This window comes from Caloenas nicobarica, chromosome 12 (genome assembly GCF_036013445.1).
Source record: "Caloenas nicobarica isolate bCalNic1 chromosome 12, bCalNic1.hap1, whole genome shotgun sequence".
NCBI lineage: Eukaryota > Metazoa > Chordata > Aves > Columbiformes > Columbidae > Caloenas > Caloenas nicobarica.
The window spans coordinates 14451564-14521955 of NC_088256.1; the positions used below are offsets into that span (position 1 = coordinate 14451564).

Sequence of the window (70392 nt, forward strand, 5' to 3'; positions counted from 1 at the left end):
TTTCTGGTTAGTGAAGTTGGCAGGAGCTCTCAGTCAGAAAAGAGATTTACCACTGAGAAAACAAGCATTATTTATCCTTATAGTGCCTCCCCAACTTTATTTCATCTGAGCATTGCCTCAGTAAAACACTCTCACAGGTAAGTGACCATAATTATATGCTAAAACCACATGTTATTCAATAACCCAGCCAAAAGTAAAGATTTATACAATAGAAAAGCAGTACAGGAGATGTATCGCTAAGCTACCAGACAAGAAACATTTTAACAGACATAATTAAAATTCATTTTACTTCTGTAGGCGCAGAGTCACATTAACATTAATTTGGCAGTGGCAAAGTCTGTTAAGGGTGGGTCCAGCTTCCACTGGAGTCAGTGACAAAGTCATACTGGAGGCAGGGTCAGCCCTCCAGCTGTCTGGTGAGGATTATTACAATAAACCGCATGTATGGAACTTCATTGTCTTACAGTTAAAAATGTTTAACTCAAAAATCCAGCATGCAGTCCTTCCATTGTGGCTCTATAGCCAGGGCATTTTCTGATACCTGTTCAATTCACCATAGTCTGCTGAAGAAAAGAACTAATGAAGCCCTCTTTAAACTTCAAAAAATACAGCCTATTTTCTTACTCCTAAGTTTCTATATGCTAGTAGTTCGTGAAGTCGGCATCTTATAAGTGCATATTTTCTACAAAAAAATATTTCACTACAACTTTATTTAAAAGTCATATTAAATAAAACTACCCACAGTGTAAATCAGTATGGAAATACCTGTTGCCTGTCTGCCCTAACCTCTCTGTTCATGCATGCCATTATGTGGAAAGTCCCTCTGTGTAAACAGTGCTCTTTGTCATTTTCTTCATAGCAATATTTTTGAAAGGGCTTTAAAAATGTCTCAGACATAATTTCAAACACTGCCTAACACTGTTTTTCCAAATCCACCCTGTGCTTCTGTCTCTGTTTAAAATCTCCATGGGACTTTTTATAAGGAAACAGATTTTTCCCCTGTGACCTTAGCCAAGATTTCACCTTTCCTTCCCCAGCTACATCACCTGTGGATGGAGTGAAATAAGAATTACACTGCATGCAGTCAGGTGCTCTTGAAAAAGTTTATTCACTGTTTCACAAAACAGTCGTTGCTGAGCCTTTTTTTTTACTTTTTGTGAGAAAAGGCAAGATAGTGTCTGTGTTAATGAGTGTTTTTAACCATAAATAATCACCTAAGAACATGCAGTTGTGTGTTTTTGCAAAGAAGGCATTTGCTAATTGTGTGTAAAATGAATCTCCATATTTTGACTTCTCACTCAGAATACAGTAATTACAGTGAGTATGCAATAAAAATCTTAAACAGAGCTTGATGACTATATCAGGATGCTAAGCAGTGGTTGTAGCTGAATTAATGGATTTGTCTACTACAGCTTAACTTTTTTTGTGTGTATGAAGACATGGGGAAATCCTAGTGAAGAGACAACTGGTAAATGTTCAATATGTTTAATACTTTGCTCCCTCATTTAGAGAACAAAGACTTGCCTGTTTCATACTACTGGTTTGGACAAAAGCAGGGCACGGAAACGTGTAATCTGCATTTTCTGAATAGGCAAGATCTACAAAGATGATTTCATGTCTGTAGCTCTTTTATGTCGGCGTGTTAGCAAAATCTGACAAAAAAAAAATCTAAAGTGTTTGGGGGTTTTTTGCTAAAATTTGCAACCAGAATCAGAAATATTCACAGTTCTGTTGTGTTTGTAAAGCAATGTGAAACATTGACATAATCTGAACACAGGACTGCCACCACAGAGCGTCGAATTGACCTAAGCTTTTAAATCATTATAAAATTATTACTCCTATCTCCTGAGAGTCAGTCTAATAAACTGATGAATATGTAAGAGTCTCTGACATCCAGTGAGAAATCTGACTGTATAAAAAGAATAAAGGATGAACAGAAGAGAGTCTAATTCTTCTCAGGAAGCTGCTCCTGCTAATGTGATGAGGAAACTCCCACTGTGAACTGTGTCACTTCCATCATGTGAGACCACTCTGAGACCTTGTCATTTTGTAGCTTTGGAAAATTAACTGCAAAATTATTTTTCCTGACGGTTTTGACAATGAAATGCGTTTTGTTTTATTCTGTAATGATCGGACTGACAGTCTTTCTGTAACTAATTCATACAAAGATTTGCTATGTGTGACTATGCAATTCAGATCCAGAAATGTGCACCTGTAACATTGGCAACATAGAGAAATAAATACTCATTACAATGAATTTTACTGGGCAGTTCTAGTCAAATGTGCCCTACATTTATTTAATTTTTAAAGAGAAGAGAGAGAATGATCTAATGTTGGTGTGCACCTCATCTATTAATAGTTTGTTAGGTAACTGTCACATTTCTACAATTTTAATTTTTCTGGCAGTGGTGGAAAATAGTTAAACACAAAAAAAGGGACATGTACTATCACTTTACACAAGAGCTAGCGCCTTGCATTAATGTTCCTATTTTACGCCTGAATTGATTACTTTGCACTGTTCACACCTCCAGGCACAGGAATGGCTCATCTTTCTGACCCAAAAAGGGTCTTCTGTGCCTGAACACATATTTGCTTTTCTCCTGAAACCAGAAGAAGGTATTAATACCTGAACCCGTGTTTTCTCCTGGTCCTGGTGGAGGTGGCAGAGTCGGGTTGCTGGGGTGTGTGAGGTCCTTCACTGGGGGAAATGGTTTCCCCCTTTTCTGGCCCAGCTCTGCAGTGCAGCTCTGACCCGCAGCTCCTTCTCTCCATTCACCTCCTTCTTCCCAGAGCAGGTTTTTGCTTTTTCTTTCTCGGTTCAAGGCCTCTCTTGAATTAATTTCTGTTCTTCACCACTTCTATGCAAAAGCATCCCTAAGGCCTTCGGTTTCCTGAGCCCTTCTAGCAATTTTTGGTGTGAATGTCTGTGTGGCAAATGCAGAAATTAGGACAGTTATGAGGTCACCTATCCCAAATCAGACAACCGGAGGCTGGATGGGGAAAAGCTGTGGCAACGCTCTCTGCCCAGGAGCACAGAGAACAGGGTGCAAGGGCCCAGGCACTCATACCCCACATGCTCCTCGTGGGAGCCAGTCTCTGGGCCAGCCCCTGGCCCCTCTGTGTGGGGAGCCCCTTGCCCAGTGTGCCTACCAGCACCAGCTTCCCCTGGGCATCCTCAGCACCACCCAGCAGGATTGCTCCTCAGGAGAAAAGGGGAGACTGCAAGGGGAGCCCAGAGCTCCTCTGTTTGTGCGGCAGGGCTGAGGGAGCCAGAGCTGCCCACGTATGGGAGAAAGGTTGAAGTCTTGCATGGAAGAAGGAGTGGGAGCCCAGGAGAAGGCAGGGTTACTTGTAGGGAAGAAGGCATGCCTGCTTGGAAGAGAGTTGCGTACAGAGGAAGAATGAGGGATGCTTGCAGGACGGGAGGAACGCATGCACGGGAGGTGGGATACATGCAGGACACAAGGGATGCGGGCAGGGCAAGGCATGGCAGAGCAGCCCGGTGGGGACGGGAGCGCGCCCTGGCTGGGGCCGCAGCTCCTCCCCGCCCTGAGTGACTCCTCGACCGCCTAATCGCCGCGCCGGGACGCCGTGATGTGCAGGCGCACGGCCCAATCCGGCCAGGGCGGCGGGGCTGGGGCGCGCCGAGCGCGGGCAGCGGGGCTGGGGCACGGATCGGCAGGACGGATCGGCTCGGTTCTGCGCGGCGCACGGGAGGTGAGCGCTACCGGGAGCTCTTCCAGCGCGGCTCCGACTTGGGAAAAGTTGCCGGCGCTCGCCCCGCCGCCCGGAGACGCGCCGGCCCGGGTGGAGCATCCCGGCAGTAGCGGCGGGGAGGGAGACGCCGACCGGCCCCAGCGGCTCCGCGGGGCCCAGCCCAGCCCGCGTTGCCGCCCGGCTCCGCTCCCGGCCGGGCGTGTCCCCGCGCTGCCGCCCCGGGGGAGTCCTGGGACAATGGGGTGGCGGGACGGGCACGGAGCGGGGAGAGGGCGCGGAGTCCTGCGCGGAGCCGGGGTTGGGGGGCGCGGAGCCCAGCGCGCATCGGTGCGCGCCGGGACGCGGAGTGCGTGTCTGCTGGGCGCGCTCCTGCCGCCCCTTCCAGCCTCCCCGCGGCGATAAAAAGGCACTTGGCTGATTCATTCCTCTGGAAAACTTCACCCCCGGGCTGAGCCGGGGCGGGCCCGGCGCGGGAGATGCGCTGCCCCGTGGCCGCTGTTAGTGGGTTTTGTGCGGCCGGGCCGGGCCGTGAGCTCCGCCGCTGGGATAGAGAGGGGCGCGCAGCGAAAGCCCCAATTTCTGCAAAACTTCAGGCTTTGTGCGAGTTGATAGAAGCAGAGCCCGGCTGCAAGGGAGGGGAGATGCTGCTTCCCGCTGCGGGTTCCCGCAGAGCAGTACTGAAAAGGGGCTTCAGTTTGCATTTAACTTTTATCTTTTATGCAGGATAGTATTCCCAAAAGCAGAAATAGTGAGGAAATTGGACCCAACTTCTCATCTAATTGAAGTGGGGTGAAGTAAAGTGAAGCAGTGGGACAGCTGTGTGGGTTTATTTTTATACATCTCTAATTTGGACTGGGAGAGGAAGTGTCACCCTGCTCCCCCGAACAATGGCTTCTTGTCGGGAGCCTGCGAAGGGAAGGGGAAGAGCAAGGAATTTTTCAGGAGGAGAAGCTTTAGACTTTCCTTTGCATAGGAAATTCTGGGGCACCCTGGCACTGGCTGTAAGCATTCTAATGGATGGCATCAAGTCTCAATGCTCACAGAGGTAACAAACTCTGCAGCGTGACTGTACTTCAGTTGTAAGTTATTGTATAAGTGGAAATAGTGGTGAGATGTGTGGATGGGAGTCTAAACTCTGGCTAATGCTTTCTTGGGACAGGCTGCCTGTGTCTGCTCTGTAATAGCATCCCTACAGCAGAGCATCACTTGAACTCATTTCTTTTCAGGAGAGCTCTTGGTATAGCTCTGAGCAAACGCTGTTGAATCAGCCTCTGATGTTGTTATTGCTGTTACACAATCCCAGTGGAATGCATGTGCACATGAGAGCTTGGCTTCCTGTTTTTGGTCAGTCCGTAGAAGAGACTATAAAAGATAATAGATATCTCAGATAAATTGCTTTTGCATGAGAACTTGGAGCTATTGTTCAACCAGTAACACTTGTGACTTCTCCAATGAGCCTGGTAACCTGAGAAGAAAAACTCCTTAATGCTGGGAGACTTGGTCAGAGTAACTTTAAAGACAACAGCTGGAACCTGGATATAAAGAGGGAATAGTTATAGAGATCAACATATGTTAGTGCGGTGCATAACGATGTATAGAAATTCAATCTGTTTTGAAAAGAAATCTTGTGCAAAGAGGTGCTCCTGGTAGTTTGTCAGTGGAGGGCAGGGTTTCAAGGAGATTAGTGGACACAAGGCGAGTCCTCTGGGTGCAATATTCTGCAGCTGACTTCTGCTGCAGGGTTATTTGATGGCCTTCTGTGGGGTGTGTGCATGCAGAGAACTTAAATTCCAGATCTGCTGGTTTGCATCTGAATAACTCTTAAAAAAAAAAAAAAGTTATAAAATAATTTGTTAAGAGAAATATTTTTGAAACACTGCTGTTATCACAGCCTGTTAATCTTGCCAAAAGTTTAACAATTTGAGGATGTTGCTTGGTTGTAACCAAGCTCCTTTGAAAGAATTCTTTGCTTGTGAAAGATGAATTACTCATTCTTTGTCTGGATTAAGAGATCATAATGTGATTATTTAGTGTTAGATGTAAAGAACTATGCTTAACCAGGGTCTTTGTTCTATTATCAGAGCTAATCTGACCAAGTTTCCCCTTCTATAAAGTAGGCAAACGTGTCCCCAGATTAAAGAATGCCCAAACCTTCAGAAACCTATTTACCAGTTTTGGCTAGATTATCTTCACAGTGGGGAGGGCTCTGGGGACTGACGACTTCATTAGGTATTCAGCTGATGGATGCTTGGATTTGGGATAAATGCAGAGGAACTCCTTCCCCTGGGGCTCTCCTACTGACTTCTCTACCCCGGGTTTCAATTGTTGGGAGATTAAGATGGTGAGTGAAGGAATTGCAGCCATGTTAAATGGGTTTGCCGGTGAATTCACTCATGTGGGATCTTCTAGTAACTCTTTCCTGTGTTTACTTGGCTCTCTAGTGCAGTGACTTAACTGGCTTTGGAGAAGTGGAAATAATAAAGTTCTGATAAAGGAAGTAAATGAGAATGCTTCTCAATGATTGATTGAGAAGGACGTTAGGGACAGTAATTAAGTAATTTTGCTTGAGCAGCTGCCAGTGATCTAAGTGATCCAAGGGCCTTGTGAATAGCTTTATAGGTAAATTTCATGTTGGAAGTACTGTCTCTGTCTTTTCTGTAGTAAAACTACAAGTGCTTCATTCATTGGAGCATCAGTGCAGGAGTTGCGTTTTTGCTAATGTGCATAGTGTAATGCATTGGGAGAAGATGTCTTGCCTCAGTCTTCATTGACAAGTGCTCTACTCTCACCGCCCAAGTTGCAGAAGGCAAAGGCAGGGACTGGGAGAATGAAGAACCTCCCACTCTAGGAGAAGATCGGGTTTGAGACCATCTAAGGAACCTGAAGGTGCACAAGTCCATGGGACCTGATGAGATGCATCCGCAGGTCCTGAGGGAACTGACAGATATTCCCACTGACTGGAAAAGGGGAAACATGACCCCCATTTTTAAAAAGGGAAAAAAGGAAGACCTGGAGAGCTACAGTCTCATCTCTGTGCTTGGCAAGATCACGGAGCAAATCCTCCTGTAAGCAATGCTAAGGCACATGGAAAAGAAGGAGGTGGCTGGTGACAGCTGTCATGGCTTCTCTAAAGACAAATTGTGCCTGATGTTTGGTGGCCTCCTACGATGGGGTTACAGTGTGGATGGATAAGAGAAGGTAGATATCATCTACCTGGACATGGACAAAACGTTTGACACTGCCCTTGTCTCTAAATTGGAGAGACATGAATTTGACAGATGGAACCACTCAGTGGATAAGGAATTGGCTGGATGGTCCCACTCAGAGTTGCTTGATGTCCAAGTGAAGACCAGTGACAAGCAATTTTCCTCAGGGATCAGTATTTGGACCACTGCTGTTTAACATCTTTGTCAGTGACGTGGACAGTGGGACTGAGTGCACTGTCAGCAAGTTTGCTGGTGACACCAAAATGTGTGGTGCTGTCGACACTGTACAGACGGGATACCATCCAGAGGGACCTTGACAAGTTTGAGAGGTGGGCCCAAGTGAAACTCATAAAGTTCACCAAAGCCAAGTGATCAGTAGTAAGTACACTTGATCACTTATGACAGCTACATTTACTACTTAAGGTTGTCTTGGTGGTCATATTTCAGGTGGTAGTAGCTTACTTGGTGACGTTGCCCAAGTACACCTTATCTGTGTTCTTGGTAACCTGTTCTACATAGCACTAAATGATAGGTGGTGGGAAAAAAAAAAGAGCCTGCGTTTCAGCAAAACCAAAGACCGAGTGAGTTCTGCTTGATACCCATTTTTTCAGGTTGGTTTTTGTTTGTTTTGATGATGGTGTTGTGGTTGATTCTTGTTTGTTTTGGTGGCGGTGTTGTGGTTGGTTTTTTGTTTGTTTCGGGGTTTTGTTTGTTTGTTTGAAGTTACAATGTTTTATATCTCTTTCCTTCTTAAAATGCTTAGTGCTGTGGACCAGAATCCTCTGGGGACATTTGTCCCTCTTTAGATACTGGTCTGTTAGCTTGATTTTCTTGCATGTGCACTGCCTATGGCAGAGGAAGTGATGGTAAAGCAGCATCTGGCCCATTTGCATTATTCCAGCACAGATTTTGTACAGATCCAGCCGAGCCCTGCAAGGAAAGCGAAGTCCCAGCTCACTAATGGCGTTTGACAATGGTGTTCAAGGTGATTCGCAATCTGCTCTGCTGGGAGGCAGGTGAATCCGTGCAGGGACATGATGATGCTTCTGAGCAAGAAGAGAGTTAGAAAGCAAAGGTAGAGACAGAAGGACAGAGATGTCAACTGCTACAGGGTTGCTTTGCAGGTTGCAGAGAATAGGACAGGTGAAATTTATGTGGCTACAACTTGGTTTTTATCAGTGTGCCACACAGTAGCAACAAACAGCAAAAGAAACATAGTTCATGTTGGTGTTTTCTTCAGACTTTGACCATTAGCTTTGGTTGTGTGTATGTTAGAGCAGTAACTGAGCACAGAAAAGCAGATTCTCATGTCTTGGTGCCAGTTGTTTAAACGTGTGACTGACAAGTTATCAACCTGCATGGTGCAATAACAGATATTAATTTTTATCTTATTAGTTACTACTGAGAAGTTCCTTGTCATATTGGAAATAGCCACAATATGATGTGTTAATATTTGTTAACTAATTACCAACCTTTGCATACTCTACTTTTTGAACTAAGTACCATTGTGTACTAAGTATTCTGTGTATCTTTTTGAACATTGAGTTCATGAAGTAATTAAAGTTGGTAATTACATCAAAAATGCCAAACATGAATCCAGAAAATTCTACCACCAGATACCTTGAAAAGGTAGCATTAAATACTGAATTTAACAAATTTATCATGTAACTTTAATGCATATGCAGAGCAGAACATCCTCAATATCTTTTAATTTCAAGTAAGTTGCAAAACTGAGACCAGCTCTTGAGGGTGATGCAAGGTTGTATTAAATCAGTATTTGTTGGGTTACTCCAATGAATGCCACAATATCACCTTGCTCTTTCTTATCCCTGGTCCCCGAACCATTTGACAGGCATCTGTTGACATCTTTGCACATACATTCCTATTGGTATTTTGGGAATTGGGTTGTTGCACAAGCAGGGCTGTGTTTGTGGTGAGTAGCTCTTGGCTGCAGTGCTGCTGGTGGGGGCGTGCATGGAAGAACTGTTTCCCCTCTGACCATCCAGAGAGTAGTTGCTCAGGCTCTAAACCAAAATTGGCTTTCCCTGCTTGTCCAGCCTGGAAGTACCTGCAATTCTTGCTGCTGGTAGATGAGTAGGTGGGAATGGTGAGAGGCGTCACCTCTTGATTGAAGGCAGTTGAGTGATGGTCTGCACCTGGGCTCTGGGTGGTGTGGCTGGGAGAAATGGTGCTAACTGGCCATCCTGGAGGTCCTCTGAGCAGAGGCTGACAGTGACTGGGCAGCTATAATTGCTTTCAGCTGTGTGACTGCTGGCCGTGAATAGGCTACAGTTATATGCCCTGCTCCACATGCTTGGATTTGGGTGTTCATATGGGTGCTTGGATTGACTGGGTGGTAGGGAATTAAAAGTAGGAATCACCAGCGTGGGCTGTGTTGGGAGTGGGTGTGGGGTGGGTGGCACTTAGAGCAGCATTTAGTACAGCTTCGGTCTTAGCAGCTGCTGACTTCATGCTCTTCAGTGCTCAATTTGTAGCTAATGGGTGAGGCTTGTCCTGTCCATCCTCACTAGTGTTTCCTGTCCTGGATGTACTTCCTGCCTCTTGGTCAGGTTTTTTTTCTGAAGTGGAGACTTCAGTAATGCCTCTCCATCATGTTCTGTGCTGTGAGATTCACTTGGGGTGCTGCAGCATGGCCGTTGAGAAGTCTCCTGCTTTGTGCAGGTCCCTTCCCCAACTGAAGGGCTAGGTTGGGCGTAGATTTCCTCTGCTTTACCTGCAAGCAGCATGAACCTGTCTGGGTGGCATTGCCACACTGTGCCATCAGCTTGGGGACAGGGTACCCAGCTGCCAGAAATCCTCCTGCCCCATCTGCAGCCCCCAGCTCACACAGTCTCCCTTGGCATGTGGCTTCAGCACAGGTCCCAGGGTGCATCTGCTGTGGCATGGAGTACAAGCTCCTGTGCAGGGTGATGGATGCCCTCTTTTGTAATTGATGACCGAAGAGATTATTTGATTACAGATGAAAGATGCAGAGCCCAATTCTGTGTCTGACATTTCAGGCATTCAGTGTGACCTTGCGTGATAAGGTTTTGATGTACTCTGTGTGACCTGCCAGCAACCTTTCTTCTCATACTGGCTGAGCAAGAAAACGCGATGAATTGATGGAGCTGGAAGACGGAAGTCTCCACTTAAAAGGGCTGGAGAGGAGGGTGGGAGGAGAGGACATGCCCATCTGCCCTCTGCTAATACCACACTTTGATTCGGAAGTGGTGGCATTGGAGGTGATCAAGCTCTTCCCTGTGGTGGCCACATCTGACATCAGTGCTGCCAAGAGGCAGCTGCTCTGACAGCAGGACTGCCCGCTTGGCCCGGTCCACCCTCTCCCGACAGGTCTGTTCTCATTACAGGGGTGTGGACCTCCCTGGACAGGGTGCTGAGAGGTGGTGGCCAGTGCACTCAGTCACTGTGGCATCCGCCAGTCTCCTGGGAATCTGTCATCTGTTGGCTTTTTTGGTAATAGATTAAAAATGCCAAGAATGACAAGCAAGTCCTGTCTGGCCTGCTTGGAAGAATTATATCATGCGTGCTCTTCTGACAGCTAGTGTTTCATATCTGGGTTTTGTGGGTTAACACTTGGGCTAGTCAAAGCTAGTTCTGTCACTGGGCTTGTGAGTGGAGCGATGATGAAGAGGAGGCCTCTGTGTCCCCAGGAGAGTTGCTATCAGCAGAGATGGAGCTTTTGAGGGCCATTCTTTCCCTTTTGTTTGTTTTGCCAGTTGATTCCTGTTAGTTTATCTCCACCTTTCAGCAGCCGTGAGTCATGAGGCTGACTGCTGCTTGTGGGAATGCAGCATCCCTGTCAGATGGGCTGCTTGCCTTAGGTCCCTTTCCTTGTGTCCCCCTGTGCCAGCTGGTCCATGGTCTCCAACGCCCTGTGCCGTGTGGCAATGTGCACATTCCTGGGGGTGAACTGGCTCCACCTGCAACATCCAGACTGTCCCCAGGGGTGCGGCAGCCTGTGCACTACTGATGTTTGGGAATCAGTATGGAAGAAATAAAATAATTATTGGTTTGACATGCATCTGAGGATGTGGGGAGCAGGACAACTGTCTGAAAGAGGAAGCTCTGGTTAGGAGTGCTGCCGATTGCTCATGTCAATCCATATGGGCCATATGTTTCTAACCAGTCTCCGTGTCTCATTTCCTTCTCTCAAATGCTTACAGCTGTTTTTCCTGCCTCTTCAGTAGGTTTTTTGTTCCTGTGAAAAGAGTGACAGCTCACAGATGCTGCTAGGAGTCTCTACTGCATAGCCGGGAAGAGAGACTGTCACTGTGACCTTCAAGAGAAGATAAGGTGTAGTGTCTCTGCAGGAGGCCTAATTTCTGATGTTTTGAAGTAAGCTTTTTTTTTTCTTTTCTTTTTAAAGCTGAAAGTAGTTTGCCATCTCATTCACGGTTTCCCCGTCACATATTGCCCTTAGTGATGGAAGTGAAAGACCAGGTAGTTGGTGCTGTCACTTAGGAGTGGAACAAGGAAGGAAGGAAGAAATGATGTTGGCCATGAACATTTTATCTAATGTTAAGAGGCATTCAGCATCCAGCCTTGCTGCTATGCTTGTAAAATTTGAGTTGAATTTCTCAGCGTTGCTTAGATGTTGGCTTTTTTCCGAAGAAGTCTAAGGCTGAAATGATAGCAGTGCTTGAGGTTCATTGTTGCTGGTCCTCCACTTAGCCTGGTGCACTGTCTTTTCTATTCTGCCCTTTTTGCATTCTGCCAAGAGAAGTAATTGCAGACTTCTGCAGTGGGGTTAATAATCCAGCTCTGATCAGGTGAAGGAGCAGCTCTAGAGATGCTGATGCCTATGCGAGTGTCTCACAGTTGACGGATGGATGGATTTTAAAAGGACATTTGAAGACAGTGAGAGAAGCTATATGTGCCCTTTTTTAGACAAATGACCTGTGTACAGCAAAGAACATGGGATAATATGGCAGAGTAAGTGGCTGTGTTGAGTTGGCTTGAATGCCAGATCGAGCCTGTAACAGCTAAAACCTAGTGGTGTGTTAATGTAGGAAGTCTGTGTGATGTTGGGTTCATTAAGGTGCTGAGAGCGTACAAAACATCTCTGCTCTTGGTTGGTCGCCTGTTGGCCTTTAACCCTAAATAAGCAAAACTTCACTTATTTTCCCATTGTCAGTTTACTTTGGTGGCTTTGCTTTGCCTTTTTTGCAATGCCAATATCACAAAAGAACAAGGTGTCCCAGCAGCTGCTGTACTGGTGTCTGAGATGGGAAACCTTGTGTAGGGTCATGGTGGTGTGTCCATGACTGGTGACTCCCAAGGGTCTCACTGCCGTGCAAGGAGCCACAGATTGGCTCTTGCTCCTGTACAAAATACACTTCTCAGCCCATGTTGTAAATGATACTTTATAAACTGCTGTAGGAAATGGAAAATAATTCTGATTCGTGTTCTTTTACAGACATGTTCTTTAGACCAAAATACACAGGATAAGTCTGGCCCTTCCCTTTATTCACTTTTCATAGCCTCCTTTGTTTTTAATTTACATATCTTTTTATTCTAAATTCCTCCCAACCCCAAAATAGAACAGACATCAGCCTGCAAGCAAAAGTTGCCAGTCTTGTGGATTATAGTGGCTTTTTGGCCTGGTTGTAGACTGAGCCCCACCCTACGTAGGCTTGGATTAAAAATAGCCTTTCTTTTCAGCAGGCTGAAAACTGTAGACAACATGTTCACATCTTGGTTTCTGGGGCACTGGCAACGACGGGAAGCCTTTCAGCTGTAAAATGCTTCAGAAAATCTGGTTTTTGCTAGTTCATCCAAAAGTGCTAAGGTGACCAGTGTCAGGGAGGTATACAGCCAAGTGTTTGGCTGCCAGCCACATAGTTATCGTAGATACTGAGTAAAATTTTAGCCATGCTTCTTGCAGGACCTGAGAGAGTTGAAAACTGTAGACCACAGGTTCTGCAGTCCAGCAGCCTGGAAAGAGCCCCTGGTCCATACTTGTAGTGGAGAGAGTTGGCTGAATGGGATGAAGAGAAGAATGGATGCTGTGTCACTGAGCTTTAGGGGTAGGAAGCAGTCAAGGCCTTTTATTGATTCGTTGAATGCCTATCTGGCTTAGGCAGTTGTTAAGAATATACTGGCAGGAGCTTTTATAGTTCATTACACGTGATGGTAACATCACAGTGCGATAGCAACATGTCTCACAGGTGACAAGAGGACCCTGAGGTTCCACTCTCTGGGGCAAGTGTTTGCAAGTGGAAGAGGTTCCTGGATACAAAGGTGCTTTCATGGAGGAAGGTTCAGCAGACTTACAGGTCACTAGCTCTAGGAAGGAAGGACAGTGCTATGGCCAGCTGAAAATGAAGGCAAGTGCTTCCTACAACTGCTCTGCTACCTGGTTGTATGGGCTTGGCAGGGAGCTGGGTGAGAAGAAAGGACATATGTGCTGCTCCGATGGCTGGGGGCCATGCATTCAAGGGGAGATAGCAATCCTGGCCTAAGAAGAAGAACCATATTTTGGGGCTACACTGGGCATTAGGCTGCCAGTTTAAGTATCAAGTGGTGTGGGGAGAAGTGCAAGGGCCAGGAGAATGCTTCTGCCCCACAGCCTCCAGCTCAGTCCTGTCTGTCCAGACCTGAGCTGCACACTCCTCCCTCTTCTCATAAACCAGGAAAGAGACATGAAGGGCAAGAGGTTGACAGCATCTGGTGTGGTGATCTCATTCTACCACTGCCTGCTGGAAAAGCCAAGCCTCAAGGCCGAGATTTTTCAGGCAAATCTAAGTGGTTGGCCATGGGATAACAAAAGGGAAGAGTCGAGTGTCTCCTTGCTCTGGGCATGTTCTCTGCCTCATGAACGTCAGCAGTTGACTTCTTGTGTTGTTCAGTTTGTTTTCCACTGTCTTTGGCCATGCTTGTGTGAGGCAGCAAGTTGTTTTACAGGGTGGTAGCAAATGCCAGCTACTCCAGCTTAGCCATAAGTCCGTGCAGTGGTTTAGGGCTGGGGTGGGAATAAATGAGCAGGGAAGTGCGATGGAAGGAGGGCAGGGAGATTCTGCACATTGCCTGTTCCGTGACTGTTTATGGCTAGCATGCCCTGTAGGCCTGGAATGGTTTACGTGACCTTGTTGATCAAATGAGTCTCTGAAATGCCTTTTTCTCTGCAGTTTTTGTAGACACCGCCTTGGCCTGTTCTGTTTCTGGTTCTTCTATTCTAGACTAGACTGTAAAAAAACATAAAAATGTGAAATATTGTCTCTCTTATAAAACCTTTGTAAACAGTCATGAAACTGGCTGTGGGAGGATACTAGAAAGATTTAGTTTCTCCCAAAGCCTAGGGACAGAGCCTTCAGCCTTTGTCTAGCTTGGTTGCCTGTTTTTACTTTAGCTGTGAATCAAGGGGCTGTTTGTTCATATCTCAAATTCTTAAAGTGGAAAAACTGACTCCTGCAGTTATGTCTTTACTACAGACATTTTTTTGCTAGAGGAAACAGAATTTTCCTTAAAAAAAAAAAAATAATGCTAGTTGGGCTGCTTTTTAAAATGGTATAGATAGAGGGACTTGAACAAAGCAATATGAACCATTGCCCACTGCAGGGCCAGGTAAAGATGGGGAAAAACCTGCAAACCACTAATTTGGGCAAAAGCATAAAGACAACAATCTGATACTCTGCAAGATGGGGCAGACTGGATAACATCCGAAGTGCTGCTGTCCCCTGTCAGTGTTTCCAGCATCAGGTGCTGAATGGGGCTGTGGTTTGGGGAGACGCTGGGACTTGCAGGAGGTGTCAGTGACCGCTGGTGCGATAGCTGGAGAGGGCTCACATCTGACGTGCTGCAGGTGATCCTGCCCCTGACCTGCGTCCCATTAGTGCAGCTCCTGCCAGAGTTTTGTTTTCTAGAACTGCTGCTGTTGCCTGGGCTCCAGATGATGGGGACACTGTCTTGCTAGAGAAAAAAGAACAAAAACCCGCAAACAAAACCTAAAAAAACCCCCACAACAAACCAAACCAAAGCAAAAAAACCCCAAAAACCCAAACCCAAACCGAACAAAACCCAAACAAACTAACAAAACCAAAACAGCAAGGACAACAACAAAAAACAAGACCAAAAACCAAACCAAAACCCAAACCCACCAAACAGATTAATTGCAGAGCTCTAGGGACATCCTTTTGGATTCCTACTGAAATTGTTATATCTCATTGAGGTGATGGGAAATGGAGCTTAAGAAAAATCCCCTTTGTTCTCCCTTGCTTTTTTTTCTCTGACCATCGACATATGAAAAGTATTTTGATACCAGAAGGAAAACAGGAAAGCATGTGATTCTGTGCTCAATTTATATATATGGGACTGATTTTTGCCAATATGTTAGGGATTAAATTAGTGCTCTCCAGAGCTGAATGCACAAGATGTTTCAAACACAGGTTGAAGACCTTGGATAACAGAAGCTTGTAGCCTCTCTGGATTAGGTAGAGGGTGATGTACAGTGGGTTGTTACCAAAAAAAGGTTGCACAGTCACCTGTGTGCTATTGACATGCCCTTCCCTGCCTGTTGTGTTGTAATCTGAAAGATATAGCTAAAGTCCTGCTTTTCTATAAGCTCTTTCCCTCAAAGTGTCTCTGCAGCTTGGCATTGCAGGAGCTGACTGGGCAAGTGAGGTGTGATCCTGCTGCTTCATACTGGAAGTACCATGTAACACTTTGCATTGTTAGTGCCAGAAATAGTGGCTGTGAGTGATACGGTTTCTGTCAATGGAGCGGTGAGATTAGTCTTTTCACTTCACGAGAGCATCCCACCTCTGAAGTACCCATTAGTTTCCAATGGCGACTGGAGCACTTCCGTTTACCACATTTGTAGCAACGCATGTGTGTCTTCCTAAATTTGATCAGGTTTGTTGTGTTTTTTTTTTTTTTTTTTTTAATGTTTGTATTGGTCTTTGCCCCAGCGATGTTGTTCATCTATGTGGTACTGTCCCAGCCCTGGCTGCAGAAGCCCATGGTGCCAGGAGTTCTGCTTGATGAGCTGTGCTCAAAATAGCAGAGGAGGGAGATTGTTGATCTGCTTCTCCCACTGTCGCTCCAGTGCTACAAGGTAGAAGGGTGTCTTGCTCTACTTTCATGAACAGTAGGGCTGAACTTGCTGCCATTGACTCTGCCCTGGTGGGAAGGACGGGGATGATGGATGAGGTCCCATGTGCTTTCACAGTTGCTGTCCTCGTTTTTCTGGCAGAGCTCAGCGCAACCCGTCCCAGCAGACGAAACTGCTGGGCAAGCATGAAAGTTCTCAGTGTGTCCAGAACACCGCTAACCAAGTGGAAACTTGAATTCAAGCTACCCATCCCTGTAATTGGCATTTATATTTTGTGAAGCAGTGCTTCAGCTGGGTCACTTGCTAAACAATGTCTGAAAGATCATAAATCCCAGGTCCTTGTTTACGCTCCCATTGCTATCTTGCTCTCCTTCCTGCTAATCAGCCAGGAAGGGTCTGTGGAGCCTTGTTTGGGTTTGGAGCAGGGCTGTGGTTTTGAGATTCCAGGATGCTGAGTCTCGTCCCAGGGACAGGCTTGGATGCTCTCCTGCCTTGGGGCCTCTGCAGCAGGACGCTAATGAGCAGCCTGATACTCCAGCCTGTTGCTGTTTTCCTTGGGTTAAAGCAGTGTTTGCCTTCTGCTACAACTGCTGAGCAGCTGCAGTACTGCGATGGTATATACATATATATATATATTCCACTATAAATACTCTATTTAAACATTTCCTTGACCCAGCATAGAACAAGTTGCTTGTCTCCAGCTGGTCACAGAAATAAAGGAAGCGAGTTCCAAAGCAATATAGCGATTAAGCTTTTTCTTCCTGAATGCTGCACAAAATGTTTTGCCTTCAAGAATGGATCGTGAGGACTTTATTTTAGGGAATGCATAGGGTGTAGTAGGTGTATGTAAAGTTATCCTGTTATGATTGCTATTGTGCAGACAAGCAGGGAGGTTGGCTCCTGTTTTTAAGAACTGTTTCTGACATAGCAACACTTTGAAGGAAGTTAATATGGAAACACATTTACAAATGCATTCATGTTTCTCAGTGCTTCTGGAAGTAATAAGCAAGTTTCTGAATCCTCATTTAGGTGAAGTTCACCTTTCTATAAGGAGAGAGGGGAAACTGGGCCTTCTGAAAACTGAAAATATTTTGAATAAGTGGCCTTAATGTCTGAGCTAAACTTTAGCCTGTTCTTTTCTGCACTGTTCGGCTGAGGTGGAGACTAAGTTTTCCTTGGGGACATGGATGGGAGGTTCCCATGCAATCCTGCCCCTGCCCTTCTGTTGCCCACCCCTTTGTAACGTTCTCGTTGATCTCATTTCCAGCTGGGCTCTTGCCACTGTTTTATATAAACCAAATGCTCAAGCAGAGGCAGCATAGTCAGACTTCTTGTTGAAAACTTGTGCTCCTGCCCAGCTCAGAAACTCCTGGAAGTTACTGTAGCTCTCCTGGATGGATGGGTATGGCAGCACCCACCCTACTTTAGTTAGATCCTTTGCTAAATGACAAGACCTTTTGTGCCTCCCTCCCACCTCCTCCTTCTCCAAGAGGTATATACCCTTTCTCTGGGTTATATAGGGTTGTTTTAGTTGGTCCGTTTGCTCCTCGTCGTCTGAAGGTCTATGCAAAGAGGTCTTGGAAAGCCAGGAGACGTAGTAAGATTCTGCCCTGCACTAATGGCCTTGAAACCCACTGTTATGCAAGAGCCTTTACAACCAGTACTGGTCAATAATTCACTTTAGTGATTAAGGCTTTGCGCATTGGGTTGATATCAGCTTGGCACATAGCAAGGTATTGCACTTCCTTTTAGTGTATTGCCCTTTGAAGTGTAGTACTTGTAGCTAATATTCTCCATCAGCATTTGGACCTCATTGGTGTAATCTGTGTTGTGGTCTTATTGCTCCCAGCTATAGATCTTCCCTTCCTACCTGAGCTGTGAAGTTGCTTCGTGCCTTCTATCAAATAGCATGCCTTGCTTAGTCTTGGCTTTATGTAGGAACCGTAAATTTTTTTTTTAATTTGGAAGGACGAGGTGGTTTTGTGGTGTGTGTTTTGGTTTTTTGTCTTTTTGGTTTTTTTTTTTTACTAATTCAAAAATTATTAAACTCAGAAGCAGCAACAGACTTGAGAGTATAAGAAGTCTGAGTCAAAGCAAAGACTGGCTTCACAGCATAGAGATCGGTCTGCTACTAGTAGCTGGTTTTTTATGGGCCGGAAAATCTGAGGCAGCTTGCTAATTAACAGTGTAATGAGCTGTATGGTGAAGATTACACCCTAGGGACCTGAAGACTATGGGTGACAACTTGCACTATATGTGTGAGTGGTAATCCAGCTTACCTCACCTTTCTGCATGCTGAAAAGAGTGCAGTAGTCACGGGAGCCCCTGTAGTTAGCCTCTCCAGTAGGTCCATCCTACAGAAGATTTTCTGTTGGGGTCTGAGACGAAAGGAGCTGTTAGAGGGGAAGCCAACAACTGCAGGCATGAGCTAAATACCAGGAAAAGCTTCAAGGTCCCTTGAGATGAGATTCTGGACTAGTTGAACACAGCTGAATTTGTAGGCCCACTTGCACAACATGAGCCACATGCCAGAATCTTCTGCCTCCAGCATCTGGCAGGATGTCCAGATGAGATACCAGCGACTCCTCAAAGATGCTGATAGGCTGGGCTAGGCGTACGGGCTGCTGCACAGGTTGGTCTGTGACTGTACCAGCTGTGCCTTGATGCCCCAGCACCTAAACCTTTCTGATAGTGGGAGGTGACCCACAGATGAGTTGTGTGGGACTGAAGAGCCACCCAGTGGCAGTCTCCCACAGCCTCCCCACCAGCCAGGAGCAGTTTGCAGCAAACTGGTCTGGACAGTGGTCAACAGTTGGCTAAATGTCTATTTGCTGTTTGGAGCGGGTGATGACTACTGTGGTATAACCTCCTCTTCTGTACAGGTGGAAGATATTTCAGCAGTCCTTGATCTCTGGTTCTGCATAATTGCTGGTCTTGCTGCAGTCCATGGATTTATTTTTCAAGCCACATCCTTTTTGCTGTTGTAATCTTATTTTACAGATTACACCAATTTTATTAGTAATCTAATAGGCTGCTTCTGTAGGCAAGTCACTGGTGGTGTTTGGCATTAGAGATAGCTCTTGTTTGCTGTTGACTTTTTAAAAATCAAAATGAGGTACAGTGCTTGGCTTTGGTAACAGTATTTATGTTTTAGTATTTGGCAAGTGAGTCTTCTCAGGGGAAAAGTCTGGCTTAAGTAGCTGAAAACTTTGCAGAGCTGTTGCTGCTGCTCATTCTGCAGAGAATTTATCATTGACAGAAAATTAAAAGGCTTATGATGAACTTGTATGAAAATATGAACCTCTTGTGAACAAATATGTACTCCTCTCATTTGTATTGTGGTACAATCTGCAGTTAAGATTGTTTTCTGCTGTCTCTTAAAACTTTTTTTCTTCCTTATATCAAAAAACCATAGTACAAAGAACTACATTCCTATTAAATTGCAGGTTTTGCAGATTAATCTGAAGTTTATTCCATGAGGATGCAGCCCACATGTATGTTTTACATTTCTCAATTATAAATGTGTCTAAACTGATGTTGTCAGAAAATGGATTAGAACAACTTCCCTGTTCAGAAATCTTGGGCAGTCACTTGTGTTCCTCAGTAGCACAATTTCAGTTATAAAGCGCTATTTCCTTGAGTAGTAACTTGCGGGCTTTTCGGTCTTAATCAACTTTCACCTCATGCTGTTGTAATTGCCTCAAAAAAAGTGTTTTCTTTGGGGTGTGATAGGTGCAAGGTGCACTTCATGATGAGTTAGGTGGAGCTGCAAAACTGGCTTAGAAATATTCTCCGCTCCAAGTTCCTTCTATCAGCTTCTGCTTTGGCTCAAAGATGACGTAGCAGGAAGGATGGGAAAGTGCCCCAGAACTGGTGCTTCCCTGCTCAGGCCTGAGACCTGTCTGCGGGGCTGACCGGAGCAAACCCTGGTGGTACTGCAAACATCTGCAGCATCTTCAGTGCTGGCTTCTGCCCTGGGAGGTGCAGTACATCTGGCAACTGCTTTTCCAGTGAAAGTACAGAAAAGGTTCCCCAGGTCATCTTTAGTTTTTCTCTCCCTTTACAAAAAACCCCACCCAACTCTGGACTCCTCATTGCCCGTGATCTCAAGGGAATAACTTTATTTATTTATTTTTTTCCACATGTCCCCTCTCCACACCCACCTTTTGTGTCTTTTGAATTTAATAAAGTGGGTGACTCAGTACTAAATATAAAGCCTGCTTCCGGCATCATCTGCCTGTGGCTCACTTCCTGGAGCTGACATCAGTGGAGCCTCCGATTTCCTTACGAAGTAGCGAGACACGAGATATCCTTTGCACGGTGTTCTGGGCATACTTGCTGACTTCTCTGGTGACTGCATGGCTCCCTGCTCTAGGCTGTGAATAACTAGTCAGTTAATTACTAAGCTGATAGCTGTTGGAGCGCAGGGTAAATCAGGCAAGTCCTCAGATCTGTGTTGCACTGCAAAAATCATACTCTGATTTGCAAGTGTTTTTTAAATAAAGACTAACTTTCCGTCCCTGCTGCATATGCGAGTTTTTTATTAAATAAGCATGAGCCTGACTAATGTCTTGCTTTCTTCCTGATGACAGGCTTGCTGAAAGAGCAGCTCAGGAAGCTTTTAGGGGGGAAATCTAGCAAAGATGGATCTTTTTTTTTCTTTAAAAACACTGATAAATTGAGGACTTAGGTCAAATGCTTGCTCCTCTGTTGTCAAATCCTTCCATAGCTGTTTACATTGATGGAATGTACTCTACAGTTGGTCACGACTGAAGGCAAAGGCAAGAAGCTTATAAAACCTCAATTTGTATTAAAAAGCACACGGGAGAGTGCTTCTATCCATCTGTGCATAATTTATCTTTAAAAGAGAATGTGGACAGAACTGGCGGAAAGGAGCATCTAGCACATGGTAAATGGTTACTGATCCCGGTCCAAAAATGGGATAGTGACTGGCCACTCAGCTTTGCTCTCTAAAGCCTTGGCTCGTAAAGTGTGGCGTTCTCTTTCTGATAGACTATTTGGGTTACCTGGTTTCTCTTCCAGCTAGTTACTCCTTTGGCCCTGTCCACTCCCTCTTCTTCTTTCAGGAGGATGCTCCCGAAAATGCTTGTTATGCGGCACCAGAGCAGGCAGAGCCAGGCAGAGGTAGGAAGCTGAGCTACCTTTGCTGATTCTGGACACCCAGCCAGCTGATGCTCTGCTGGCTCTGGGATCTCCTGGGGCTGGTGTGGCCCAGCCCAGCCCTCTGGCCATGGGGGTTTCTCTAGCATGGAGATGCTGGAGGGGCCCAACTTGTCCTACACCCCCTTGGCTGGATGGCAGTGGAGCTGGCTATATCCCAATAAACAGCTTTTTTAGGCAGAAGCTAGAGGTGCCTACAGGCGAAACTCTTCCCAAAAATCACTAGGGCTAGTATAGCATGCTCAGGGACTTGGGCATCGCCGTGGGTTTCATTAGTTGCCTTGTCATGCTAATATTGGAAGATGTAAGTCTCTTGGCATTGCTAACTAGAGGTGGAAAAGACTACTTCTGGAGTGGGCAGGAAAGCCTGGTGTCCAGGAGCAGGTGGCGGGACTCGCTGGGGAGAGCAGTGAGGCTGCACAGTCTGCTGTAGCTGAAGGCCAGCACATTGTATGCGCTCCCTTCCTGCCCCAGACCTTTGCCGAAGGGTCCATTCTTGAGGGCTAGTGGTGAGAGTGACAAGGTGACTCCTGGATTTACCCTCTCTGCTCCCCTGTCACCTGGAAGGCAGTGCCTGCCACTCCCACAGCTGTTGCTGAGTAACCTCTGGAGGGCAAATACCTGTTAGTGGCTTCCCTGTGGAACTTGGCAGATAGAACTGGGGAGGAGATGTGTCCTTGCGCAATGGTGTGCTGGAGGGATCCTGTCAGTGCTGCATGTCCTCCTCGCGTGTCATTTTCCATCCTGATGCTCCATGCAGGAGAGCAGACATCTCACCTGAGTAGAATAACTTCTGAGCATCTCGGGCGTCTTGTGCTTCCCTAAAAGGTTTTCTTAAAGACTGATACACTAGCCTGATTGTAAAACTTCCTATTTTGGAAGAGTGTGGGGAGCGATGTGTGCCCAGCCATGCTGGAGGAAGTGGGCAGGGAGTGCCCGGGGAGCTGCCTGCTCACTGCCTGCCGCCACCACACCCCAGCACAGCAAGTCTTGGGGCATGACGTGCCGATGAGTGAGTGCATGCACTGTCAAAGTGCTATTTTAGGTTTGAGTGTAATTGCAGGCTGGACCGACAGAATGGATTTGGAGTATTTGGAGAGCAGAGTGCTTTTAAAGCAAAAACTGGCTATTGTTGATATTTTGCAAATGTGGAAGATAGGTATTTCACGTGCATTGTGTGTGCACCAGTTAAACTTCTCCTCATGGTGGAGCCCCTGAGGATCTGTGCTGACTGGGGACAGTGGGTAGCAATGCTCTTTCCCTTCCCAGCAGAGGGAACAGTAGTAGCTGTTAGCCTGGTAGGATGCTTTACACTCACCTAAAAAAAAAAGAGAAGTAAGTGGGGGCTGGAAGACCCATGTGCTGGTGTTTTTTAGGTGTCTGCCTCTGCAGTGTGAACCTGCAACCTGCACACCTGCAGGTGCTGCTTTTCTATCCTAGCAACACAGATGCCAAAGACAAGGGTAGGAGGTTTTTGGTTTTTTGAGGTTTTTTTGTTTTTTTCTTTTCCTTCCCCAAATCAGACATTGCTCCTGCAATGATTCTGCTGTTGATAGAAGAAGTCACAACCTGGTTTGGGAGCTGGGCTTTGGCGCACTCTCCCCAGGACCTGTCAAGCCCCAAAGCCTCAGCACTTCCGAAACCTTACAGGATTAATTTATACTGTGCAATGCACTCACACACAGCAAAAAGTGGAGAGACTAAACTCCCTGAAGTTTATTCAGTTTTGTTGCGTGTTTGTCCCAAAACTTTGCGAACTGGATGCAGTCTCCGGTTTGGATCAGAGCAGATAGAAGGGCTCCTTGCACCAAGGAGTTGATGTGATGCTGAAGCTGGTTGCTGATGCAAGTCAGAGCAAAGTTGTTTCCCCTTAAACCCCATCTGACGCACAGGCAACATGGTCTCGGTAGAGTGCAAAAGTGTTTTTCAAGCCAATTTCTTTTAAGTGGTAGCTGCAGTTCTGCACATAAACCCCTGTGTTTTGGTTTCCATTATATTTACCTTCCCGAGGAAGCTGGCAAGTTGTGGGTTTGGGGTTGGGTGTTTTTTTGTACTTCTTTTGAAACTTTACAGCTGGAAGCTAAATTTTCAGGTGATACCCAAGAAAAGGGAATAGGCGATGACTCACTTTCCTGGCTGACATCATTTTTAAAAAGAAAAAACCAATGACCATATTGGTCAAGTATTTTTAATTTTTAGAGCAGTCATGGGTTCTTCAAATTCATCACTAGTTCAAGTATTGTGTTTATTAGTAAGTGACATTCTTTCCTTTTAGCTATGGGAGGGCCCAAGCATTATGGACTTAACAGGAATAGAAACTTCTGAAATATGTGATTATAATTTGGAAATCCCACTTGACCTTTTTGGTGATTGATTCTACTCCTGTGCATTGCATCAGCACCAACATAGTACATGATGTTTCTGTTTCTTGTGTTTTCCTGGTTGGCAGCAGATGTCTGTCTGTGTTTCCTTTAGAGCAGACACGGATTAATTGTTGAGGTAATGCAATATATTACTATATGGATCAGCTCTGAACTCTGTATTTACCACCCATTCAGACTACCTTATTTTTGAGGGAGGAAACTTGAGGTGAAAGAGCAGGCAGCATCTTCTTTCAGTGTGGACTGAGGCCGAATAGGTCTGGATCCTCATTGCTCTGTTCATGAGCTGCTGGTGACTTTAAAGACATCCATAAAATAAGTACAAAAACCAAAATCCAAACTCCATATCACTGTTTGGCTGGACAAGCTGAGAGCTAGCAATACAAAATGTGTTATTTTTTTTAATTTAAAAAAAAAGTTTGATTATCTAAAAGTTCTATATCTTACTGCCTCCTGTCCCTAAGTGTCAAACAATAAAAGAACAAAAGCTTGTTGTTGGGGGGGCATCCCCCCATCCTTGCTTCATGTGTATATGATGCTCTGAGTGTCTTGTCCCTTAGCCGTTCCTAATGCGTCTTTTTTGCCACATGACCACATCCCTTCTGTGGCTCTTGGGAAGCGACCTCCCATTTGCTGGGCGGGGATGGTGGGAGGAATGCTGGCTGTCCAGATCCCTGCCGTGGGTGTGGGAGACGCTTCAGCGCTTGGGCCGGGCGAGGGAGCGATTCGCCTTCCCTGAGAGAGGAGGAAAGGCAAGGTAAGGGTGTCAGCTGCTGCGGGCTGGCCTTGGGATGCTGCTGGCTGCTGCTCAGCGTTCTGGCTGGCTGTGTGGACGCAAGCACATGCCAGAGATTGCCCTGCCACGACTTGTTTTGCTTTTATTTTCTTCGCAAAATATCTAGTGATTCCTAACGCTGTAGCAGATAAAGGAAGATAGCTGTAGGCAGAACGAAAAGATTAAGTTTGGGTTTTAATGCGTTTTAAAGTTGGAATTTGTCTGTGCACCTGACGGAGCAGCGCATGCAAACAGAGCAGCAGCAAGTGCTGGGACTGACTTTGCATCACTGAGTATTAAACTTTTCAAGTGCGGACGGAGGGTATGCCTTCCCAGAAATCTCAGTCTGGGGCACATCTTACCCTGTCTCAGTCTGCAGCAGGCTTTTAAAAAGCAGAACTGCTTAAACTTGCATGTTGGCAATGTTAAATATTTAAAACTTTGCCTCGCAGAAAGTGTGAGGAGCTCTGAGTACTTCTGGGAAATGGCTGTAGCCTGCTGGATGTGGTGGCTTCCTAATTTTTTGGGGTCTTTTGCCTGCAGAGGCTGGGCTCTGAGTGCTGTTCTGGTGGCAATGGCATGTGGTATCACAGCCTGGCAGGAGATTTTCTCCAAACTGAAGAATTCATCTTCCTTGCTATGTTTTCTGGTGAGGGCTGGCTATACTTGATGCTGGAAGCTGGTGTAGACCCTCTCCAAAAGCTTTAGCAGTCACTCTTGGCTAAAACACTTATACAACAAGTTCTTTTGAGTGTTGGACTGAAATGCTGAATCTTTTGTGCTGAAAAACTTAGACTTAGCATGTCTGAAGACCTATAAAACGCATCATGAGGCTTCTTCATGTCCTGATTTTGTTTATACTCGAGGTGCTGCTCTGAGGTTTTGCTTAGCTATATTTTACTCCTATCCTGCATTTATTCTCCAAAACATCTGGCTATAAAGAATGATTTCTACAGCTGGTGGCCTCTCACACCCTCCTGAAATTCAGAGTAGTGATGAGGTTACCTGCTGTTTACAATGCACACATTTCTTTAACCATTACATTTGTTTTAGGGGTATCAGGCACTGGCTGAGCTGCTAAACCAAGGGAGGAGGAGGAGGCAAAATAGATTAAAGGGACCCGACGAGAAGTTAGTGCTTGGCTTCAGGAGTGCTAGATGCATCTTGGAGATCCTGCCTGGCCTTGAAACCTGCTAATCAGGGTGCATTTTGTAGAAATTATTAATGCTTGTCCAAATTTCAAGAGTCACGGAGTAGAGTTTGTCTGATCCTGGATTGGCTACTGCTACCTTTTGCTCCCTGTCGCTTCTCCCTGTAGTAAGTCAAATTATAGAGAAGTGTGGGGAACACCCTGCCGTCAGAGTAAACGTGATTTCTCTCTCATGGCAGCCTCCTGGGAGGCAAAGACAGCAGCTCTCCTGCTTTTCTAGACATTTCACACTAATCTTTGAGATTAATGTTTCTGCTTTTGTTATGGGTAGATAGGATTGGTAGCATCTTCTCTAGAGAAAATAAGTGTTGAATTTACAGGGTTTTTTTCTACTTCCAAAACCAGCTAGGACAACTATGCAACGGCACTGATTTATTGCAGTCTAGTGTTGCTTTCCTGTTCTGAATCAAATTAGTTTGACTTCTTTCCCTTTTTCCCTGGTGCTTTCTGAACAAGAATTACAGGCAGCAGGGGAAGGATGGAAAAAGGTTTTTCTTCTTTTATCAGGAGCTCTTTCTAGTAAGAGATCAGTTACTGAAATTCCTGGTTTTTAAGTGACTTTTGAAAGATAATTCCAATGCTTAGAGTATGGTTTGTAGTTTCTAGTGCTTTATTTCATATATAAGACAACATTCATCAACACACTTCTCTGAATGTTTATCATCTGGGCAGCAGTCGCCAGGCTGCCGGAATTTCAGCCCTGGTTGTGCCATTTCAGGACAGCTCTGTTTATCTTCAGACTGATAAAACAGTCTGCAAAATCACTCAACTGCAGCTGTACCTTCTAAAAGATTGCACGAAACCCACCCTCCCAAAATTAATTGCTGAAACTCCCTGTTGTCCAGCTCCCCAGAGATCGGCACCGTCGCGCTGGGTGTTTGGCTTGCAGGAGCTTGTTTGCTGGCATTGAATAAGCAGTGACTGTACCATGATTTAATTTAGGGATCGGGCTAATTCCCCAGCCTGGGCGGAGGGGAAGTTTAAGAGATTGAGTAATACTTCTTGCTTTATCATGGCATATTGAATGTCAGTTGCTTTACCTGCCAAGCAAAGGCCCTACCTGAGAGAGGAGGCTGGAGGTGCTGGGGTGATGGAGATGGGTCTGGGCTGGGTGGCCTTGACTCCCTTCAACCTTTGAAGCACTTTCTCCAGCTGCTGGGGACCAGGACACAGGCTGAGGGCTACAGCTCATCCTCGTAAGGAACTGGGCTCCTTTTGGGCTAAATATTGAGAAATCAAGAGACACGTGCTTAAAGCACATTTAGGGTAACATGCAGGTAACATGCAGGTCTCAGCAAGCAGGTTCCAGTTGCTTCTGGGGAAGAAAATCAGCACTGATTCAGACTTGTGATCCTCATTCCTTGTGGCTTATGTAGGCAGGGAACCCGTTTGCTTTCTGAGAGTCCCGTCTTAAAATCAAGGATGCCTTTTGCCAACTTCTGCAATGCCTGATAAGAGGTGGGTCCTTTCTCGAAGTCATTTATAGTTAAGAAACAGAATAAGCAGAAGGAAGTGTTTAATGCTGCTCTTTATTTAGGGAATAAGCAAGAATAAGAATTACTATAATAGCAGCATAAGAATTTCCTGAGAGGCTAGCATGATTTTTCTGTGTCTGAACTAGGAATTTAAATTTAGCCTTCTGAATCTCAGTCCATTAGCTGACATCTGACCCTTGCACCCCCTCTTTTTTTTACCTTCTCGCACTTCAGTTTAAATTACCTCTGAATGTTATTTGCTTTTGCAGGTTCTAGGCAGGATGCATGTTAAATTCTTCCTTTCCTGAGAAGTCTTGAAAGGATCACCTGTTTCATGTTGTACTAATTAGTTAATGGGGAATATTTCAGTTCTGTTTTCACTAGATGTGAAAAAATTATTGAAATTCAAAAGTGAGTTAAACCAATCTAGCAGGTTATGATCTCAAATGTGCTCTAATTTTGGAGTAGTTGCTCTGCTCAAAGCAGAGGTGTGACAAAATGCAACTTTTAGAAGTATTTGGCAAAGAGGCTTTTAAGGACTGACTCATTGGTGCCTTGAGCAGTATTTATCTGGTTTCTGCTGTGCCCTGCAGATTATAAATACTCTGTAGATACATGCGATAGAGTTGGAGCAGCAAGGAGGTCCGTACACTGTAGCTGCGAGTCTGCAGTGTGATGGATGTGTGTGACTGCAGCTGCAAGGTCTCGCAGGCAGCTGCTCTTCTCCTTGAAAATCAGCACTGCTCCTGCTTTTACTGTCCATCTAATCCACTTGGTCCTGATCTTCCGTGTCAGGAGCCTTCAGAGAAGAGTGTAGGTCTGCAGGAAGATTTCTATGCTTCTCCTTTACATTCGAGTCCCAAGTCAGTTCTACGTTTCTGTTGGTTCAGTTTCCTCATAGTAAGTGCTGGGTCATGACAGTAAGAAAGCAACTGTCTACTCTGCTCCAGGATCACATCTCACCCCTTCATGTGCATCAGTGGCAGCTCTGGCTTCTAGTCCTTCAGGTCTGATGGGGATGTGTTGGGGGAGACTGCACTGAGGACTGAGGAAGCATTTCTTTGCCTCCCATGTGCAGCTAGAGCAGAGACATTTGTGTTACTCTGAATTGTGCTCCCCTCCAGGCCTTGGGCAATTGGATATCACGTGGCTGAGCATCCTCAGCTGCTTGCTATCTTTCTGTTTTCTGTATCTGCAAGACAGAGGGAATTGTGTACTCAAATTTCTGTGTCATATCCCCAGCTTTCAGTATTCTGCATGCTACACTGAAGGACATGGCTTTCCTGGGCTTTTAGCAGGGGCCTGATTCCTGTTTGATGCTGTGAGTGAATTTAATGCTGATTTTTGTTTTTCTGTGGGTACTGGCTACAGCTGCATTCTGGGTCAGGGTGCTGAACATGCTGACCATTATCCATGCCTGACTGCACTCCAAAAAGGCCCCTTGACTGTGCAGGGGAGTCAGAGGCATGTGAATTGGCTGATGGGTCAGTGGTTGTTTTTACTAAGAGATTAAGATGATCGAAGCTAGTGAATCTGGTCCTGTCTTAAAGGGAATAAAAATGCTTTGACCAGCATGCAAAAAGTGAAAGATCAGGTTGTCTAGGGTAACAAAGTATGTTGGGGCAGCAGTTAAATTCTAAGCAGAAGGCACAGGAAAACTGGGTTGCTGTGGTTGTTCCCATACCATTGGAGTGACCCTGCCTCTGTGCAACCCAGGTGCTTGCTGGGCATCTACCCCAGCCCTGCTCAGAAAAATCTATGGCACTGTTCTACCCAGGTCTAGCTGGGAGAAATTAGGTTTTTAATCTGGACCTGCTGGATGAAAGTGCATGTCCGGAGGTAGATACCACATCGAGACATGTCTCCAAATCTGGAGAGAGCTGCTGGCAAACCAAGTGCAGTGACTAACTCCAGGATGTGTCTCTGATCCTGATGGATTTGACAGATTTTTCCCCTGCAGCAGTGGTGAGTTGTCTAACAACAGGAACAAAGTCTCACAGTCTGCTCCCAGGTGAAAATAAACATAGCAGGAAACTTGTCTCTCCCGGCATGACAGCTTCAGGGATTTGAAAGAATATAAAGCAAACCCCACTAATAGGGACTTCTGTTGACTTAGAGATGCTTAAAAAACATCAGCTGAAGGTAATCTTTATATGGGATTGGGAAGATGTGAGCAGTAAGGTGCCTGTTCAGTAGGAATTGCTATCTGTGGTCCTATGTCTTTTCCCTGTGATGCAGCAAGTGGCTCTGTAACAGCTGGTGGGCTGCACAATCAGCATGGACCAGTCAAAGTGCGTACTCTGTGTGTACTGAATGTTCTGTGTGTAAAGGCAGTAGCTTGAGGAAGCTGGAGAATTGGGAGATGAGAGGTAGTAATTTCAAATAGCAAGACAAGCTTAGAGAATTTCAGTATTAAAATTGAATTTGTGTGTAGTTGGTCCTTGGCCTGTTGAGGTGAGTTGTTTGGTGCTGCACATGGACAAAGAAAGCTGGATTAATAATGAAATAAAGCTGGATTTGGGTGATTCCTTTGCAGGTGTTACAGCTTAGTGTGGTTCAGTAGTGAAAACATTGCAGACTTTGAGAGCAGAGCTGTAGTTTCATTGGTGTTGAGCCTGATGTACACGGGGCTGGGAAAGCCTGTCTAAAGGGAAGAGCCACAGACGAGAGATGCAGCTACTTGGCCAAGTCTGGCACTGCAAAGAAATAACCTGCTCAAAGCTTTCTGTGCTCCTTTCCTCCCAAGACAGGGAAACAGCCGAGTTGATACAAACACCTCCATATTTTCCATGCATGAGTGCCACATTCATGCAAAGAGCAGCAGTGAAGTAATTTCTGGAGGACACTTGTTTGTAGCAGTGTCACACTGTTGGCGAGGCGTTAGACACCGCAGCGGTGCCATCTCTGCGTGTGGGATAGCATCTCCTAATCACTGCTCTTACCAGGATGACACCTATCGCCATGTGGAAAGACAAAAGCATGGAAAAGGTCTGGTTTCAGCCTGCGTCTCTGACCAGTGACTGTCTGGAAGGTAATTGCCAAGGAAAAGTTTATGTGTTTCCAGCAGCCTTGTGTTTGCTAATAACCACACACAACAAATGGTGCTGTCTTGGAAGAACTTGATGAAGGAAACGTTGTTTGAAACACACAAACCGATTATGAGCAGGAGAGGATGGATTGCATGATAGGTTTTCGTTTACAGGCCATCAGTCTCTAAACTTGCCTGTCTCCTCCAAAGCAGAGGTAGGTATTTATCTTGGAGGACTCCTCAGGCCAAGCCTGTGCACTGCAAGGTTTCACTTCCTTCTGTTGCTGTCAAGTTTGAAGATGTCTTTAAAACCCCAAAGGCTTCGCTTGGGCTAGACCAGAAAAAGGAGCCAGCAGAGCTGCTGGCTGCACCTGATGATGGAGTGAGGGGGGGTGCATGTGCCCTCTCCTGCCTGCAAACATTTCTAAATGCAGCTGCTGCCCATGGATGAGGGTTCCTGCATTGTCAGGAGATCCTGCAGTATCCCAATTGTCTGGAAAAGGATGCAAAGAAAACTCAGCCTTTCAGCCCTCACCGGTGACTCGCTTCCCTCACTGCTTTGCCCTGAGCAGAGTGACTGCCCAGGTTAGCCCAGCAGCTCCGGAGCTTGCACAGCCATGCTGGAATGCACGTGGTGATGATGGCCCCATGGAGAGGGTCTGTGCAGCAGTAGGGGAGAATCCCTTGCTGCAGAGGACTAGGACAGACTTTGCGGTGACCAAGATTCACACATCTTGCAAAAGGAGCCAGGGGAGTGGATGGGGCAAGGCAAGCAGGGGAGTGTGGATGGTCATTCCAAACTCTGATGTGGCTCTTGGCAGGGCCCAGCCCAACCTGCAAAACGGGGAGGAAGAGGAGGATGGGGTGAACCACAGGAAGCCTGAGGGCCAGATGCTATGTCACTGGGATTCCCTCCAAATTAGCTCCAAATTAGCGAGGCAGCTGCGTCAGTGTGCTGTGCTGCAAGCCCAGGGGCTCTGGCACTTGCCATGGCTCTTGGGGGAGACCAAGTGCTTGGCTGTCCCCCTCGTTATTCCTAAAGCAAGGCTGCTACGTGCTGAGTTAATGGTCAGAGACACAGGGTTTTGAAACATTTTTGTTAGCTAATGCTGTCTGACTTGCCTTCTCATGTCTGGAGCCTTTGTCATGAAAAGGCAGCAAAACCACAGGTTCCTCTGAAAAGGGGAAGATGTGTGGGGTGAGTCACTGCTCCAGTCCAGGCCTAGCTCTCTCTTTTTTTTTTTACTTTTAAATCAGATGGAAAAAGAACGTATTAATACCTTTTTGTTGACACTTTAATGTGTCTCTGCATTTGTCTGAGTAAACAAATTTATGCTGTTAATCAGTCAGTTGTTGAGATATTAAAACAGGATGAGTTTGGGAGGAACAGAGCATCTCGGTTTTCAAACTAACATGGAGCTGCTAAGAAAGCAAATTCTTCCATTTGGATCAGCAGTGAATTCCAACCCTGTTGCTATTGGAAGTGTTTGAGTGGCTGTTGGGAAATACTTGGTTTCTGTGTGCTTCCAAAATTGAATTAATCCTCCAGCTTTTAAGGAGATGCGCAAATACCTGAATGCTTCTCCCTCTGCCCCACCATTTTAGACCCATCCTCTGTGCAGGATGCAGCTCCCAGGACTTCCCCTCTTGGAGAAGAGTCCTGAGGACTTTTTCTCTGGGCTTGAGTGTTTTTATGTTGCTGTCTGAGCAGTTAATTCACCCAAATATCCTGCTTAGCTTTTGGCACTTGTGCTGGAAGTGCTGAGCGCCACAGTCCCTGCATCCCTCCAGTGGCAGTCGCCGCTGCAAAGCTGTGTCTCCAGGTGGCTTACAGCTGTTAAAACACATGGTCTAGGGCAGCTTTTATTTGACCTGTATTGCAGTTCTGTCTGGAGAGCAAATAAACTAACCCCGATCCAGTGACTGCAGTGTGTTTAGAAGCTATAAAACTTGTTTGCACAGAAACTTGATACAACTCCTTTCAGGGAAGGGAGTTGATATTTGAAAACCTGAGATGTACTTAAAGCAGCCCTGATCTGCAGCACAAGTGAAGTCTTCAGGGGACAGAAACGGGCTGCACTGTCTGCCAGACACTCGCTTCTGTGAAGCTGCTTTAGTGCTTTGCGTGTTACGGAGCTGCCTTGGCTTTTCTTCTGTGGGGTGAGGGAAGAGGGCAGGAGCAAAAGGGATGTGGAGCAGGAGTTGCTTCCTTAGACGCTGTGTTTATGTGTGCATTGACCTATGGACCGTTTGTCACCAGGGTGTAAAATAGGTGTGGGATCACTAGCTCACTTCTGTCTTCTCTTTTCCCCTCATTCTCTCTCTAAAATGGGTCTTTAAATGTGAGTTTGTCTCTGGCTGTCATTGCATGCCCTGGCAGAGGCTTTGCTCGTGGTAGAAGTGACTGGACGTGGTGAGGCGTGAGCAGCAGTCCTGCATCCCCACAGGGCTTCTAGTGGGGCAGCTGATGTGTGACCCCTATGCCAGTGTGATAAAAGGGCTTTTTATCTCCATGAAGACAAAGGCTCTTGTTTAAAAATGCATCTGAATGAAAAACACGATTCTCAATGCCCTAGACTCAGCTATTAAAAACAAACAAACAAAACCCCACGCAACAAAAGTCAGAAAAGCTTCCTTGCCTCCCAGCCCAGTGTACCAATGTGAGTGTAATACCCCTCCATTGCAAAAAAAAACTATATAAAATTGCTTTGGGAGCTTAGCAGTCCCTGTCAGCTTGTAACTTTGTGGCCCACTACCCTTTTCATATGCTGTTTTGTTGGTTACTTTCCCTTTTTCAGACAGCTATAACAAGGTCAGGTATCAGCTTTTTCTCTGGTTCAAATTCTCCATTTGTCCTCTCAAGCTGAGAAATAGAGAAGGAAGAAACAATATGAAAGCTGAGATAAACCTGTTTTATAGACTTGTTGACTGAGCTGACCAACATAGGTAGGGGCTGGAAGGGAAAGTTTAAGACACACAGAAACATGGTATTTCCCTGATAAAGTCGAAGAGCAGCTGCTTTTTTTTTTTTTTTTTAAAGCTGTTGGCTTATGGTGGTGTTCCATGCTCGTTTTGGTGTTAAAGATGTTAGAAATAGTGAGCAGCAAATTAAATTCCAATGAAGTGATTAGATAATGATGCTTTTGGAAATCCCTTTTTAAGAGAAATCCTCATAGTTTGAAAATGAATTGGTGCGAATGAGGATTAGGAAGAAAGCAGAATTTGTGAGAGGTTTGGCTGAACTTTTTAGTCTCATTGCTTGGCCTCTCCTGCCTGGCAGCTCATACCACCCACCTGCCAGCATAGCCAAAACTGTCTCCATTCCTGATAGTGTTCCCCAAGTGTTTCTGCCAGTTGTGAAATCTGTAGCATTCACCAAGCTTAGACAGAGCTGACTTTCCTGCTGAGCAGCTCCTTTGTCCCCTGGAAACAGCAGTCGGGTTTGGTGGCACTGATGCTCAGGCCCCTGGGACACCCGTGGGAGGGCTGTGGGGAAGGGGCTGCTGCAGGAACGGGTGTAGGTCCCAGTTTGGCAGATTGGGCATCCAGCGTGATGCGCAACACTGCACACAGCATTCCTGCCTCTTGCAAGTCAGGTCAACTAGCCTAATTTGTAATCTGTGAAACAGTATAAGAAAATTACTATTGTGCTCTTTTTTCTTTTTTCTTTTTTTTTTTCCCCTCTGTCAGTCTGGTGCAGCTTTGCAATTCCTCCTCCTGCCCCATTCTTGCAGTACAAACCCAGTGACGAAGTTGGCTGTCTTGCTGTTGGTGACTTTTACTGACTATTAAACATCTTGTTATGTCCGCTGGCAGCCCTGCAGATGCTGGGAGGTGGGGTCTGATGTGCTTTCCTCCGTGTCTCTGCAGTGACGCAACTTCTTGTTGACTTTCTCTGCTGCTGGCACCTGTCTGAGCTGCTTTCCCAGGCTGCCACACCTGCCCATCGCTCCCATCTCTAAGGACTTCATCCTTTCCGCACTGAGTGAAGTGTTACAGAAAATGAATATTTACAGCTACAGGCAAACTTGTGTTCTTAAGCTAACAAGTCCTTGTGAAGGCAGCTGGGAGCTTCAGACAAAAGAGGTTTGCTGATCAGAGCACAGGCATTTGTGAAACTGAGACTCTCATTGCTTGAACAGTGAGCCAGCCCGTCCGGGATCCTGCCTTCTGACAGTCTGTAAATCTGAATTCACCCTGAATTCCTTTTGCTTACAGAGGAGGAGGCAGCTGTGTCTGTTCCCATAGGCAGAGGAGGAACCTTTTGTTTCTCAACTTGCAGCGACTGTAGCTAACAAAAGTGGGAGCTGGAAAATCTTGGGATGCAAATCTCATTTGAAGGTGCACTGAGCTTGCTCAAATCTCCATTTTTAGAGACTGAGCTAGAGCTAGCATATGTGCTAGAATGCACTTATCAGTGCATACCTTTTAGTTCATGCACGGGGATTGTACTGTTTGCATTGTTCCATCAATTGCTGATCTCTCTTGGTCGTATTGCCCCAAGTGCCAACAGGGCACAGTCTGATGTGCTGTTGTGCATGTTGTAGGAAGGGGACATGGGCAGATCGCTGGTGTTTTCCCATCCTTATGGTGATACCTCCTGCCCAGGCTAGCTGGGTGGCACCTAACAAGTGCTTGGAAAGGAGGGTTGTAGCAGATGGGTGTAGGAACTGTACGGTTCATCCCCTCTGTTTCGTTAACACCAAGCAGATATGATCAAAGTGGGGTTTCTGCATACTTGGGGTTTGAGCATGGCTAATGCCTGCTGTTCCATGCTTACTTGTGATGTTCCCACCGTGCCTTGCTCAGTAGGGAGGAGTGGTCAGTGGCAGTGCAAGCAGCCTCTTGCTTACATGGTTTATTGAGAGACTGACTCTGGGGAAATAGGTAGGTGGTTATTCAAACAGTTTTCTTGTAGAAAAGCAGATTCTTTCCTTTTTGCAAACAAGGTCAGGTATACTACTTTGTGCAAAAAGACCTTTTCCAGGTACTGTTCAGAATCCGTATGATTTGAGTTTGGTAGCTGTGTGCTGTTGGGAGACAGAGAGGCAGACAGAGCACTCAGTATCTCTGGCATTAATATTTTAACTCTGGTTTCTGATTTTGTTCAAAGTTGTGGAAAATCGCTGGAGCTTTTCTGAACTACAGAACATACTAGTAGCAGGTACCTTAATATGTGTAGAACAGTGTAGCACATAAATACACAGAGTTAAATATTAACAAAGCTAATAGGATTTTTGACTTGTTAAGGAGTGCATTTCACATCTTCTGAGTTTCACACATCTGTTTTCTTAGTGGAAAGATAAACATGGCTTCAAGAACTGTAGTGACCTCGGTACTGATTGTTGCTATACTGCTGTTCAAAACTGCATGCATTTGAATGCATCCTGGTTTCACACGGTGTCTTTATTCTGTTTAGGTACTCCCTAGATTCATGAGATGGCCAACACCATGCAAATCTCCAAGGATGAGCTGGAGGAACTCAAGGAGGCCTTTGCCAAAGTTGGTAAGTCACAGTGAGGAGGACACCTTGCTCCTGTTTGCTGTGCATCTTAAATGGACTTATCCACCTCTGTGAGCATTGGTGCCAGCAGGACATGGGCATTCTGGTGCTCTCATGATCTCCCCCGTGCCAAGCGGCCCCTTGGCAGCCTTGTTGCTTCTGGCTTGTCACTTCTAGCCAAGGACCAAAAATGAAGGGACCTGGGCAGTCCAGCCCGCAGTGAGCACTGGCAGGCAGCCTTGCCCTGTTGCTCCAGGTGGGCTTTATTGATTCCTGATGGCAGAAGAAATAACCAAACAAGTACTGCATTACTTTGGCCCAGGCAGCACTTCAAGGCTTGCACAGTGCTTTGTTCTGGTGATGCTGGTTTTGGCAAATTGCCTGAGCTGTGCAGACGGTAAATGTAGGTGCTACATTTCTGGTTTGTGTATGTGCATTTGAGGTACCATATTTGGTGAGCTTGTAGGCAAAACCTAATTAGTGGCTGTTTACCTGGCCAGTATGGAGTGACTTGTGGTGATAATAAAATGTTTTGTGGTTGCAATGCATGTGCATTGCCCTCTGGTGGCTTTATTTCTTCTCTGGTTCTCACCTCCCTAACAGCCTGCAATGCTCCGGGAGTGCTCTGCCTGCCTGCCTGCTCTCCCTCTGTGCCGGCATTGCAGAAGCCTCTGGCAGGCTGCTTGAGGAAGCGTAAACAGGGAGAAAGCTGACATCACGGAGAAAATTGTTTTCTGCTGGTTTAGTTTCCTGATATGGCTTACTGAGGATCAGAGGGACGCCAGGGAGGGGTGGGAATGGAGCTGGATGGCAGCAGCGTGAGCTGAGGTCAGTGTGTGCAGCTGGACAACCACACCCGGGACTGGCACTGCCCGGGAACGAGTTGCACAAGTGATCAGAGCCAGTGTTTCGTTCTCCTAACGGGACATCAGCATTGCTTGTGCACTGGTTATGAATGCAAGTTGGTAGTTGCCTCACATCTGTATTGGGTAAAGCTGCCTTTTCAAGCAGGGTGGCTCTTAAAACTCTCGCATGCTCTAAACTTGCAATCTGCAGACAGGAATATGAATTTCAAGGACAACCTGTTCTCACAGAGCATTATTCTCTGTTGGACTTGAAGCAAGTTGCATTTTAGGCAGTTCCCTCTTCTGTCTCACTCTTCCTGAGACCTTTCCAGCAGGTGGAAGTGAGTTGCTGCAGAGGGAGATGAGTGACCATCATGCTTCTTGATGCCTAATGGGCCTCTGAGTGCAACCTTAATAAGGCTGGGATGCAGACAGCCCATTCTGTCCTTGGATAAACTTAAAATGATTAACCTGGCTGGAATGTGGTGGGTTTTTGTCATTAGTGTGTGGGGAAATTATCGAGGTTAGGTTGGCTGGCTGCCTTTGCACTGGAAACACGGAGAAACCCAAGTCAAATCCTGATTTGTTTCAGGAAACCAGCTCACCCTGCTCAGGAGGTGGGTCCCTGTTTGGTTTTAAATTACAAAAGCAATGTCAAAACTTAGGTATTATTGAGAAATGTGATAATTAGCCTGGACATACCCACAAGTGAGATGGGATCTGCTAGTCCTTCTGTTTTGTGTGCTTTAGGCATTATACAGCTCACAAGTATTGCTGTGGGACACACCTCTCAGGAGTGTCTTCAATGCTCTCACTCTCTTTTTTTCTTGCCTAAAGGAGCCACATTTTACCTAGGATATAGAACTGGTTGCTAACTGGGTGACTGACTCTCGCTGGAAACTTCAAATACCATCTCTAGTGAATGTGAAGACAAGTTGGACTAAGGCTGCTATTTAAAATGAAGCCTTTCTTTCATCTCCCAGCTACCTAGAAGACTTGCAACCCAGCTGAGAAGCATGGTTATAGCAAAGCCCAGCTGGTTGGCTTCTAGGGTGTCACAAAGAAGATGTGGAGAGGAGGAAGTATCTCAGGGTGGTTTCGTGGGCTGCATGGGCTTCCTGGAGACCTGCTGTAACTCTAGCATGGGGCAAGTTGTTGCTCGGGATGTGTAGGTTGATGGGACTTTAAAGATGTGTGTTTGACCAGCTCTTCTGTATACAGCTGAACTGGATCGCGACATCCAGTGGTGCTGGAAGGCAGTGAACTGTGTTACTGCTTACTCTGTCACCACTTCCCTTCCATGCCACTTGAAGGTATCCCCTCTCTCCCATGCAGCTGGTGTGCTGTACTCTGACAGCCAGCAAAACGCAGGAGTCCCACAGGCTCCCTACTGCTTACTAGAAGCAGTCCACAGGTGAGAAAATATGGTTTAAGGTTAGCACTAAAATCAGCTACAGCTCAGACGAGCAGCTCCCAGCATCCTACAACCATTTGTATTGGAAGTGATCCAAGTGGTAAACAGCAGTGGGGAAAAAAGCATTTGAACATCTGAAAAAGTAATTAGGTGCGGCATAAGAACTGTCTTGACTTCGAATGACCCACAGGTTAGTGGGAGCAGGCTGCTCCAAATCTCAGCTGATCTCTGAATTTGCTCTGTAGAACAGGAATGGGTATGTATGTACTTGGCCAAGCAGTGGCACTTCATAAGGGAGGCATGGCAGAACAAAATCTGCAAACTTGCTTTGTTTATTTGTCTTCCTTCTCCCTGCTTCCAATAGCAGAGATAAGCATCTTTTCTGGAAAACACGAAGTACTTAAAAATCGATAACCTAGCTGAACACTTTGTTCACTGCTGCAAGGTGGTAAAACAATGCTCTGAAATGTTAGCTTAAGGCAAATAAGGATCTGTGATCCTGCTAGAGTGTGTCCTGCTGAGCGTTTATCCTTAAAAGGGAATGTGTGGGTTACTTTCCCCTCTTGCATCCTGTTATTTAAGCTATTTTAAGGACTTGTCGGGAGGAAGCTGAGCCAGAGCTTGAGGCAGCTTCTGGGTTGTGTTTATTGTGGCTTTGCTGGGCCACCTGCTTATGGGCAGAAGATGGTGCTGTACATCGCTGCAGTGACCTCTGCAGGGTTGGGATGCTGGCGTGCATGCATCTTTCAGTAGAAACAGGAAACTTCAGATGTGCTGTAGTTTCCTTTCCATCAGGCAGATTATAATGAATCCAGGCTGTAGCTTGTCTGTTAAAATAATTTTGCTTTCTTCCATTAGTAATTCTGGGCTGTAGGCTGAAGGATTTAATTTGGGATAGCTTCTATTTTGACAGCCTCTTCAGCTGTTGAATGCCTTTTCAGATTTTGTTAGGGGATTTTAGACCACCTTCCGTCTGAAGTCTGGCTCTCTTGCAGGACATCCAGCAAAGCACCATATGGTGGCCCTGCAGTAATGCTGGAAATAATTATGGAACTTTTTTAATGTTGCAACTTTGTACATTTGACTGTGATGCCAGAGAGGGAGAACAGAGAGCGCAGGAAGTGAAGCAGCAGCTGCCCTGTGGGATGGGGGTTTCAGGCCTATTTATCATGTTTACAGGGCTAAAGGCTATTTGACATCTTAAGAGTAGAATGGGTCCGTGTTCTACTACATAATCAATCACTAGTCAAAATTACTCAACTCTGCTACCAAGCCAAAACCATAGACTGCCACATCCACTGGGCTTTTACACTTAAATCTGCCCTTCTGTGGCCAAGAAGCTAAAACTTGAAATGAGAGCATCTTTACTGCAAAACCAGTGACTTGGTGTAGGGTCTTGCAGTTGCACCAACAGACATGTCTTGCTTGTAAATTCTGCTCCCAAAGTGTCTGGGACATAGATGCCCTTTCAATTTATGAAGTAAATCAGTGATTAATATTATTTTTTTTTTCCCAGGATGCTATGGAAGAATAACTCTTATGGGTGGGTGTTTGGGATGTTGTTAAGATTTGGGAGAACTTAGGTCCTGAGACCCAAGGATTCTGGTTGAGTTAATGTGCATTACTCAGCAGTGTGTGCCCTTCACACTTGATCACATGCTGGCTGCCAGATCCCAGTGCAGGTGCTGGGAGCCACTGGTGTGCAGCTCCTCCTGATGGGCAGCACTTTTCCTGGTGCCATGCTCCTGAATCACATGTATTCACATCTGTGTGTGTTTCAGATGGCTTTTTGTGCTGCAGAGCTGCTAAACATTTTTTTTTTAGTTGGTCAGAGGTAAATCTTCCTTGAACTAGGCAGACTCAGAGGACTGGGAGAATGCTGCTTTCCAAGGGTGAACAAACCCCTCAAAACGGGCAGATGTTGACCCAGATTGCAGTAAATTCCTGATACCTGCCCTGCAGGCAGGTCCGATGCTTTCAGGCTGAGACTGAGGTCTGCTGAGCAAGTGTGAAGGACCAGACAATGGCTTGGGCTACCTCCTAGCTGCATTTCAATCAGTGTTTTTAATTTATGGCTTCTGTTCTGCAAGCAAAGCAATAAAAATGCAAGGCTGGAGATTAATTCCTTGAACTAGATTGCACCCTTAGAAGACATACAGGGCTTCCTGTGTAGACCTGACTCTAAACAGGTTTAAACATCTATGTAGAACTGAGCTCTAAACAGGTTTAAGCATCGTTTTACCTGGTGCTTCTCTCCAGTGTATTAGAGGTGGGGACTTCAGAGCCTGGTTCCCTGCTGTCTCATCCAACAGGCTTTTGCCTCACAAAATACTATATATTGTGTTTTTCCCTTTCACTTATGAATAGGCTCAGACATGGCACATGCAAACCTGGTTCAGAAACACTTCTGAATGCTTGAGCTAGACATGTCAAAAGGAAAACCTCTACCAAATAATGAATCAAAATCACACTTGTGGTCCTATCAAGGATACAATGTGTATTTTGAAGTCTTATTTTTCTCTGTCCTTTGCCTACAAATATTTAGGTAGATGTTAAACTTAGATATTTTTTTTTTTAGGTGGTGGATTGATTTGAAGAAGTGATAAATGGTTGTTTCTGGATTTACATGCTTAATTTGGCAGCATGGGAGAGGCTTGTGGTCGGTTCAATCAGGTACAGGCTGAAGCAATGAGTGTTGGCTGTAGGCAGGCTGAGAGTGAAAGCAAAGTTTAATTTTGGGTCCATAGGCCCTAGAGATTAGCAAATCCCTTCTTGTCCGATTTTCTTCACCAGCTGTGGGGCAGGGAAAAGATGCATATTATGGGGTTAGATTTAGTAATAAGAAAATTGTAACAGAAAAAGCTGTGATTTATCTAGAGGGGAAATAGTTTGCTGATGACATCTCAGGCAGGATTGTTTAATAAAGCTTGCCTTTGTAAGTTTATATTCTTCTGGAACAAAATTCTGAAATTGAAGGCCAGACAACAGCTTGTTGCTGTCATTAATCATTGGCCCAAACCACTTTATTTCATCAGCATTATTGTAAACACTGACATTTCATAAAGTAGTCTAACGTATTAATTAATCCACTGGAATTGATGTTCTTCTTTAGTTTGAGAACTAGGGACTGGGTTATGGTAGGGAGTACAGGTTTATTCTGTGTTACTTTGGGTGTCTTCTAATAAGCATTTGAATTTGACTTTCTTGCTAACTTATACAAACAATTTTAAAATCCACGTGGATCTGGAAAATGAGGAAGGTTGGGGTGGTGGTGAGGACACACTGCTTGCTGGAACATGGCTATGAAATAAAACCTAAAAAACACCACTTGCACCTCATTAAATAATACTGGGGCATGTGCAGCTCTTCCCTCGCAGCCTGGGGAGCCGGCAGCAGCCCACAGTCTGTGAGGGTGTTTGGGCAGCAGAAGCTGTTGCTTGAATAGAATTTAACTCTGTGGCCTTAGGGAGAGGCTGCTGCCCTATAAATAGGAGAAAAATCCTCCCGCGTGGGATACGGGCAGAACAAGGGCCGGGTGCCTTGCAGCATGGTGTGGTTTTGGCAGCCGGTGGTGATGAGCAGCCGTTGCACTATCACAGCACTAGGAGCTCTGAGGTGGGGGAGAAGGTACCGCAGCTGCTTAAATGCAGAGATTGCTCTTGTTTCGCTTCAAAGGGCTCAGCTGATATCTTCGGTACAGGCACTGTGTTGACTTTGCAGAGCCTGTGGTTGAATGATGATGGTAGGAGACCGCTGAATCTTCACCTCCTCAGCCCATCCAGGTATTCCCCACCAGCAGCAGTAATCCAGGGCTGGTATATCCCCACTGCCCCAGCCTTGGGGAGGAGACAGTAGCTCGGGCGCTGAATTAACTTCCCTGGGCTGCCTGTGCCACTTGCTGGCAGTAAAGGGATTTTAACATCACAACTGAGCTGATAACAGCACAACATGCCCTGAATCTCCACCTCTCCAAACATGCTGGAGGGTCATCCTTATGTCTCGGGATTGGAATCTGGGCCATCTGATTGCTTCAAATGCTCTGGCTTCTTGTGGACCCGACTCTGCCAGAGCCTGGGTACCAGCTGTGCTGTGAACCACAGTCTGCTCATCCTGGTTAGCCTGAGGAAGGAGACACCCACCCCGTCCTGCCCATGGTGACAGCAAAACCTCACTGCCTGAAGAAAGGGCTAGGGCTGCTGCATTTGCCCTGTGCAGTCAATGGATGTGATGACATGACAGATGCGATCCCAAAGGAGTTGGGATCTGTTGATGTGGAAAGCTCCAGAATCACATTAGATTCTTCTTTTCCTTCTTCCTGAATCTAGTAGGCGATGGTGTCTTGCTAAGCATGTAGTACTGCTGTGGCTTGGTGCTTGACTGTCAAAGCAAATGTCCTTGCAGAGCATTCTTGCGCAGCATTAAAATATCTGGCTGCAATTTTCTCTCAGTGGTAAGCGGATAACATCCTTATCAACATGATTAAAAAAATGTAATTGCAGAGCAACTTAGCGTTTTCAGTTCAGAAAGTAAGAAGTGCTGTGTTTCATTGCTGTCTGTTTTTAACACACAAAGTCAGCTGCAGTTAGGTGTAAAAAGAGAAGCTCTGGAGATCATTTATGAAAATACACATGCTCTGTTGTGAAACTTTTACACCAGACTTGGTCATGTGTGCCAAGAGCCATCCTGGTCAGCTCTGCTTTGAAGCTGCCGTTGCCCAAAGCCAGGAGATCTCATGGCTTGTGCTGGGACACTCTCTGAGGATGTGCCGTATGTATTTACCACATGCCTTTGATTCCTGGTATATTCTTGGTTGTGTCCATTGAATACTATACTACTTGGGCTTTGTATTTTTGGTGTGGGCATCCTGCTGTGTGTCTGTGTCCTGCACAGATCTCGCTTTCAGCAAAGATAAATTCTCATTGCAATGTGGCCACAAACAAGGTATGCTAGGGGATTCCTCCATACCTCCATGTCTTGTAGATGTCCCCAGTGTGCAGGTTACTCTCCGTTGAGCACCTTTCTGTCCCGCCGTCTGGGGCTGATCATGTCGGGTTAGTGGCTTGTTTCTAAAACCTTCTCCTTCCCCTTCTCTTCCTCAGACCTCAACAGCAACGGGTTCATCTGCGACTACGAGTTGCACGAGCTCTTCAAGGAAGCCAACCTGCCTCTTCCTGGGTACAAAGTGAGAGAGATCATCCAGAAGCTCATGATCGACAGTGACAAGAATAAAGATGGGAAGATTAGTTTTGAAGAGTTTGTCTATGTAAGTGGTATTTCTGAGTTTCCAGCAGCCGGGGGAACCCCTTTTAGGCAAATCTAAGAAGGAGAGTAGAAGAGGTTGAACCTGGCTTCTTGGCCACTTACCCTAATCTTAGTTTTCTTTCTGCAAACTAATCACTTTTGAGGACTTGCTATGTAAAAATAAGTTGTTTGTGCAGATCTCTGCATATGACTGGTCTTTTGGGCTGTCGCTGCCAGCCTTTAGATATGGACAGAGGGGAAATATTTTGACTTTTGAACAAAACAAACAAAACCACAACACCAACAAAAAATCCACATGCTTTTCCTACATGTTGGAGATTGAAAGATCATTTCCACATGAGATAACAACTGGAAAAAAGATTTCCAGTTCCCTAAGCTTACAGTATTGACTGGAAGCTACTCAGTTTTTTCCAGGCACATAGATAAATGCTTGTTTTCCCAGTGAAGCAGTATAATTTCCTTTCTCAATTTAATGAGACTACAAGTATTTGCTAAAAGTTTGAGAGGGCATTTCAAGACACACTTGGAGATTCAACCTAGATGCTGATGTAGGAAAATTCAGATCCATTTGTTGCCTTAAAAGGAAAGGAGTAACAAGATAGGAGAAGCTGGAGGATGGGTCTAACCTTCAGGCATTTTCTGTAGAAACAGGGTAGATTTTTTAAAAATTTTATTTTTACGAAAGCACAACAGTTCTGAGATACTGGTTCAATATCTTTCCCATCATACTTTTTATACTTCGACTGAATGCTGAAAGAGTAATAAAAGTGTGTGCACTACATTGAGGGAGCTGTTTTCATGTCAACTGTTTTTCTTGGTATTTCTTAATTTATCTTCACCTTTTGTTCCTTAATTGTTTTCAGACCCTCTGAACTTTTGAGTTCGGAGTCAACTAGTAAGTCGGAGTTTGTTTGCAGTTTGTGAACACTTGCATGCTGGGTGCATGTTTCAGCTATTGGTTTGAGCTGGTCTACAACTCTAACTTTGCACTAGGAAGGATGAAATAAATCGGTTCAGTCACATTTGAATGGTACCAATGATTGAGTAAACAGGAAGTATCTTACAAGCAACTACGGTATATAGTAGAAGCAATGATTCGTTGTAGGATTTTTACAAACCAAAGTGTTGCCGTTTTTCTAACTCTGAGCACTTCTGCTGGCATTTATGGTACAAAGACATGAACTGACTTGAGACTGGGGGCAAGTGACTTAGTGGTACCTCAGCGTTAAAGCATGTATTTTCAAAGAAGGCATGTGATACCAGTAATTAATCCAGCAAATTGTAACATAAATAAATCTGTATCAAAATCCTTATGTTTAAAACCAACCAACCAATGAGAAACCCCAAAACTTTTGAGCTCTCGAGCCTTCACTCAGCTCTGCCTGATCACTGGGGTAAGCAAAACCTCTGCATGCCATCCGGAGATGGTTTGACTGCACCGCATCATCATCTTGACCTGCCACCTCCCCTGCGTTAGGGCTGGGGAAGGCAAGGTGTGGCAGCCAGCAGGGTGGCCCTGCGGTGGCACCTCCGCAGCCAGGCGGGCAAGTCCCCTCCTCTCTTTTAAACAGAAGCACTTTGTTGTTCTGCTTTACAGTGCTGGTTCATTGCCCTTTTCTGGGTAGTGTTCAGAGAACCTGCATAGGTTTCATTTGTGTTTTCAGCGTGGTTGAAACTAATTAGGTTAGGTTTTGAGGGGATTGCTTTAGGCTTTCAAGCCATTGCATGTATTTCTTTCGAACAGTTGCTCAGTTCTGTGGGACATCAGGGCCACTAATATTAACATTCAACCTGCACAAATGGAACATCTAATATTTCTGTGCTAAAATATGTCTTCTGCCCTCAAACATGAGGGTGTTTTGTCGGTTAGCCCAAACCTGCTTTAGGGGGAATCCTTACCTGGAACGCTTACAGTTGCACATTATTGCAGATTTGACTGTTAGACACAGAGAATTGTTTCTTGCGTTGTGGACAATGTCTTTTGTGTGAGCTAAAGTCATAGTCACATGAGGATCTGGCTTATGCAGGAAGGTTAGAATTGCACAACAGCTTTCTCAACTTCGGTCCTGCGGAAACTGCAGCATGTGTACCTGCTCTCAGACTGCAAAGGTTTCACTTTTTGTTTTTCTGATGGTCTCTTGAAAGCTACTTGAAAGGGTAAATGTATGTGAGGTACTTCATGCCTAATGCTTCTGTTTCAATAGTCGCTTGCAATATGTGTTTGAGAGAGGGGGATGCCTCTCTGCCCGCTATCCATGTTAAATTTAATACCACCACACCCTTGCTGGGCCCTTCACGTTTGCCGATTTTACTTCAAAGTTTGCTTTAAAGCCGAGAAGAAATAGCTTCTTGTGTGTTCCTTTTATTTTGTGAAGACAAGTTCTTGTCTAACAGAGCACTTTAAATTGTAGATTTTCCAAGAAGTGAAAAGCAGCGATATCGCTAAAACATTCAGAAAGGCAATTAACAGGAAGGAAGGAATCTGTGCGATCGGGGGCACCTCGGAGCTCTCCAGCGAGGGGACGCAGCACTCCTACTCAGGTACCGCTCTGTCTTTCGGCTCCTCTCTTTGCCCAAAATGGTAGATTTCTACTGCCCCACCACGTGTTGGGCTTTTGTTTTTCATTAACTAAATGATCTCCTGTCAAGGCGAGAGCTGGACAGGATTAGAGGGTAATGCAAGATTAGCAGCATATAAATTAAACGTGTCCTTATTTGTTTCGTTAACTGTGCTTGCTGATGAAGTCCCGGTGTCACACTTGAATATAATAAAGTTGTTGAGGAATGAGTAAATAACAAGAATATTCTGGTTATTGGAAGTGATATTTCTTTAAACTTTGTATGACTAATACAACAGTGTGGTAATGATAGCGGGGCTTTTATTTCCCTGGGCTATTGTACACTGATTTTTTGGGGAAAATCTTTGCTATGTTATGAAAAAGCCTGTATTAAATTTACAATTGGTTTTCTTAGAGGAAGAAAAATATGCCTTTGTAAACTGGATAAACAAAGCCCTGGAAAATGATCCCGACTGTAGGCACGTTATTCCAATGAACCCAAATACAGATGACCTATTCAAAGCTGTGGGAGATGGGATTGTGCTATGGTAAGTCATGATGGCTTCTGAATTAAAAAGAAAAAAAAAATAACCAAAATAACTTCCCAAAACTGTATTTAGAGGAATTTTCATCCTATTCTAGGCTGTTCTTGTGGCTACTGTGTGTGCATAATGTTTTGCACATATAAAAAGGGGCTCAGTCACTCAGGCTTTCATTGTGCGATGCTTCAGCTTTGATGCCAACTTCATGAGCTGGTATTTTTGTCTAGTGTTTTTGTTTGGACTTGAGACTGAGTTTGCTGAAGGGGAGAAGGTACCTTGCAGGAGCAGAAATTGTCCTGGTGGAAACACAGCCTGATGCCAGGTAGATTGAGTGAGGGCAGATGTGTTAAATAGCCCATTTTCTTGCATGTTTAGACAGATGGTAACCTCTGTGGGAATGTTAGTGACCTTATGAATTAACCCAAAAATGGATTTGTCTGGGAATCCTCTTGTTGCTTTTGATAATAGCTGCAGTAAGTTAGTAAAGTAACTCATTTAACTGCACGCTGAAAAGTGGAAGGCATCCAGGGCTGTTAAATACCAGCCACCTTCTATATGTGGGGTTTCTTTTGTTTTTGTGGTTTTGGTTTATTTTTTAAATGTAAATGAATTCATATAGTGGAGAACTCAATCAGCGTGGAATTTCAGTAACTCTCTATCAATATGCAGAAGATGTTTAGTGGACTGCCCATTGCCTTTCATTTCTTTATTTCTTTTCTTTAGCTTGTGACTTTTTTAAAAATTTCCCCAGTTTCAAGTAATTCAGGTCTTCAGGTGAAGACTGAAATGAGTGGGAAGTAGTTCATAATATAAAGTAAAAACTTGCCATATTTTTTGTTGACTAAAAATTCATTGTGCTCATGTGCTCTCCACTGAGCTCTCAAAGTGTTTGTGCTTTTTGGGGGCAGTTTTTTCTTGCCAGCAGTAGTACACATTTACAATAGGAGGAAATGCATTTTTTTACTAGAATCTGCAGTGGATGTCAACAGAGCAATGAGTCTTTGCTAGTACAGTGACTGCACTGTGCATAATTCATTGGCTCTTTTTGCTCCAGCAGCTGAGATCGGTAGTAGCCAGTAACAAGTTTAAGGTTTCAGGCTTAGCTATTAGTTACAAATACATTCTTGATAAAATAAATATTAACTTCTGATTTACGCAACATTGATTTAAAAAAAAATACACAAGACCAAACAGGCGAAAGGAAATTTACTGCCATGAATATCGTAACAGTGCATTGAGTTCTGTTGAGATTAAATACCAAATGTTCAAATATTATTGTTTTTCTTCCTGCCAGCAAAATGATCAACCTTTCTGTTCCGGACACAATTGATGAAAGAGCAATTAACAAGAAGAAACTCACACCATTCATAATTCAGGTATAATACATTTCTGTATTTTTTCTGAAATTCATATCCACATAGAATTAATGAAACTTTAAAATGGTGACTTGAGGGATTATTGTGGAACTCTGGAGAGGGGCGAGTTTTATAACTTACATTTAAATATTAAGAGCAGTTTTGTACTGTGCATAATTGACAGTCTTAGTGCTGTTGAAAAGATACAAATGCTAAATTAATGACAAATGGGTGAAATGGCTGGAATACCTGATATTGCCACGGTGATTATATACAGTGCTGCCTTTTTAACACAAGATGGTTATTGGCACTGGGTCTCTATGAAGTGTTTCATGGTACGACAGGTTGTCATTGCGAGGATGCCTGTGCATCTGTGTGTCTGTGTATAACTTAACACTTCTCTAGCCTCATTCTTATTGATGCCACTAGATGCAACTGACTCAGAGGCTGAAACTAAATACCAGAGGCTGAAATTAAACCCTGGTGCCTAGTTCTGTTCTTATTGATTCAGCCTGCTGCCACCACGGCTCCGTTAAACTTCAGGCAGAGCGTGGCTGGGAGCGTTTCCTCGAGCTGCTGTTGTTTGAGCAAGGACAAGGGGGAAATCTCCGCTCCACTGGCACTGGATGAAAGGCAAAGCAGCGTCTCCTCTGGCTGTGTCTCACTCGCTGTGCTGTTTGCAGGAGAACCTGAACCTGGCGTTGAATTCTGCGTCCGCCATTGGGTGTCATGTTGTCAATATTGGTGCAGAGGACTTGAGGGAAGGGAAACCCCACCTGGTCCTTGGGCTTCTCTGGCAAATTATTAAGATCGGCTTGTTCGCTGACATCGAGCTCAGCAGAAATGAAGGTAAATGAAACTGTAAGTGATTACTTCTAAAGCATGAATGCCACATTGCTTGCGCTGTCACCTCCAGCCCCGTCACTGCCTCTTCCCTCCCCTCATCTCTGCTGAAAGGTGAGTGATCACCTTCGGTTCATGGGGGCATGTGCCGAGCCGAGTGCTCTCCAGCCTCTTTATAGCTGTGAAGCAGGCTCAGGTGGGTGGGTTGTGCCATCCTGGTAATGTGTGTCTGCCTCGGAGAACCGGCTGAACACACGTCTGTATATCGAGATGCATCTTGGCTCGAGCCTTGCGGTGCAAATGAGTGTGGTGCTTTGGGCTGCCTTGGGCTGGATGGGCTCTGCCGGTGTGATTTAGCCTGGAGAAAAGGAGGCTCAGGGGAGACCTTGTCGCTCTACAACTACCTGAAAGGAGGTTGTAGCATGGAGGGTGTTGTCTTTCCTCCCAAGTAACAAGCGATAGGACGAGAGGAAATGGCCTCAAGTTGCACCAGGGGAGGTTCAGATTGGATATTAGTTAAAAATGCTTCAGGGAAAGGGTCGTGAAGCACTGGAACAGGCTGCCCAGGGCAGTGGTGGAGTCGTCATCCCTGGAGGGGTTTAAGAGATGTATAGATGAGGTTCTTAGGGACGTGGTTTAGTGCTAGAGTTACGTTATGTTTGGACTCCATGTTCTGAAGGGTCCCTTCCAACCGAAATGTTTCTGTGGTTCAGCCACAGGTACATAACAGTGTTAAAAGGTGACAAAAGCTGCTTGCATCCTTTTAGGATTATAGACAACTGCACAGCTTCCTCAAAACAAAAACAAACAACCCCACAAAACAAAGCAAAACAGGGGGCTTCCACTCTTTGGGAATGTGTTCACAATGACTTGGTTCTCCTAAAATCATCCTTGCTACTGTCAGTTGTGCAGCTCAGCACTCGCTTTGTTCTTGGTGGGGGGTGCTGCAGCTCTTCCCCCTGTGCTCACTTGGTCCTGTGCAACAGCCTGCAAAATGTAAACTTTTAACTTTCCAAATCATTCAAAGAGCTCTGTTATTCCTGCACGGGCTATCAGAGCACCCAGATGGATGAAGGGGCTTCACGACTGGAAAGTTAAAATAAAAGATACTGAAGTGGTAACATGGTTTCGCCTAGTTTGAAAACTTGTGGCAGGGGAAGCACCAGCCAACTGAAAGCGTGCTTGTCTTGACTTCTCTGGCTTTTTTTAACAGTGCATATGAAGCTGCTTGGAAGCGCTTCTTCATTGAGATAGAAGTGCACTTACATTTAGCTTACTGTCATCAGTTTAAAAGACTGTGTGTAAAATCCAAATAGTTTTGTTATAGAAGAAAATGGAAAATATTTTTTACACACGGTTTTCTTGATCATTCACACTCTTCTCTGTAACGACCAACCAGGGAAAACTCCACTAATACCCAGATTATTTTGACTTAATCAGTAGTTGGTATTGTCCCCAACTTCTCCCCCTGAAATGCTGCTGCAGCTCTAATTCTGCTGTCCAGGTTTGCCTCTTGAAATCTCCTTCCTTCCCCTCACAAGCATTTTTCTTCTAGCACTGGCTGCCTTACTTCGTGATGGTGAAAATCTGGAGGACCTTATGAAGCTATCCCCAGAAGAACTGCTCCTAAGATGGGCCAACTTCCACTTGGAAAACGCGGGCTGGCACAAAATCAATAACTTCAGTGCAGATATTAAGGTACCAAGAACTCTCCTGGCCTGCACATGCCTGGGAAAAGGCTGGGAGGCGGCCAGGGCTGTGTTTGTGTGTGTGAAAGATGCCCTTCATCCACAGACAGGACCTTTCTTAACCTTAACACCCTGAGCAGGCTTAACAGGGGTTTTATGGGTGGTATATTTAAGGTATCGCAGTGCTGTTCTCTCTTGCCATGAGGATGAGCCCAGTGTTGAGCTCTCTTGAGTGTTTTCTCCAGTGCTAGTGGGATCCTGCTGCAAAGCTGTGGCATGTTTTAATCGAATATGCAACTGGTATTACTCATGTTTTCAAATGTTCTTAATCCATCTTTTTTGATGGAAAAAAAAATTCAGTGGCATTCAGCTCACTCAGGGTGAACTGCTTTGCTGCATCCCTGGAGAGTGTGACTTCCACGCCCTTGGCAGGTGATGGCATTTCATCCAAAACATCATGGGCTGGACAGAGGAAAGGAAACAAGACCCCTCTACACTGGGCTGAATAGAAATGGGAGCAGGGAGTCTCACCGCCATTTTTCAGATGTGAGGGGGTGGCCCTCTTCTCTCAGTACTAGGGAGAAATGGAGGGTGGTGACTCCTGGTCAGTGTGGAGTTTCTGGACACTGGTCCCAGCAGGTTTCTGGAGCTTATTCACATGGCCAGCAGTTTTGAGGAGGAGAAGGAGGATTGCAGTGGACTCCAGGTTAAAGGACTGTTGGGATGGAAAAAATAATTGATAATTGAGGTCCATGGGGAGCTCAGAGCTCGCCTGTGTGTGTGCGTGTGTGCACTCACACATAGTCACTTTTATTTCCAACTTCAAAATTACTTACAGCGTTGCTGATAGCTGTTGGCTTGTCTAGTGCAACCCCTAAGCTGCCAGGATATGCTGAGGTGCTTCTTAGTGTTGAGGACTAAACAGACTTTTAGTTGATAATTACTGCAGCTGTTTGCTTCTCGTAGTTTGTGACCATCCCTGGGCTCTCTCCTTTAAGCTATTCTATTAATAGCTAAGAGGCAGGCACAGGAGAAAACATCCAGACTTCTTGTAATCAGCTTTTTGCCTGGACTTTGTCTTCGCTGAGCCATTTTCATTATTGCTGTAGCAGTAGGAATGGCTGCCTTGTTGAGGGGTTAGGGCTGCCTGGGGGCATCTGGCTGTGGGGGCCGTGACAGTGAGCAGCACAGGGTCACTGTCACAACACAGCTTGCAGCAAAAGCAGCTTTCAAATAGTTAAACCCCATAAGTTTAATCTTAAATATTTCTAACCTTTTCTCTTTCTGTTTCCTTTTTTGCGGCCTGGATTTCTGCCATCATGCTCTCTTTTAAGCTTACAGATTTTGGTAATTCGGTAAAGGTACATAAGCCAATTATGCATAGTGACTTATTAAAGATGAGCCTGAAATGAATTGTTATGGTGTATTCACTGCTGTACTGGAGACTTGAATTTTCTTTTTTATCCATTTCAGGATTCCAGAGCTTATTACCACCTCCTCAATCAAATTGCACCTAAAGGGCAGAAAGAAGGAGAGCCTCAGATTGATATTAACATGTCAGGTTTCAATGTAAGTATTCAGGCTGTTGTGTCCTCATGCTATACTACCTGTACCCTGTAATTGCCCCGTGACATCTAGGTAACCTGGTATCTTAATTTCTAGAGCGTGTAAAGTGTCAGTGGCCATATACGCACCTCGGGTGTGTGCTAAATGAGTGGTTGCTGCAGGCCTGATCACTACCCACCAATTACCGTATAATATTAAGAAATTATTTGTGGTTTTGCTCCATTTGGGAGCATGCTGACTTCTGCTTTTGCACCACTAAGTTCAAAAAGCATAAAAGTTGGAAAGTATATAAACTTGGAAAACACTATGCTAGGAAAAATACCAAGACAAAGTAGGACAATTACAAACAATGGTTTTAAACTAGAAGAGAGGAGATTCAGGTTAGATATGAGGAAGAAACTTTTTACGATGAGGGTGGTAGAACACTGGCCCAGGTTGCCCAGAGAGGTGGTGGATGCCCCATCCCTGGAGACATCCCAGGCCAGGCTGGACGGGGCTCTGAGCAACCTGAGCTGGTGAAGATGTCCCTGCTCATGGCAGGGGTTGGACTAGATGAGCTTCGAAGGTCCCTTCCAACCCAAACTATTCTATGGTTCTATAAACGACATCCACAGCAGCAGGGTTTAGTACACATGCTTCATCCCTGTGCTTGATTAGTGACTCATGCCTAACGATGCAGGTAGAGTGGTGACATTGCCACAGGTAGCAGTCGGGAACTTCCCATCTGCTTTGTCGCCCGATCTCTTCCATGACGGCTCTTGTCTGTTCCATACCCGGCAGGAGAAAGATGACTTGCGGAGAGCAGAGTACATGCTTCAGCAGGCAGATCGGCTCGGCTGCCGGCAGTTCGTCACGCCGGCTGATGTGGTTAGTGGCAATCCCAAACTGAACCTGGCCTTTGTTGCCAACCTGTTCAACAAGTATCCAGCACTTACCAAGCCTGAAAACCAGGACATCGACTGGACACTACTGGAAGGTGATGGTCATATCAGTTTACAAAATTAACAGGAGGGAAATATCTAAAGTAAACACTTGCGTCACAGGAGGCTGTGCCCAGGGGAGGTACCTCCACTGAGATAACACCTATGATTTGAGGCTTCAGTGCTGCAGTGGTTGTTTACTCATTTGGGACAGATGAGAAGAGTACTTGGCAGCCTGTTCAGCTGCTCTGACCCTGATGTGGAACGGGAACCTGTAGAAGCACTGTGAGCAACTCATCAGCCCCTGTGACAGGGCTGGGGAGTTGGTTTTGCCGTTTCCTACGATGGGCAGGAGCACCCAGTGACATGGCGAGATGTTCACAGCAGCATTAATTGTTCGCAGGACTGGGGTTAGGGCTTTGGCTGCCTGGCTCCCAGACAGCAGTTAGCTAACACCCATGTGAAAGACCTTACTGCTAAATCAAACTGATATCTAAAACTAGATATCAGGGCAACCCTCTTCCTTTGAAAAAATTATAGTAGAAAAAAATACCCTTTTTCTGCTCAAAAACCTAGTTGATGAGCTATGCTGCTCAAAGTTCCCTGCCTTGCAAGGTGAAAAACCCTGCTCAGCTTTGAGCTTGCAGAAGTTGCATGAAACTATTTTCTTTCATCTAGGAGAGACACGTGAGGAACGGACCTTCCGCAACTGGATGAATTCCCTTGGTGTGAACCCCCATGTAAATCACCTCTATGGGTAAGGGTCAGGCTCTTGGGTGAGACTCAAGTAGATTGGACTAGAGATGTGTCCACACCAGTGTCCTGTTGCCCCCAGTGCCGAGCAAAGAGCTTGAGAAAGGGTGATGGAAGGGAGTGGGAGATGCTCACTGCACCATTCCTGCAGTCTGTAGCTTAGGGATTGCTGAGTCAGCACTCGACACACCAACAATTTTCTTTAAGGGCTGTGAAGACAGTTTGTTTATTTTCCCCTATCTTGTGTAAGTTGGTACCCTGAGATCCCAATACATTTAGATCTGCTTGAGCAACTGTGCTAGTGCAACTGGAACTACATTGCCTCTCACCTAATTTTTGGGTTTAACCAAGACACCGTAGTTAAGAGGCAGGATACTCTGGGTCCCTGTACTCAGTGGAGAGAGGTGGCTACCTTGGGGTTTTATGTAGCAAAATTCTTCCCTGGATCTGTTGCTGATTACTGTGCTAAAACCTGATTTAGTTCAGCAGCTAGCTGGTTTTAAGCATGAAGCTAGCATTTCTCCTGCCCTGAAAACTACAAAATGTTTTGACTTTTTTTCTTTTTAGTGTTGTTGAAATAACAACAACCTGTAAAGAGTAGTAATTATTCTTGATGTGACAGAGAGTGCATTTAAATCTTGCGACATTAGACTTAATCAATGTTTTCCACTTCAGTGATCTCCAAGATGCACTGGTAATACTACAGTTATATGAAAAGATCAAAGTTCCTGTTGACTGGAATAAGGTTAACAAGCCTCCGTACCCTAAGCTTGGAGCAAATATGAAAAAAGTAAGTATTTCAAAATACTTTAAAAGAAGCCACAGACACTAAAAGTTTCTATTTGAGTCTTCCAGTCACGTGAGTGTATTTGTGAATGATTTTCTGTTTAAACTCTCTTCCTGTGTAGCTAGAAAACTGTAACTACGCTGTAGACTTGGGAAAGCATCCAGCTAAATTCTCCCTGGTTGGCATCGGAGGACAAGATCTGAATGATGGAAACCCGACGCTGACACTAGCCTTAGTCTGGCAGTTGATGAGAAGGTAGGACCCATCTCAAACATGCAAAACTTATGAATGGAGTACAGAGTTTGGAAGTTTTTTGCCATGAGAGCACTGCAGCACTAGAACAGGTTGCTCAGAAAGATTGTAACACCTCTATCCTTGAGGGGTTTCTGACAGACAGTTGGACAAAACTGGCAGAGATAATCCTGCTGCACATGGGAGGCTAGAGCGGAGACCACCAGAGAACCCGCTGGTGGATCTGTGAACATCCTACTGACCAGGATCACTTCTCTCTTGCCTGCTCAAGTCTGGTCCATGTACAGAAACCCTAAGCAGGAAGATTTATGCAACTTTTATGCTCTAATTTTTAATTGGAAATTGAGAGAGAAACATTCCAGGGCTGTTTCCTAACCCCCTTCTGCACTGGAATGGGAGAAGGAGGAACTTCATGACAGATAAAGTTAATCGTCCTTGTGATCATCAATTGTGTGAGTTTATATTAAAGGACTTGAAAGGCTAGAAAGACTAAATGCTTTAACAGAAACCACACTTCGGTTAAGATAGATGATTCTTCCTTTTTGTTAAAGGAGTTGTTAAAAAAAAAAAAAAAGGCAGAGCTGAGACTATGTGAAGACTTTCCAAGCTGCCATTGACTCACATTGCACCCTGGCTGCACGCTCACCAGGGCTTTGCCCAGGCTCTGTGCCTAATCTCATTCTCTCTGCTGGTTCTCAGGTACACGCTGAATGTCCTCGAGGACCTGGGTGACGGTCAGAAAGCTAATGATGACATTATAGTCAGCTGGGTAAACCAGACCCTGAAAGAAGCTGGCAAGTCCACCTCCATCCAGAACTTCAAGGTGCAGATTCCCTCTTGCATCCAAAAGGAGAGAGATGCCCAAAAAGCATTTTCTTGGCTGCAGGAACAGCAGGGCATCTTCGGGGTTTAAACAGGACAGGATATAGTCAGTCTCTGCTGGAAACAAAGCTACTAGAGAGATGACTTTTTCGGGCGGCCCATGGTGGCAGTGGTGGGGCAAGAAAGCTGATGGGATGGCAGAGGAGAGGGGGTGGTCATGCTTTGACATGCTTCATATTTTCAGACCGTTTGGAGTAAACTGGAGTAATGGTCTTGTACTATTACCAAAGGAAAAGCAGCAGTTTCAGTTTCCCAGTGGTTCAGCACTAACGCTGCTGCTTTGAAATGGCTTTTATAAGCTTGTTTTGTTGCATGTTGCAGAGCAGCTGGATTGAGGTGAGAACTTTGCTTTCAGGATTAGACATTCATCTTTGTCTGTCCCTGTATTCTCTAGGACAAGACTATCAGTACAAGCTTGGCGGTTGTGGATTTAATTGATGCTATACAGCCTGGTTGTATCAACTATGACCTTGTAAAGACTGGTAATCTATCGGAAGATGACAAACAAAATAATGCTAAGTAAGTTGGCTATCTCAAAAACTGTTTTGCATTGAAAGAGTGTGCCTTTATGTGCTGGCCTTAAGCCACACGTGTTTTTACCAGTTTATTACTGTGGTTTTCAATCTCTTTTAACACCGTACCTTTTAAACAGGCAGCACTTCTTCAAATCTAATTGCTGTACTTGTCCGTAACACTGGAGGGAGTAATTGTCTGGACTCTTGCTTGTTGAAAGAAATGCAGAACAGCCCAAGCAGTTCTTAGCAATGATGTTCTGTTTCTCGCCTGTTTGTTCAGGCATATGAAGTGCTCAGCCAGTGGCTCAGGGTTTTGAAATTGTACTCGTGTGTGTTTCATGTCTTGTTGAATCATCTTAGGTTGTCAAGTTTAAAGTATGCCTATTAAAACATGCCTTTGAAATGTGTGTTCTGCGACTGTTCTGCAGTGGCAGAATGACAGCAAAGTTTCTTGCAGGTAATAGTCTTGCTTCATTATTCTTAAGGAGCAAACAGAGGGGGAAATGTAAATGTTAGCTGATTAATCCTTGGTTATGCATGCTATCTATTAGCCCTGGTAAATATTAATTACAATTTCTTTAAACTGTTGGTACAGCTGATGACATTCAAAAGTCAATTTGTGCATTAAAGACACTTTACTGAGGAAAAGGAGTACAGCAAAAGATCAAAAAAACTTTTATGAAGCTAACATCTGGTGTGATTGGACTGTTGCACATCTTCAATCTTAATAAAGAGGATAATAGGTGAAATGGTGTTGGATAGGGCAGGAGTTGACTTGTAATTTCTTGGTAGCAGTCTCAGTGCTGACCCTCTCCTCTTTCCGTGGTGAATAGGTATGCTGTGTCCATGGCAAGAAGAATTGGTGCCAGAGTTTATGCGCTTCCAGAAGATCTTGTGGAGGTGAAACCAAAGATGGTCATGACCGTGTTTGCCTGCTTGATGGGCAGAGGAATGAAGCGAGTATAAAAGGGTTGATCCATACAAAGAAAAAAAAAAAAAAGCAAAATGCAACAAAAACCCAACCTGCCACCCCGGGTGCATGAGTAGCAGATCAGCTCTGACCATGTTGAAATGCTGTTGGCCTAAGAACTGTTGAAGTTCAAAGGACTTTGTTTTGCTTTGCAAGACAACTCTTATCAAAATTCTCAGGGAGAGGAGTTTTAACCAACAGATGTGCTCTTTTCCCAAAGGAAAGTTTAACTTATCAAGAGCTCACAGAAATGCATTCATAACAGTCCTGCATCTTGCAATATTGCTCTGGAGCTGTTTTCACTCCATTATTTCTCACATACTTGGTGCGTGGTTTTTTTACCCTTGAGGGCTATAAGGTGGTTGGTATGAGTTGTAATGGAAACAAATATAATTTCTATCTGCAATCTGGTTTAATTTCTATTATAGGTCCGAGCATATTCTAGGTTTGACCACTTCCATAACTTTGTGGATAAAGCTACAGTACAAGTTGGGACCTGCAGGCCAGCTCGCAATGCTGGATGAGAAATGTGTAATTAGGAAGATGCATCTTCCTTTGGTATTCTCTGTACATGGTGCTTTTTTATACACCTGTTTTGATTACCTTACAAATAAACATGGCAGTTTTTTCTCTTGCTGCTTATAGAAAGGGTGTTGTTTTGTTTGGTTTTTTTTGTTTCTTTGTTTTTTTTCAAGTTATATTCCATATGAGAATACCACCATCCTTGGACCTCTCAGACTAAAATATGATATCATGTTGCTTATGGCACAGTTACACCTGAGTATGGAAGTGAATGCATTTTTGTATGCATCTTGGTTCAGTTCTGTGCAACTAGAAAATAATTTTTACAAAAATCTGCATGAAAACTATAACTTTTTTATTTAAAATGCTGTTGGATATAAAACCATACTACATTGTGGGGAGGTTTTGTGCAGGGAAAAGGCAAATGTTATAAACGGTAGGGTTCAATAAACTGAATAGCAAATGTGCTGGAACATAAAAGTATTTTTACAGATAAAAGGAAGCGTTGTCGCCAAAGAAGGAAGATGCTCTATCTGTAGGATTTAATATTATCTTGCTTTGGCAAGCTGTTTGCTATATTTGAGATCATATTGCTATTCCAAGCTATTCGAAGTGATGTAATATGGTGGCAAAGCATTAGTTGAAATAAAAACATTTAAATACATGTTTCTCTCCTTATTTACACTGACACAGCATGGCAGCCTGTCCTCAGTTGCTTTTAGCTTTCCTTTGGTTGATCTTTTTGCACCAGGTCTGTTGATCTGTAAGACACCCGAGAATCAGTGTGTGCTTGAGGAGCTCTTGTTTTTTAAAACAGGCACTGGCAGCACAGTTATTCTCAACTTGTGTTTTAGCGAGGCTTTGTCTTAATGGCAGCTTCTGTGAAACCTTGCTCTTGAACTCCTGCTGTGTGCCCAAAGGTGATGCCTGTGGGTGTAGGAGAAGACCCCTGTTAGGGCAAAACCCAGGAGGAGGAAGAAAAGTTGTTCCCTGTGTCAGGAATGTGCTATCCTGGCTCATTTCCAGAAACCATTGGTCTGGGGGTGTAGTTGCAGCTACCACAAGCCTGGCATGATTTGGGTCTCCGGGTGCTGTGGTGGGAGAGGGGATGCCCAGCAGCCACCGGTTTTTGGGGGGATTTGCCAACTCGCTGTGTCCAGCAATGCTGGAACAGGGCTGTGGGTGCTGGTGGGATGTGGCGATCCCAATGCACCAGTTCCCTCACTCATGTGGCCCATGGGTGGGAGCCTGGGTGTCAGCTGAGCTTTACCAAAACCGTGACCTGACAGTGCAGAAGTCTCCAGAACCACCAGTGGCCTTGACGAAAATCAAGAACAATCTGTGTGAGACTGGTGTCACATAAACAAATTTTTGTGACTGTAACTACATAAACCTGGTCCGGGTTGTTCCCTTCCTGACCTGCCTGGCATGATTTTTTTTTTCTTCTTTTTTTTTTTTTTTTTTCCAGTGGTGAAAACAGGTATGTGTGTTTTGTGCAAGAGGCATGTTGCAGCTTGTCTGCTGATGGAATGGGTATGAGTTTGTGGATTAACCCAGTTTACAGGTTCATGCCTGGCCTTCTCTTTGGGCATTATCTTGGGCAAACAAGGTGGCATACCTGTGGGCTTAAACCACTTCAAAACACCCACAAGCCAAATGCTTGGAGGAATGTGGGAACCCAACTAGCAAATATGTCATTTCCTATCCCATGCTCCAAACCTTTCTATGGGGTGAAGGTGAGAGTGAGAAGGACTTCTGTTCCAATGCCATGTTGTCAGTGCTCCTGAACCGCATGCATGGTTGTGTCCTCACTTTTCTTTTTAAAGCAAGGAGAGGAAAAAATAAAGGCAAAACCAAAACAACAGCAACAAACAAGCCTTTCTTACTGTGACCTTGTCCTCCATGAGAGACTGCTGCAGAAACAGATCCTGCTGGAAATGATTTCTGTTGAAGCAGAGGTTGCACAGATCATCTGGAGCCCATGGTAAGAATCACACAGCTTCCCTTTGTTCCATTCTTTTGGTTTTTCAGGTAATTAAGTGTAATAATATTGTTATAGCAAGATTATTTGGGACCTGGTGGGGCAGTGAGGTGATGTGGGTGTCCGTATGCACTGGATGAGTCCCCGGTGGGGCAGGTGATGCGCTGGGAACATGCGGGTAGTGCAGCAGAAGCTCCCACCCCACGAGAGCTTTGTTTCGCGGGGCAATTCAGCCAGGGACTGTCTCCAACATGGGAGGGACAGAGCTCAGCCTGGGGCTCGGCTGCCACCCAGGGGCCAGCGCTCGCCACTGCAGCCCGGCCCGGTGCGCCCTGCGCGGTGCGCCCTGCCCGGTGCGGGGTGACCCGCTCAGGGTCGGGAGGCCAGGAGAGCACGGGGAGGGGGCGTTTGCAGTGTGGAGGATGGGGAATCACTAGCACCTGAAAACGTGGAGGGCCGTGGTGCTTTGGGAAGCGCAAATTTGAGACAGGAGTGAGTGGAGACGCAGCTTCTTGGAGAAACGCTTGGTTTTAGCACCTGAAATATTATCTGTTTATCTGTTTTCCTTACGTAGTTTGAAAATGATGGTCGGAGGGAGATGCTACCTTCTTTTCAGCCCCTTTTCTCTGGTCAGGAATCTTCCTGTGCCCTTCCTGCATCTGGTGCTTCTGGGCTGCGATGCCACACGCCATCTTTCCTCATCTTTAATGGCCAGATGCAAATCTGCTCTTAGGTGCTGGTCCTTCAAAGCATGTTGAGAAGTTGGTGCTGCTGGGAGCGCAGCAGGGAACACTCCATTAAAAGCAAAGGGAGAACACGTTTATTTAAAGCAGCAGCTTATTCTGTACTGTTATGCCTAGTGTGGGCTTCAGAGATGAAAGCTTATATGAGGGCTATTTGACTGATAGGGACTTAATTTTTCTATGTGTAAGAGATGAAAACAGGGCAGGTGAAAGGGAGGAATTTGGCAGAGAGCTGGAGAGGGTCTGGTGCACACAAGAGGAGAGAGGTGCAGGAGTCCTGCCTGCTGCAGGGGTCAGGGCATGGGATGCAATGGTACCACCTGGGAGCACTCGCTGCTCAGAAAGCACCAGGAGTACCAGGAAACCCTCTCAGCGGTTTACTGCACGAAGCCTCATATACAGCCAGCTGGGAACTTTCCACTGATAAAACTTTCACATATGAAAATTTGTAAACAAAGCTTCCCACAGGAAATTGCATGTGTTTTCACTGAATATGGGGTGATATATCATTAGTAGAATCACGTCCATCCTGATGAAACAGTGGTCTAGTGGTTTATAGCACTGGCTGGAGGTATGGTATAATTAATGTCAAAATTCTTAGACTTTGGAAGCGACCATCTGTCCTTTCTTTCCTCTTTTGCCTCCTGGTACCACGTTAAAGGGGGAAAAATGAATACTCTGACAATTACTGAATGGGAAAGCATCTTCTTCTTGTGCTAGATGTATTCAAGAAACGAGCTAACTCAAAGAAAAGTTTTGGGTCAAAGCAAAGCAGAGGTCTCACAGTGCAGGGCGGGGAAGACAAATCCCAGTGCTTTCCCAAAAGAAAGCCCCTGGCGAGCAAGCTTTCAAAATGATTTCTGTTTTATCAAACACTCCTAAAAATTTCTGACAGGAGCCAGAGGTGTAAGCTTTAGCACATTTCTTTGTTCCTGCGAGTCTTTTTTGCTAATTCATATTCAGTTATTTGGTTTTATTTGTTCAATTACTTGGTTCTATTTATGCAATTACATGCTTTTTCTTCCAAGGCTTTTTAGCAGTATCAGCTTTGTTCATGCTGATTTTTTTTTTTTAAACAGTCAAGCTTGCTGCTGCCTTGCTGAGTGCATGTTGTCCTTAATCTCAAGGATCTCCTTCAAATGTCTTTCCAAGCCCAGACTGCATCTTCAGAGCTTGATTTTCTGTGCTGTAAATGAAGTTCATCCTAGGCCATGTGGCCGCTCATGGCTCTGATGCAGCACACGGGTGGTGTGAGAGAGCTTTCTAGTGGATCTTCACATAGGCTGCAGCAGGATTTGGGCTGTTTTTAATATACCCACAGAAAAGGAAAATTCCCTTTGGAAGGATGGAGAAGGCTGATCTGTGTGAGGGAGGAAAGGTGAATACCACTGTGATGGAGGGATCACGGTGACCATCAGCATCTCCCAGCAGCTGGAGGGAGGCAGCTCAGGGGTATGGCACCGGTGGGATGCAACAAAATGCAGGGAGACAAAACTCGTACAGACCATCCCTGAGACAAATGAGCTCTTTGCAGGAGTAAATGTAGAGCCATGTTAGCTGAGGCTCAATACTGCAAGGAGCAGCTGAGTGATAAAAAGTTTTACTTGGTGACATTTTCACCTGCTCCTTCAATGCTGTTTTATATTGTAACAGCAAAGCAGCTTGTGTGCCAGCTGTGGGAACCTACAGCATGTTCACAGAGATGCTGATGGACTGAGCCTTTGCTAGGGACTCCAGATGTGCTGGAACATGTGCAATTTATTCCTACTTAACAGTACTTACAATATCCCCAGTGTGGGAAGGCAGCCTTTCTTCCCAAGAGATCACACATGGCTGCGGTCAGTCGGGAAATGGGGGAGACAGAGGCTGTGGTGGGGCCACGCATCAGCCAGCACAATCCCCCACCCTGAACTTGCTAATGTGACCTTCTCCTCTGCATGTGAACACTTACCTTGAATTTTGATATTAGCATTTCAGATTTGATCATTGCCCATGAATGAAAGCGTTTATTCCTATATAATGAAATCCCGCTATTTCCATATAAAACCCACCTGTAATGAAAATCGTTTTTCACAAACAAATAGCAAGAAAATAAATAAGTGGCCTCCGCTTTATAATTTAAACATTGTTAAAATGTGGTCATGGAGGTGCCCCATCCCCTTGCAAAACACCACACATGGCAGACAAGTGCCAACAGGATGACCTTGCTGGGGAGAGCTGGGGGCCCAGGAGCCGTGCTGGTACCGGCCACCCTGCACTTGTCTTCACTTGCCAGCTCAGGTGGCACCGTGCAGTCCATCAGGTCCCCTGCACGGGGGACATCCAGCGCCGTTGTGTTGTGAGGGCCCAGGAAGGCACAGTGCAGCCCTTCGATCACTCCCCTGAGCGTTGTGGTCCAGCGCAAGAACCAAAGCATCTTGCAGTCGCATTTCCAGGGGTTGTGGGATAGAAACACGTACTTCAGTTTTGGCAGTTCGGCGAACAAGCGGATGGGGAGGGAGCTGAGGTTGTTCTTGCTCAGGTGAAGGAAGTGCAGCTTGTTTAAGTATGAGAAAGCAGAGTCTGAGATGGAGGAGATCTGGTTGTTGTTCAGGTACAAGTTTCTCAAGTTCAGCAGATGTCTGAAGGTGCAGTCGACAGCAGTGATTCTGTTGGCTTCAAGGTGCATGGTCTTGAGCTGGATCAACCCGTCGAAAAGCTGATTAGGCAAATCAGCAATGAAGTTGTGTCCTAAATTTAACACACCTAATCTGAGAAGCTTTGTGAAAGCACCATTTTGAATGATCCATATCCGGTTCTTCCTGAGATTCAGATCGTACAGGGTTTCCAGGTCCTTCAAGGAATCTCTGCCAATGGCTTCTATGTGGTTGCCCTCCAGGGACAGCCTTGTGAGGCTGGAGAGGTTCCTAAAGGCTTGCGGTACATACCGCATGTTATTGGAGGCTAAATCGAGTCTTTCTAAAGAAGGCAGGTGTGAAAATAGAAGTGGGTGGATTTCAAAGATATTGCAGTGGGACAAATCCAGGCTGATGAGGTTTAATAGTCCTCTGAAAGTGTTTGCATGCAGGTAGGTGAGGCGTGAGTTCCTGCTAAGGTGCAGTTCTCGCAGCTCGCCGAGAGCATGGAAGGTCCCCGGGGACAGGAAAGTCAGATTGTTTCCATCTAGCCAGAGGCTGTGGAGGAAAGTCAGGTTTCTGAAGGTGTTGGTGGTGAGAATCCGCAAATAATTATTGGAGAGGTTTAGAGAGACGGTGGATGCTGCAATTTCTCCAGGAAGAGCTCTCAGTCCAGCTCTGTTACAGTGGATAATCTCTTCGGGTGCACATTTGCACATGCTTGGGCATGAATCAGAGATATTCAGACTCAGCCCAGCCTTTGCTGCACAAGTAAATAAAAATATAACAAGAAAGAACATGACCAGCCACAAGTCAGCCACTGCATCTAATACCTGATGGACAGTAGAGAAGGAGGTAAGAAAAAGAACATGTACCTTTTGAATAGGTGAACTGCGAGCATGGCAGGGTCGGTTGGGCTGTGCTTTTAGTGCACACTGAAAATAAATTAGCCTGTTCTTCCTGCTGCAGACCAATGGGGATCAAGTCTTTAGGCAGATAAAAGCTGATTAAGTGCCGTCCTGCTACGAAGAGCATTACTGAGAGGCAGGGAGATTTCTTAGCCAAGCATTACACTCTGACAGTGGTTTTTTCCATCTCCTGCCCTCTACAAACAGCAGCAGGTAACAGATTTCTCTTGCAATCTGTCTGGGAGCAGCTCCTGCTGCTGGGTTCATCACCGTTCTCAGGATCTTCTTGGCTGTTTGCTCAAAAAAACCTCTGGTTTTGGGGAGATTTTTTTGTACTTTTCTCTAGTTAGGACTTCAGCAAAGGCAGCTGAGTGGCTCTGCCATCTGGATGCGAGATAGCGGCTCCCACCCTGCTGTGGCTGCACGTGCTGGTGGACGCCCTGGGCTGACGATCCGGAGCTGTGACTCCCCTGCGGGAAAACCAGAGGCTGTCAGGAGCTGTGCAAACCTCCCGCTCCCTGCCAGCCAGGAATGTACAGGGGAATGCTGTGTCCTGCTGGAGCCTTTTTTTGGGATAAGCCCTGAACCACCTATGAGTGGTAAAAGATGATCCCTGTGGGTGACGCGCAGAGCACTCTAAGGTAATGCCGCCCTTCCCAGGGCACTGCCTGTCTCCAGCTGGGCTGAAATGCCACTGAGCAGCTGGAGCTGAGCTTGGGGCCCTCTCTGGTTTTTGTCCTATATCCAGAGTGCAAACAAAAAGTGCGATGATGGGAGGCTGACTGATGCACCAGGGATCAGCAATTTGCAAGCTGATCATTTTGCTTATGATGTCAAGAGGGCTGGACCTGGGCCTTGCAGCTAATGTGTCAGCAGGGCAACCAGTGACACAGTTGCCGCTCTTGTTTTTTCTCGTTATTTTAATTTTTGTTTCCCCCTCACTTCTCTCTGCTGGAGTTCTCATGTTTTTTATGTGTTTGAAGGCCCTTCTCTCAGCCCCCTCCCTTCAGGTGCATTTCCCCGCTCTGAGTTTTGTGGTCTGTCTCAGCTTTCTTCTTTTTCATATTTTACAGATTTGGGTTTCCTTTCTCCTGCTCTACCAGCTCTATCCAGGCAGGGCCTAAAACCCCAAATATATCGTATGCCCAATGGTAAGTGTGAATTGGACAAATTTGCAGATCCATTGTTTTATCGACAGAAGCAGGTTAGGTTTCCTGTCCCGTTAAATCACTGTGCTAGTTCTGTTTTCCTCTTCATTTTTTCAAGCAACAACCCCACAAAGAACAGCTTCTCCCTGGAAGCTTGGCTGGGATGGCCACATTGTTTAACAGACATCATCTTCCAGTTGTAAACAATGTCATTTATTTAGTTAGACAGGCTTTACCGCATTATTACTAGGGGCCAAAAGCTGATTTTCACCCTGAGAGCAGCAGTGACGACAACTTGCCAAAGAGCTCGTCCTGAGAGCCCTCGAGGAAGGTGGAGATGCACGCTGCTCGCTCCATCCAGCTGCTCGTGTTTGGGGCCATGTCAAAGGTTTTGGTGGGTGATTCTTTTTTTTTTTTTTTTTTTTCCTCCTGTTTTCCTGGCTCAGTGGGACCGCTCCTTCAAGGATATCACTTTGAAGGGGTGTCCCGCTTGCTGGGACCTCTGTGGTTTCTCTTGCCTCCTGCTGCAGCACAGCTATGAATATCCATTGCTCCACGACTTTGCCTGTGCATCCCTGTGAAACAGACAGGCTTCTGCTAGTCTCTGTGCAGGATGAGCAAGCTGTTCTGTGTCTGTTAAGAGTGGTCTCACATCCAGCTGAGGTTTTGTAGCTCAGGCTGAAGAAGATGGATAGCTTCCTCTGGTGTCCTTTTTATTATACCCAGGCTTCAGTTCTGGTTGTAATTCCAGAAGTGGTGCCATGTTCAAGCCATTATTTAAGCCCAGTTCTTGCTTTAATTCTCCTTGATTTCATATTGGAAATTTTCAGAGAACGAAAGCATGCAGCTCTTAGAGCTCGTCATTGCCAGATGTTGCTTAACTGGACCAAAACATACTGGTGAAACAGGACAACACAGCTGCAGAATGTCTCCTTGCTTTAGAGCCTATAGGCCCAAGGAAGCCCAGAAGTATCAAAATAACCACATTTTTATACCTTGTCATGAGTTTGGCAATTCCAGCTGCTCCCTGCAATGATTCCACGAGGCATGGGGGGTAGCAACTGCCTTGTCAGGATTTTGGCTGTGGCTGCTGCCTGTTGGCAGCTCTGGTTGCAGCTGCCTTTGGGCTGGAAGCAATGCAGAGGTACCAACACCGTGGAGAGCTAAACCTTTGCTGGGGGCTGATTGTTCATCCAAGATAACGATCACAGCTGTATCCTGTGTGTATTGCAGCACCCAGTGCTCCCTTGCAAGAAGCGCTCAGCATTGCCTGTCCAGCTTCAGCTTCCTAAGCGTCACCGCTGCAGTCAGCAGCAGCCAGCATTGCTACCACGTTGGATGCTGCAGAGACAAGGTAACAACACGGTCCTTGAGAAGAACAACCACATGATTTTTCTCTCTAGCTACTCTCTTAACAAATTCTTTCCCACTATGGTCCATTCAGTTGTCTCGTGAGCTGTCTTTATCAGGCTCAGCTCTTTGTGCTCGGCATACAGGGATTTTGGTTGTCTCACTCCATCTGCTAGAAGTGTTTCGTATGTTTTGGCTGAGGTGGCTCATCCTTCCAGCTTTAATGGAAATGCTGAGCTGCTGCAGATCTGTTAAAATGTATTCCACTCATTGCATGACCATGATGGTGTTTTGTATATTCTTCAGTGACTGATTTATCAGACATTTGGGATTTATAGCCCAGCACACCCACTTCAGAAATTGTTTGCAGCTGATGTCAAGAGCTTTGCCTAATACTGTAGATTTTAATGAGCTGTATTCTCTTTACAGGATTGAAGTGTGATACAGGAACTCCAAACATCTACTTCATCTTGCTGGTCTAATAACTTAAAGGAGCAACACTTGCTTTCTTTAAACTTTCTAGTGGGCAAAGGTGGGGTAAGCAGAATCACTTAATAGCTTTGTTGATTAAAAGAAGGATTAAATAAGTTGCAATACCCAAGTGTCAGGAATATTCTGACTTCCCCAAAGCTTTGTTTAGCTGATGAACTCTCTTTCATGTATATCTCAGCTTTTTTGGTACATAAGAGAAATTCCTGACAAAAATAGTTAAAAATGATGCTTGCAATGAGTATAGTTCAGAACAGCAAAAGAAAGAAGACTTTTAGTTTTAAAGGATCTCTGGAAAGAGACCCCTGGGTACTCTGTAACTCTATAAACTGGCCATGGAGTCATAGCTCTTCGTAAAAAAATCACTTTGAGACCCTAAGAGAAAAGCAAAATATGCTCCCACATCCTTTAAATGTTGGGTTATATACACATATATTAATTGTACTAAAAGAGAAGTTAGACAAGCGGGAGCTCTCTCCCACAAGCTATGGGCATGGATGTCTTGATTCTGTTGCTCATGACAGCAACTGCTTGGGGAGAAGTGAGCAGAAGAAAATCATCTGTGATGAAAAATTGTTCTTCATGAAAGCTGAATGTGTGTTGCCATTGCGATCTGGCTGAGCAGGTCTCAGTTGCTGGAATGCTGTGCTTCAGCCATGGCAGTATTGTGGGATTTAGGCTCTGTGCCCGCTGTGGGCAAGCCTGGGTGCCTGGTGGTTTATCTTTACCTGGGACCATGGCTTGAAGCTGTGCAGCACTCAGGAATGGCACTCTGGCCAAGTCCTGCTGCCTTCAGCAAGGCTGGGAGAGCTGGGCTGCTCCCCTTGAGAGCCGGCAGCGGTGCCAGGGCGCACGTGCACTCGCTGCCTTTAATAGCTATGAGTGAAGCATGTTTTCAAAGTCACTTACGCGCTTGTTTTCTTTACTACTTTTAGTAACTTGTAAAATGCTTACGGCCAATTATTTGAATAAACACTGTCATGGAGGATAATCTCAGTCTTGGCAGTGCTATCAGCTGGACACAAACATCTCATAAAAGAAATGCTTTGGAAAAGTTTTCTGCATGCTAGGAGTGGAAAGGGCATCCCTCTTCCCTCTGAACTGCCTCTGCCACACTCTAGACACTGAAATGCCTCGAAACCTGACTTATTCCAGCAGAGGAATGGGACCAGAGCACTGTGATGGGTCCTGGCTGGGTGAGCCGTGTGCTCACTGCTGTGCTGCTGTGCAGTGGAAAATCAGGGCTTTCCCCAGGCCTGCTCAGTGCTTCCATCTGAAATGGTGGCTTCAGGAAGGAAAGTGAAACACTGACCAAGTTCTTCCCTTTAAAAACGCTGGTAGTTCTCCCTCCTGGCCAAAACACTGGGTTTGCAGACACCCACTGTCACAACTGATCATGCTTCAGAGGTATGCGAGATAGCGTTAAGATCCAGCACATGAAAGCAAGAACCACGGATGCTGGGTGTGAGCAGGACCATCAGTTTTCAACTGGTTGCTGCTCACAACTGGTCTGCTCCCTGAGGCCCCGAAAAGGATGCAAGAAAGCAGCCTTCTCTGCAAGAGTGCTTTGGGTCTGGGGAAGGACAGGGTAGGTACTCCAATATTACTTGCAAGACTGAGCAATTAATCCCTAAAGACACCCTTAAACAAACAAATGCGGGAAGGAGGAAGGCATATAAAAGTTTATGGAGTGCTGGGAGAACCCAGCTGCAGGCGGGATGGTTTCGGTGAGCATGTGCAAAAGGCCTGTTGGTTGGCATGATGCAAATGCACTGTCCGGCACGATGGAAATCGTCAATTCCATGGCAGTGTGTGTGTGCCAGGTCCTCAGCTCCTGCCACCAGCTCCGGGACGAGGGAGTCGGTGTGTCCTGCTGTAAATCAGCACCAAAGGGGTCAGAGCCACATTGACCTCCTTTGGGTTATGCATCCTGAGGAGCACATTTGTGAGAGATTTTTTTGTCCCCTTTTGCTTTCTCTGAAAGAAACAAATCACTTCCATGGGTACAGTCTGTATCTGGATCCCACATTGCTTTGAGGATTTGACAGGCTGGCAGGGTTGAACCTCAAGAGCCGGCTCTGGCAGTCTGCTGGTGCAGTTGGATACGTTGTTTGTTTGGAGTATGCCAGCCCTGACAGCAGCACTTGCCTGCAAAAACCAAGACCTAGGACTTGGAAGGCATGAATTTTTCACTTTTTAAAAAATTTTTTTTTTTTTTAAATGCAGAACTGATCAGATGTTGCTATTTGTATCGTGTGTGTTTGTGGTTTTGTGTGGGTGTTTTGGGTGTGTTGTTGTTGTGGGTTTTTTGTTTGTTTCTTTTTTTTTTTTTAGTTGTTGTTGTCTTTTTTTAAACACCTCTAGTAACCTCTTTAGGTGTACGGGCTCGAGGACACAAAGGTAAACCTGAGTGCTGTGTGTGAACATGTGGCAAAATTTCTTGCTTCTCTTGAATGATGATTTGTTCATTTTTTTGGTATAAAAGCAATACATATAATCCTTCCCCAAATACATGCCCTGGGAAGAACTAACTCCTCATCATTTAAAATTAAGCGGGTGATCTTGTGGTAAAAACTCCCGGCTTTTGTAACTTTGCAGCTAGATGAATTGTATTACAAAAAACCTGAAGACTCTGCCCCTGTGCTGAGCTCTGATGCAGCAGGTCCATGTGCTGGATTTACCAGCCTGGCTGTGGAAGCTGAACGAACATGTCCTGCAAGCTCAGGGGGCATCAGCTCAGCTGCAGCACTGTGTGGCACAAAGTTGGCTTGTGCATGGACAGCTTGGGTATCCATAGTGGGTGTACCTTCTGTTTCACAGCCATTTGTGTCCAGGCAATGCTCAGAAATAGTGGGAGGAAGGAAGAAGTAGTGGCAGAAATAGAAGAGGGAAGGGGTTTATACATTGGTCAAATGGAGCTTTGGGGTGAGAACTTGGGATCAGATAAGGAATTAGATACATTGAGCACTGGGCGGGGGAAGAATGGGAGAGGATTTGGCAAAGAGCAGCCCAAGGTGTGACCCCATTGCACCAGGTGCATCAGGCCTGTCTCTCATCTACTAAGAGGCATGAACCCAGCACAAAGTTTCAAACAGTTTTGGAGGTAAAACAGAAAAGAAACAGTTGGTATCTGTAAGGATCAAAAGTGCATCTGGAGAGGAAAACATTATATTTAAACCTAAACAATTTGTGTTTGTTATCTTTGAAAAATAAACATTCCCATGCATTTGACTTTTTCCCCTGCTTGCAATGCATGCTGGATTTTTGATGAGGGACAGAGCAGGATCTTTCACCGGTTGTTTGTGTGCAAAGCAACCAGCAGCAAGAACTCCTGGCTGAGGATGTCTTGTCACGTACTGCTAGTAAAAATTGAATTAATATGGGTCAGAGTGAATGCAGACATCTCAGGTCGCTCAACTGGGAGTCAGCAGCCCTGCAGACCCAAGGCAGGGTATGCACAGGGGGGTTGGTGGCAAAAGGTGCATTTCTTCCCCTTTGCAGTCGGATGTGCAACCTCTGCACTTGCACATCCCGTATGCTCCTACTGACCTGGTTGGTAGATGTTTGGTTTGAAGAAGAAAAAAGTTCTTGCAGTGTGTCTGTAGAAGGTGCATCATCTGTTTAATGCCTCTTGAACAAAACAACAAGTCTCCTGGTAGTGGTTGTAGTATGCAGGAACTGAGTGCAAATCCTAATCTTAAAGTTTTTAGCCAAGTCTTGACTTTTTCAACCTCCAACCTATTATGGATGTTACTGTCTGCTTTACAAGCTTTCTTCATATTTTGTTGAGTAATGCAAATTACAGTGGTGCCAGGCTGTTTGCCCTTTCCTTTGCCTTTTCCATGAAAACCTCAAATGAGAGTGGGGAGGAATGAGTGGGGAAAGGAAGAAGGAGGGATGACCCAAAATCGAACTAAATATCTATGGAATGGGTGACT

General features: G+C 45.4%; 2 protein-coding genes across 4 annotated transcripts; one reads left to right on the forward strand and one right to left on the reverse strand.

Moving 5' to 3' along the window:
- Positions 1-3601: 3601 nt before the first annotated feature.
- PLS3 (plastin 3) lies at positions 3602-57908 on the forward strand. 3 transcript variants are annotated; one of them, XM_065643307.1, is made up of 17 exons: positions 3602-3717; positions 11129-11279; positions 35463-35549; positions 42905-43068; positions 45479-45608; positions 46041-46173; positions 47462-47543; positions 48206-48371; positions 49921-50063; positions 51527-51622; positions 52400-52595; positions 53218-53296; positions 53968-54082; positions 54201-54334; positions 55031-55154; positions 55608-55732; positions 56562-57908. In XM_065643307.1, the coding sequence occupies exons 3-17, from the start codon at positions 35483-35485 to the stop codon at positions 56692-56694; spliced, it is 1887 nt and encodes a 628-aa protein (XP_065499379.1). In that variant the 5' UTR covers positions 3602-3717; positions 11129-11279; positions 35463-35482; the 3' UTR covers positions 56695-57908. The 3 variants fall into 3 exon arrangements, with proteins under 3 accessions (XP_065499379.1, XP_065499380.1, XP_065499381.1); XM_065643308.1 differs by lacking the exon at positions 11129-11279; XM_065643309.1 differs by lacking the exons at positions 3602-3717; positions 11129-11279 and adding an exon at positions 24239-24312.
- Positions 57909-62072: 4164 nt separating this feature from the next.
- Positions 62073-63359, reverse strand: LOC135993685 (nyctalopin-like). Its single transcript, XM_065643691.1, has one exon. The coding sequence runs from the start codon at positions 63357-63359 to the stop codon at positions 62073-62075; it is 1287 nt and encodes a 428-aa protein (XP_065499763.1).
- Positions 63360-70392: the final 7033 nt, after the last annotated feature.

Excerpts from the sequence above, each read along its gene's own strand:
- PLS3 (XM_065643307.1), top strand. The coding sequence starts at position 35,483 with ATGGCCAACACCATGCAAATCTCCAAGGATGAGCTGGAGGAACTCAAG. Across the intron at positions 51,623-52,399 it reads TTAACATGTCAGGTTTCAAT|GAGAAAGATGACTTGCGGAG; the intron begins GTAAGTATTCAG and ends CATACCCGGCAG. Across the intron at positions 52,596-53,217 it reads CGACTGGACACTACTGGAAG|GAGAGACACGTGAGGAACGG; the intron begins GTGATGGTCATA and ends TCTTTCATCTAG.
- LOC135993685 (XM_065643691.1), bottom strand. The coding sequence starts at position 63,359 with ATGTTCTTTCTTGTTATATTTTTATTTACTTGTGCAGCAAAGGCTGGG.